The sequence below is a fragment of the Rhyacophila brunnea genome, unplaced genomic scaffold, assembly GCF_057557595.1.
Source record: "Rhyacophila brunnea isolate RB1 unplaced genomic scaffold, BYU_Rbru_1.0 scaffold_22, whole genome shotgun sequence".
Lineage (NCBI taxonomy): Eukaryota > Metazoa > Arthropoda > Insecta > Trichoptera > Rhyacophilidae > Rhyacophila > Rhyacophila brunnea.
In genome coordinates this window covers 12,401,711-12,473,799 of record NW_028232882.1, presented here as the reverse complement: position 1 = coordinate 12,473,799, position 72,089 = coordinate 12,401,711, and the positions used below count along the sequence as shown (strand labels likewise).

The 72,089-nt window shown below is 33.8% G+C and overlaps 4 protein-coding genes across 5 annotated transcripts in view; 2 read left to right on the top strand and 2 right to left on the bottom strand.

Moving 5' to 3' along the window:
* The window catches only part of Rpn5 (regulatory particle non-ATPase 5), an 8,227-nt gene extending 6,654 nt beyond the window's left edge, over positions 1–1,573 (top strand). Inside the window, exon 9 of the mRNA XM_085949329.1 lies at positions 1,313–1,573. Coding sequence (XP_085805455.1) covers positions 1,313–1,469 — 157 coding nt within the window. The 3' untranslated portion in view covers positions 1,470–1,573. The remainder of the gene's footprint in view (positions 1–1,312) is intronic.
* Positions 1,574–14,803: 13,230 nt separating this feature from the next.
* Positions 14,804–22,498, top strand: LOC147070062 (uncharacterized). Its single transcript, XM_085949667.1, has 7 exons — positions 14,804–14,905; positions 14,993–15,147; positions 17,445–17,606; positions 18,895–19,001; positions 20,790–20,901; positions 21,098–21,228; positions 22,122–22,498. The coding sequence occupies exons 2-7, from the start codon at positions 15,011–15,013 to the stop codon at positions 22,298–22,300; spliced, it is 828 nt and encodes a 275-aa protein (XP_085805793.1). The 5' UTR covers positions 14,804–14,905; positions 14,993–15,010; the 3' UTR covers positions 22,301–22,498.
* An 8,511-nt stretch (positions 22,499–31,009) lies between these two features.
* Positions 31,010–59,991, bottom strand: INPP5E (Inositol-3-phosphate synthase). 2 transcript variants are annotated; one of them, XM_085949650.1, is made up of 10 exons: positions 59,168–59,991; positions 52,911–53,036; positions 52,606–52,734; positions 51,460–51,617; positions 50,564–50,836; positions 49,135–49,388; positions 43,100–43,211; positions 41,088–41,235; positions 40,557–40,653; positions 31,010–32,367 (listed from the first exon to the last, which is right to left on the bottom strand). In XM_085949650.1, the coding sequence occupies exons 1-10, from the start codon at positions 59,881–59,883 to the stop codon at positions 32,254–32,256; spliced, it is 2,127 nt and encodes a 708-aa protein (XP_085805776.1). In that variant the 5' UTR covers positions 59,884–59,991; the 3' UTR covers positions 31,010–32,253. The 2 variants fall into 2 exon arrangements, with proteins under 2 accessions (XP_085805776.1, XP_085805777.1); XM_085949651.1 differs by lacking the exon at positions 31,010–32,367 and having other exon boundaries at positions 38,205–40,653.
* A 3,542-nt stretch (positions 59,992–63,533) lies between these two features.
* On the bottom strand, positions 63,534–66,115 carry LOC147070060 (uncharacterized). The gene is made up of 3 exons (XM_085949902.1): positions 65,779–66,115; positions 64,799–64,893; positions 63,534–63,916 (listed from the first exon to the last, which is right to left on the bottom strand). Exons 1-3 carry the CDS (start codon positions 66,113–66,115, stop codon positions 63,569–63,571), a joined length of 780 nt encoding a protein of 259 aa, XP_085806028.1. The 3' UTR covers positions 63,534–63,568.
* Between the last annotated feature and the right edge of the window lie 5,974 nt (positions 66,116–72,089).

The window sequence follows — 72,089 nt, the reverse complement described above, 5'->3', positions numbered from 1 at the left end:
ATTTTGGACTCGTTGCATCAATTGAGGAAAGAAGGAGGTAGAACACGCGGTAACAACCCAAAGATATATTATGATGATAATATTAATTTTATGTAATATGTTCTATGTTACAGAACGCGATGACATGCAATTTTCACACGTTTCAATAGTTTTCGTACAAATATGCCATTACCAAAAACATTCATTAGAAATAATTACACCTGCACAGCTATTCTTAACAGTTGACATTTTAGCACGTTATTTTTATTGGTTTAAATTAACACGGAAGAAATTTTATATACAAAGCGGTCGACAGTTTAAATTTGTAATATGAAAATGTTGGTAGACATGTCATGTGAAATACGTCTCTTATTTGCGGACCTCAGTCAAATTCGGGTATGTTTGTCCTGACGTATCTATGGTTTTTCCGCTCGACCCAGTAATTTTGTATTGAAACGTCAAACAAGAATTACATAACCTACAATCTTATTAGTCATGTCATTGTAGTACAGTAAAGCGTCAATTACATTGAGCTTCTTTACGAGCTGTTTTTTGGCGAATTTAAAAGCGGGCGATTCAGCTACTGCTATTTGATGATTATACACAAAACTTTCCATTCGCTGAGAAGCCACAAGCCAGCGACTATTTTGACAGAACGTAGTTCGTTTTTTTACCGGGAGGTTGCTACTGCGCTAGAGTAGGCCCATACGCCGGCGTGTAGCGTGTAAAGTTGTCCGGCTTTCAACTTTTCTCGTTAGAGTGTTTACAACCTGCTTGTTAGCTTATTTGATGATTACACTGGGCGACTTTACAGGCAGATTGTAAATTCGCCAACAAACAGCTCGTAAAGAAGCTCAATGTAATTGACGCTTAAAACCTCGTTATGTATGTATTAAAAGAATATGTTACTATTCGCCACTTGATATTTGATAGATCGCGGGGAACTATAAATTGAGGTGGCGGCCGTGACCCGTGACGTAGATTATTTTTCAAAATAGTCACATCTCAATTTTTAATATGTAATTGACGTACTCTATCTCGCTCAAAAAGTTAACAGCCAAAAGAGGGGGTGTTAAAAGATAGCATTTTTGACAGTTAACTTCTTGTGATAATCAACTGCCTGAATACATAAAGTGATAAATGTGATATATTTATCACTTTTTGGGTGTTAGTGATTTTACATTAAATCCACAAAATGTGTTAATTTAAACTTAAACATTTGTAAAAAATACTTAAAAGGTTAGGAAACACTTCTCTAGCACCTACATGGTTTTATTTATCTGTGCAGTAAAATTTGAGAATGTATGAACATAAGATATTATTATCTTTGCAGTCAAAACCCTGATGTGTCCGATCGCCTCAACTCATGGTCGAACAATCTGAATGAGTTGATGCAGCTGGTGAACAAAACGACCCATCTCATTAACAAGGAAGAATGCATTCACAAGCCTCTGAGAAACGCCGAAGAGGCCAAAGTAGCCGCCGAATAATGTGTTTTTTTCTCATAAAAATTAAAATATGTTTTCAATTTTCCGTTTACACTTATTATTAATGAATCTAATTGTAATGAAATAAAATTATTATTTGTATTGTAGGTCTCTTTTTTTTTACTCTAATACACTCCCCTTGCATAAAGAAAAAAACTGAGCTTTATGGGTTTATCTATCCAGCAGATTTTAGGGGTTTTGTGTGGTTGTTTAGTGGGGTCTGCGCAGTGGCGCGTTTAGTGACATAGAGGCCCGACGCACTTTTTGAGGTCACCTACAATAAAAAATGAAAAAAAAAAAAATTTTGTTTAAGAAATTATACAAACATACTTTAATTGAAACAATCTCCTTTATTACAAATCATAACATATAAGTACATACTTACAGTAGAATACCTACCAATTTAGTACCTATTTGGAAAGTATTTTTTTATGCTTTGGGCAATACATACCTATTTCCCACTCAGTTTGTGAGAAATATGCATTTTTTAAAAATTTCAATATAAATACCTAATTAATAACAGATTTTAGCTTTTCGGAGACCCCCATTTTAAAATTTTCTTAACGAATCGGTTGCGTCGTGTCGCGTTAGGGAAAACTGTGGCTGTACCATGGCCCCCAGGTCAGGATCTTTGGCAGGCTTACCTACCTATTGCTAAGGTTAAGGACAGTGTGATGCTCTATAGTAGTGATTCCCAAATTCTACAAGGGACTTATCATTGAAGTACCTATATCAATCATCATATCATATCAAATTGCAACGCACAAGCACATATTTAAAATATTTAATAGGCCTGAAATAAAGTAGCGCAGCAGGTGACTTTTTTTATTTATTTATAACTATCAGCGGTGGCTCCTCTAATACCATCCAAGTGCTACGCACTGCCTGCATTTTTGAAGACATCACTCAACTTATTATTGTTATTCGTATGTGTATCACTCACTTCGCGGAGTAGAACATGTAGCAGTATTATGAACAATACTCGGGTCATGGGCGCAAAGCGATTGCGATCCAAATGAATTTTCAGTTTGTACAGGATTACAATGAGGTCATTGTATACTTCTTAAACGGTAGTCCAATGTTCCCGTGGTAGCGATTTGTGTAGCATTTTTTACACACTTTATGATCGGCGCACGAAATTAGGACTCTAGAAACAAAAACGCCAGTTTCTGTTTTATAACAATGTTGGCGAGTTAATTTTTAACAATTCCACATTTAAGATTTAATGAATCGCCAAAATTTTACGAACATACAAACTGCTGCATTTATTTCTAAACCACTCAAATACATTCAATATTAAAAAAAACACATCAGCGGTTATTTATTTGCCTGACGCATTCATTGTTCGGAGCGTTAAGGCATAAACCGTGACATTTATTTTTCTTTATTGATATTAAATCATTCTGCTGAAATGAAATCAACTGTTTAAAAACTTTTTTATGAAATAGAATAAATAAACAAAGACATATTTAATTTACCTTCTGAAAAGTTCGACGTTTCGGTCTTTTTACACTAAGATATTATCTTAGCTTATTGACACGGCAGCCTTCAGTGATTAAGGTAATCATGGAGAGACGCTTTACGTGGCTAGGACAAGTGTTCCTGATGCCACCAAAGAGTGTGACACTGCGTACCCTTATGGCACAGCTTCAAGGGTTCCGTTGCCATGGCCGGCCCTCTCTCACCCTGCAGCGGTGCTACAAAAGCGACCTACGTGCTGCAGGTCTGACATGGTGGGAGGCGCAAGAGTTGGCGTTGAACCGAGGGAAGTGGCGTGAACTTGTGCTTGCCTTATGCTCCAATGCTGGGTATAGAAGGTAAACCATTGCGCACTACCAGAAAATGCTATTCTGAAGACCACCGGCCGCCACTGATAACTATTAGAGTAAATTTGTGATGTGTTAATCTCACGTAGCTGGTCGACTCGCCATGCCGGACCTTTCCTATGCCCGGGCCAGAGCCCTGTCAGCCCCGCCTTGTGGGGGCTTCAGAGCTGCACTATTTAGGGCGGCTCTCGTAGTCAAGTGTGTAAGGCCCGTGGGCTTCAGGTTCAATCCCTGGTGAAGTCACAATATATTTATGTGGTTTTCTCAGTGCGGTGTTTATATGATCGTTTACTCATGCACTGCTTCGCTGCACTATTGTCAATGGTTGGACCTCAGCCTGTTGTATTACGATTATTATATGCATATTACATTTATATTTTATCTAAATTATAATTATAGTGGCCCTTGTATGACAACAGTTGTTCAGTGGTTGTCCAGCCCATTGCCTATTCATATGCTTGGTGACCTCTATCACATCTCGTACTCTTATCTACCTTCTTATCAATAAGTTTCTTATGTGAACTTTTCACGTTATGCCCAACATGCACCTTTCCTTGCCACATTGCACCACATTTTTTGATTACTCTTATATTATGGGTCCATGTTTCACACATTGGTTGAACACTTAAGACACAATAGGAACTTTAGACACTTGAATATACTATTCAAGCGTTCCATGTCAGTTTGGTCAATTCTCAATTTAGAATATGTATGTATTTTTGTTAAATTTTGACAATACTGCTATATAAATGGTAATTGTACGATAAAGTTTCCTAAATGATTAGATGAGCATGGATTAAGAAATTCAGCGAGGGTCGTGAGTAATTGGTTCTGAACTAGTCGCGAACTTGACTGATTTAATATTACTTCCGGTGTGAAGTCAGAATTACTAAGTAGAAATATGAGAAAGGAATAACCAAATAAACTGATTTAGAAGTACATAGGCGCCAACCTCGATGGTACATCGAAGTATAACAAATTAGAAAAAAACATATTATAGTTATCATGGCCCCCACATCCTGAAGCGGGCCCCCAGGTGAGGATGTTTGGCGGGCCCCCCTACCTATCGCTAAGGGTAAAGGCAGGGTGACGCGCTACAGTAGCATTTTCCATGGTGTATACTGTATGCGGTAAAATTAAGGTGTACTTTTAGGGATTTTTTGTATTTTTAATATGTACATCCATTTGAATTATGGAGTTGTCGAGCATCGGCACACAGTTAAAAATTGCATCGTACAATCAAATATTTTAATTATTCATAATTATTGAACTAAAATAGCGCCTTTTTTTTACTATTAGAGCAAATTTGTGGTTTGTGTTTATCTCACTTATCGGTCGACTCGTCATGCCGGGCCCTTCCTGAGCCCGGGCCCCTAGGCTAGAGCCCTGTCAGCCCCCATGATAGTTATACAGCAAGATGAAATAAAAGTCGATTTTAAATTCAAGAATATATTATGGAAATTAGTTTAACAACCACTCAGGCATTTAACATGAAATATAAGCTCGCACCGCGAGAATCCGATATATCAAATAAATTATTAAATAGAATGTTGAACGATAGATAAATTAACGAAATTAACAAGAATACAAGCTCAATCGGCAAATAATGAATAAATAATATAAAGAACGATACGAATATGCCCTAGGCATGGTAGCTGCAGGCCAGGTCTTCTTCTAGGTTGTATCCATCTTCATCTGGGTTCAGACCAATATTCCTCCAGGCGTCAGACTTCTATGGTGGTCGGGACTAAGAAAAATGAATTCCTCCAAAAACAACTCATTTATCTCGTTCACGCCGGAAATTTAAATGCTGCCCCCTCTCTTCTTCCTTGCTCTGTCAACTTTAAATCATTGAGTCCAGCGAGTGTTGCCAGTCATAGACGACGGAATAAATTTAGTTATGTGAATATATTAACATAATACATATATCAACACAATTCCTATGTATAAGGTCGGAACTGCAAATTGGTAACTTTTCGGTAGTACGATTTTACACAACGTTAATTTAAACGCTTGAATTGTAATTTTTTCATTATGCCTATATAATATTGATTGAATTTTTTTTTTTATGATTTCATTTTATTACCGTTAAAATTATTTAATAAAGGGCAATTAAGTCAAAATAGCAAAAAATGCAGTTCCAACCTTTTACCTAGAAGGTGTCGGATATATTATAGGTATGTGGAATTTTTGGTTTAAAACCGAAGAAATAGGAGTCTCATATATCAAAATGAATAAGAATTGTTCCTGACATACTCCTGGACTTCCCGTCTTCAATGGGGAGCCGGAATAAAGTTTTGTAGGCCTAAGCGTGCAGCTTGGTCACATAGTCAATTAACAGAATATGAAAGACTTATGACGTATCACTTGGCTATCTGGATAAAAAGAATATGTTAGATTTAGAATATTAATAAGTACCTAGATATAAAATTTAAAAAAAAAAAACCAATAGCTTTAAGTATCGTAATTTAAATAATGTTTAAAAATTGTAATTTATTTAGTAATAGGAATAGTTTGTAATTATTCTATGTAAGATTTTGCATTTTGAGTTTAAAAGAGATGGATGTAAGAGATGTAAGCGTGAAAGAGAGTTAGCATGTAAGTTCTTTTGTAGCGACTGTACCTACTCACTAAATTGTCACGTGAGAGTTTTTTTTTTATTATTTAAAGGCAGTCGGAAGAAACACGAGTTGCGAGCGGACGCAAGTTGATTTCGTGTACTTCGCGCCAAAAATAAACTATTGTTTTAATTATTAGCATATAAGTGTGTAGAAAAGAAAATCACTGAAAATACGAGGGTGGGTCAATAAGTCCTTAGAAAAGCCGACAGGTGGCGCGACTAGTACTGTAAGCGGTTTGTTTTCATGCAGCGGCACTACCGATTCAGTATGCTGCGAAGTTTTAATCAGATTGGTCGGGTTGTTGTGTGTTTCTCGTACATTTAAAAAAAAAATTTGCTTGTGGAAAATGGAGAAAATTGAGTTTAGAGCTGTTATTAAACATTTTAATATAAAAGGGTTAACAGCAAAGGAAATAAAAAATGAGTTGGATTTAGTTCACGGCATATCTGCTCCTTCACTTGCAACTATTTATAACTGGTTAAATGAATTTAAACGTGGTCGTACATCAACAAAGGATGAACCACGCTCAGGACGTCCTGTAGAGGTGACTACACCAGAAATGATCAATAAAATCCACGATATGGTGTTAAGTGACCGAAGATTAAAGTTGAGTGAGATAATTGAGGTTACAGGGATCTCAAAAGGTAGCGTCATTTCTATTTTACATGACAAATTGGGCATGAAAAATATTTCTGCAAGATGGGTGCCGCGTTTGCTCACAGTCGACAATAAACGCAATAGGGTGGTGGCCTCTAAAGCCCTGTTGTCGCTCATGCAACGCAATCCGGATGAATTTTTTCGTCGCTTTCTGACTGTAGATGAAACATGGATACACCACTATACTCCCGAGACGAAAGAACAGTCAAAGCAGTGGATTGCGAAGGCAAACCATGTCCAAAGAAGGCGAAAACCGTAAAATCAGCTGGTAAGGTTATGGCTACTGTATTTTGGGATGCACGTGAAATTGTTTTCGTTGACTATTTGGAAAAAGGAAAAACAATAACAGGGGATTATTATGCATCTTTATTGGACCAGCTAAAAAACAAAATTGAAGAAAAACGGCCTCATTTAAACAGGAAAAAAATCCTCTTTCATCAGGACAATGCCCGTGTTCACACATGTTTACGATCAATGGCTAAAATTGAAGAATTGAAGTTCGAATTGGTCGACCACCCACCGTATTCGCCAGATTTAGCCCCCAGTGACTTTTTCCTTTTCCCAAACTTAAAAAAATGGCTAAGTGGACAACGTTTTTTTTCAAATGAAGAAGTCATCGATCGGACTTAATTTTTGCTATTACACAGGGAACTGAAATACCTACGGGTGTGTAGAAGCAAGCAACCGATCTCGAGTGTGGAAGAATACGGAATAAACTTAAAAACGTGTCAAGAATATATCATATGTCGAATACCGACAACTGCTCTAGGATTATGCAATGACGCTCATTTAATATTGGTGCATTGAAGGTTGCAACACACTATTGCACGTCTATAATGCGTGGCTCATTTTCGTAGGACACTCACATTCAAAACCCTGCGTCCATATAGCCTAACGAAGTTCTATTTATTAATCTGTTCCGTGCTATTACATCATGCTATTTGTATGCGTAAATATGCTATCTAAAAAGACCAGAATCTCCTTAAGCTGATAATAAAAAAACAGTGAAGATAAGTAATTCATATCACAAAAAAAAAATTTAATCTAACCCAAAGGCCCACAAACTATTTGCAATTAGAGGATTACAGTTTTTACCTACCTATTTTTTTTTCAATATAAAAGAATTGGATTTTGGATTTTTTACTATATCGACTTCAGTTTGAGTGTAGATCTCGTAATTTGGAGACATTTTAGTAAATAAATAATATATAAATTTTTTCATTATCCCCCCAGAATTGGAATTTCATCATTTTGCAGAATATAACGATCACTATCTCTGTAAATTCAATGATTTAGAGTGCCAACTCTAATGACGTGAAATTTAAAAAAAATTTAACTGTGGCCGCACAATTGACATTGGCAGTTCTATGGAAACGTGTGGTGGCCGCACCAAATTTCGCCTTTGTTGTGATTGAAAAAATTATAAAAACATATTATTTACTAAAAAAATGGATCAATTTATTTATAGACATGTCCATTTAATGAAAGACATTTGAATATTTTAGTGCATATCTATTTATTTAATAATAATGCAAATGGAAATTCCTCAATACTCCTCAATACATATCAGGAACCTTACATAAAACAACGTCTACCGTCCCGTAAAATGACCAGCCCTGCAAATCTTCGCAACCTCTGCAAATACTAAATAATATAACTAAAATAACATTTCGCAAACGATCTTGCGAGGGGTGAATTTCGAAGACCGGCGGTCTCAAATGAAATTACCCGAAACTGAGGGTATTTATTGCCCTTCAGCCCAAGCAAAATATTACCGTTAGATTTAAAAAAAGTTGAAATGTCTACCCCTCTCCCCGCACCTTACGAAGGGGTAGACGAAAATAATTCTGGCAATACGATTTCGCCCGCGAAACCTGGAGACACGTCTACCGCGCTCCTCTGTCCTTGCGGGGAATCGCATAGTAAAAAGTAAACTCTACCCGTCTCGATGTTATAAAAGTGTACCTCCGTAGTGTTCTCGTGTAAACATTGATCGAATGAAAGTTAGCCTACCTTAATAAAAGTGGATACATACCGTGAGATCAACCCCTAAAATAACGTCAGTGTCGTGCCTAATCTAAGATCCCTTTAAATGAAACCAATGTAAGAAGACCAATGCTTGTCTATACCTTCTTCTTCTTTTTGTCCATACCTAATTACAATAAAACATAGTTCTGCGTGGAATAATAAAAATAAACTTCTGTGTTATACTAATTGTGCCCGTTATAATGTCCCTCACTCCCCAAACATCAAAAATGCCCGAAAGAAGAACTCCACAACACACACGTGAGTTCTAAAAGGTATTACTATATACCTAATGATTCTCCTCGATTTGCCGCCCTTTGAGTAATTACTGCCCCCAAGCGACGCTCAATCTGCCTATCCCCACGGGACATCACTGAATAATATCACTCATGCATTTAGTGCTCTTAATAAAAATTTTCCAAGTTTCTCTTAAATGTATATTTTTTTCTTATCTAAAAATAATTTAATATTCTGTGTGTTTTTATTTTTAATCTGGGAAAGTTTTGAAGTCTTTGGCCGTTAGCCTGACAACTAAAATGGATAACAATAATTAATTGTATTGATAGATAAATCTTAACACATTTCGAACATAAAGGTATTTTATGAACTCTATTTTAAATTATGTATTTAATTTGTTGTCTTAGTTCAATGAAAACAAATAAATATGACTCACAAAATTTAGTGTGCACTATTTATGTCAGATCTTAACAGACTACATCCACAGGTAGGTACATATTGTATATTATATCCACCGTAACCCCAGTTGGTAGAGCGGCTTGCTATGAATCCGTGGATTGCTAATTCAATCCTGCAACTGGACAAAAAAAATTAAGGTATGTTGTTTTTTCATTCTATTAATGTAACTTCCCCTCAGTGGCTTAGGATGGAACAAGGTAAATTAGTTTTTTTTTAATATATGTACCATACACTAATATAGAATGTGTTAAGTGGATTGGATTGGAATAATAATAATTTATATGAACTTTGGTTTAGATAAGAAATAGCTTCATTAAAATCTTCCATATTATTAATAAGTCATATTATTTTCAAATAGCCAAATGCGTTTTTTGTGTTAGTATCTTCGAAAGCAATTCAAATAAAATGTGGGCAATCATTATTTCAGTAATTGTTATTTTCTTAGCAACATTTCTTACCTATGAAAATAGGCCACGTATTTTGGGTGTTTATGAACGAGGAAACTTCTGGTCGCCGTTAAAGCGTTTGGTTATGTATATTGTTTTATCACTAAGACAGGTATGAAAAGAAAAATCGATTACCTTATATACTTAAAACATAACCTCACATCAGTGGCAAAGGGTGGAGGTAGGCTGTTAAGATCCGACATAAATAGTGCACACTAAACTTTGTCAGACAATCGTATTTGTTTTCATGGAACTAAGACTGCAATGTGTAGATAGTGTTAGTTAGTTTTTAAAATTCAATGAAACCCTGCCTAATTCAAGAGATAGTAGATAATAGACAAAAAACATTTGTTTATCCATAAAATACCTAAAATTATGCCATTAAATCATACATAATTTTAGATTGTTGTATGTAGTAGATTTTTTTTATCTATTATGGTTTAGTACAGGCTGAGCTTAATGAATTAAAAAAAAAAACTAACTAACGCCACGTAATATGTATTTTTAATTCAACAAAAACAAGTAAGTGTGACTGAAAAGTTGTGCACTATTTTTATTGAATCGCCTATAGCATACCTAAACTATTATGCTTTGGTTATATATCCACTCTGTGGAGGCCCATATGATCCTATTAGGATCGGACATGGTTAATATAAAGAAAGAAAAAGAAGAATATCGAATGACGGGCAAGCGTAGTGTATATGATGTAGTGTTGTCATTGAAATTATTATGCTCAAATGCAACAGTCACTATCTTCAGTGAAGTTAATTGTTTTAATTCATTTACTATTTTAGAATTTAAAATTATTTCTAAATAATATGTATTTAATAGTATCATTAGTGAAACTTAAAGTACAGAAGGAGTTTGGTTTAAAATTAAGAGATAAAATAAAAATATTTCTCAAATATTTTTTTTTCCTTGCTATAGGCACCTCTTATATTATAAATATATGCCAACGGCAAAGGGTGGAGGTAGGCTGTGGAGATCTGACAAAATAATGCACACTTTATCAGTCACACTTATATGTTTACATTGAACTAAGAATACAAATTGCAGATGGTGCAAATTCGATTAAACCCTGTATAAAACAAAATATAATAGATTGAAGAATATTTTCTATTTAATAACCTGCTTTACGCAGGGTTTAATTGAATTTTAATAACTAACCAGCACCATCTGCAAATTGTATTCTTAGTTCAATAAAAACAAATCCGAATAACTGACTAAGTTTCGTCTGCATTATTTATGTCGAGTCTTAACAGCCTACCTACCTCCACCCGTTGCCACTGCCTCACATAATTAGTGTTCTTGTGTCGTGACAATTTTATTGATCGTCTCCGGGGCGCTAAACACTAAACACAAAGAAAGTATTTGTACAATTAAAAACTTTGATTAATAATTTAGATCATCGATGCACAATCTTTTTGTCAGTAAGGCCAATTTATCCATTTATTGTTCACAGGTTTGCACAGTGTATAAATAAGTCAGTGTTGCGGATAATGATATTGTATTATTTTGTCGACATATTATTATTTTGAATTAAATACGTACATACCAGACAGTCTGATCAATTTCCACTTTGAATTGTGTACATACTTACAAGATTGAATTCAGTGTCAGCACTAGTGAGATCTCTGATACTGCATGCTAGTATCGATTTGTTAACAATAAACATTTTTATATGAAATCTAATAAAGCCATAGTAATAAGTAAAAAAATAAATAATGAAAGTACCGTAAAACGGGGTGAATAGGAACGTTTTCAGATTTCAAATTCAATTTAAACCCTATGCTGTATGACTGAAAAACTAAATTCGCTTGCCAAAACTTGTGTCTGTGATTCAGCAGTATAGTTTTGGTGAATGGGAACACTCAATATTTACTCGCCATTGCTATTTTCCCAAAATTATGGTCTGCGGTCAATAGGAACGGGGAGGAAAACCGCAAATTTTATTAAAACACATGATTAAATAAAGAAATATTTATTTAGAAAACAGAAACTGTATTATTTCTTTAATCAGTGGATCAGCTGGAACAAAATTATGTACCTATTTAACGGCCCACATGCTCAGCGTACCTTAAAATGGAGCTTTTATGCTATTTTCAAAGCATGATCCTGGACATTCCTTGACCGTTGTAGATAATCTATGTACATAATTTTGAAGCCTTATTATCCTTTATATTTATTTTCAACATTTGATGACTGCATAAAGTATTTTTATTACATAAAATAGTATTCTTTTAAACCTCTCGCTCTAATGTTTTAGAATGTAGTCATAAGATACGCCATTTCTATTGGCATTTCCCAGTGGCTAAGCTACAACATACGGCCGTAGCCATAAATTGACAAACGATAAATGAAGTAGGGAGTAAGATCATGTTAATGCGCGGGTTTGAACATGTACCTAACCGAATTTTTTTTTTTTTTTTAAACGGTCACTGGGAAATACCAATAGAAATGGTGTATTTCAAAAAAATACTACCTTATTCTTAGGTCAATAATTATTATAAAGCAAACAGTATTCGTAGAATTTCACAGTATCACATTTGAATGGTAAAAGACATAACTTATAATCGGTATCTTTAAAATTATCTTTAAATGTGTAAATCTTGCCCATTTTTTGAATAATAAAATGCCTAATTCTTGTCGAATTTGGGATAACAGAGATTATCAATATAATTTTTTATTGTAAATATTTCACTATAATAATGTCGACATAAATTTTACTAATGCTTTTAAAAATTAATAAATATAAAAAATCTTAACACCACTTCACATGGACATACTGAAATATGACTATATCCTAAAACATTAGAGCGAGATGTTTAAAAGAATACTATGTTGTGTAATAAAAATACTCTAGCAGTCATTAAATGTTTAAAATAAATATAAAGGATAATAAGGCTTCAAAATTATGTAAATAGATTATCTACAACGTTTAAGGAATATCCAGGATCATGCTTTCAAAATAGCATAAAAGCTCCATTTTGACTTACGCTGAGCATGTCCCCCCTTAATTGTGTTGAGTTCATTCTTGGACATAGCCACATTCGACAAAGTTTTTCAGACATGCAAAACATGCGAATCGCAACAAAATTTTTCACGTCTGATGAATAATAAACGGTCAAGTTTCCTGTCCTATCGGAGTTTTCGAAAGGCAGAAAAATAAATTATCTGTCAAATAACATATATATTAGAATGCAAACGATAGCATTTTGGCAATTGCACCACTATGAATGTTTTTACCGGCAACTGTTACTATTCATCCCGTATTACGGTACGTAATAAGTGAGACAGTAACGGCGATAGTGAAGCCGTCAGCTTAGCAAATGGTATGACCACTAGCACAAAATACAATGCAAATTTATAGTGCATAGCAGGTCTAGAGTGCCCGTCACGTCATCTACGAGTGTTTTGTCAAAAACCGACTGTTTCCAATTAACGCTCCGTGGCTACATAGACATGTAAAAAAATATGCCGTTGATTTACTTTCCAAGATAATTAAAGGCAAATGTTTCAGAAAATAACTTCTTTGTATTAACCTTTTCTATGCCTCACGATATTACTATGGCAGTATCAGACTGGTTGCAGATTTTTAACGTCACACGTAGAATGTAGAGCGAAGCTTTTATTACAATCGCTGTAATACCGATAATTTGTGGCTGAGTATTTCATAATTATTCAAACAGATGTCACTGTGTGTTTAATTTTTGAGATTATGCAAATCAATCGACAGTGGCTAGTAATTTGACTTTAAAGTCGGACGAGATAACTCGTGAAATTTATATGTGCGGCCTGTCGATCACGGCCTCATAGAGCGAGATAAGTCCCTGAGTGCATAGAACCGGCTTAGCATTCCACTTTCACCAGAGTCAAGCATATTCCTTACTCTTCTGTGGGCTTTCTCCCTAAATGGTTGATTCCAGCTTATGGATGACAAATTTCATGTGGGAATCATAATTTTATTATTTCATTAATATCCTCAAATAGTTGGTACAGATAGGTTGCAATAATTATTTTAAATAGCATATTTTTAAAAGGTTTATGATCTTTCCAATGGTTTATGTTTTTATGACATTAAATTAATAGTAATTATTTATTACTTATCTTAGATTCAACATAAGAGTTCTCGTAAATCGGAGAATGGAAATACCGGCTTGTATGCAACTGATGAAGATAAAAAAATGGATCGACCACAACCTCTTCAAGCAAATAAAAAGGCAAGTATTTACCCAAATAATTTGAACTATTACTAGAAGACGAAAAATAATCAAAGAAGGGCAATCTACAATATCGGGAAGAATTATCAAATTTCATCAAATCGTCACTAGACTATGCTGCCTAAGAAAATTTGATTTCTTAGAAAAAAAAGCCCTCGACTTCTGATTCTGAATGGAATTTGTTAAATTTTCCATATAAACTATTTTTGTTTGGAAGAATTAAAAGAAGAAAAAGGTATATGCTTTCATTCTGAACAGAATTTCTTAAAAAGTTTGGCAAGAAGATGTAATTTTATAATGAATGAATCTCAAGAATCTTCGGAAATCAAAAAACAAATCTCGAATTCTCGAGAAAATTCTTGATTTCAAGAATTCTTATATCTCGGGATGAAATGAAAAAAGTAGAGAATCACAAGTTCTAACTAGGAGTCATATGAATTTGTTGTATTACAACATTTGAAGGCTATTCCTCGATGTTTCTACTAGTGTGGTTTAATTTCTAATTTGCATTACAGTAACTATTATGACCTTGAAAAAGATCCATGCTCCTTTGAGAAATTTTGAATTAAGCAACATTGCGTTGTTTGCATTATAGTTAAGGAACATATCACATATTTGATCATGTTTCTAGTTCCTAAGCAACTATACATGTATCAGCATAAATCGTCCAGTGTTCGAATTTAGAACTGCTCATCACAATATAAAAATTGTTGAATGATATGTCAAATGTTAGCATGTGGCGCCATCACTCAGCGGACAACTTATACTGGTAGATCTATACTAAGTAGTGGACATTTATAATTTTTTTATCATCATGTTAATGTTGTTTTATTTTATTAGGCCATAGATGCAGTATACTTTAACGGTTCTTCAAAAAATGGTGCTGCACTTGTATGCGGTCTTGCGAGACGGCCGGAGGGAATATGCAATTCATTTTTATACTTAAGGGTGAGTTCCCACAACCATAGACAATACAGAATTTGGAACATTTTTTGTTTATTGAGTAATTAATGGGAATTGAATATTCATTTAAAGGTGGAAGGAGAAGAACTCATGCTTTCTCCAGAACTTCCTTATACAACTCTTCAACAGACAAAGGACCAAGAAGGAAGATTTGAAGTCGGCGGGCTCCACTTAACTCCAGTAGAAGGAATGGAGACGTGGAGAATTGCATATGATGGCCAAATGAAGTACATACCTACTTAATTATTATTTTGAATGATTATTTAAAATATTTCTATGCCAATTTGTCACTTCTGTAGAATAAGTAAGGTCATTATGAATCGGCCTAGATTATTTATATTTGTGTAGTGAACGTTTTTGGAGAATGTACTTTCAAATTAGGTAATGAAACTTGTTATGAACATTTAATTCAATGCAACAATGAGTAACCCAAAGACTGCTATTTTCACAATAATGGGATCAACATAGTTTGCCAACAACTATTTTCGACCATGAATTATATCAAATCAAAGGTAAAAAACCGTTCCACCCAATCTCTTTGGTTTTGGTAATGATTTGTTTGACTGCAGCATGTATAATATGATAAAAAGTCTCAAATTATTTAATTTACAACTGAATTTGGCACATGAAATTTAAGATTGGGGCATTTACTTTGACTCTCGCTTAGAAAACGGTTACGAATTCCTGCCCTAGGCAGACTAAGCAATTTTTTAGGGGCTGTTATATTATTTATATTTAAAAAAGAAAGGATATGTTATTTCAGTGGAAAAACACCAATACACGGCAAAAACAGGCTCATCGACAAAATGATAATTGTGCAGGAGAGCAAAAAGAAGAATGAAATCGTTATTGGTTGGAAAATGGGTTTAATATTAAGTAAAAGAATTTATACATTCATTTCTCATTTATTTTGAAATATAATAAAAGTGAAAAAAAGTAATAAAAACATATGCCACGTTTTTGTGCAATTTATACACAATGAGCTGATTTTTGCGTTGACTACACTTTCTTCTCCCTTCATTTATGAAGCAATGAAATCGAATTTGGTAGTTTTAATGATAACATTCTTGAGCACTTCCTCTGTTCCACAAATTGGCATTTAAATCTCAGAAATGAAAAAAAGGCGAGAGCCTGTTTTTGTCGTGTATTTGTCGTGTTAGCGTGTTATTGTCGTGTAAATTATCTATAACGTTATTTTGAAAATTTTTCCTTATTTTCGCATACTTACCTACCTATTTGAAGCGTTTTTATATGAAGGTTTAAGCACGAGTGTCTTTGTGTCGAAGGTTACTTTATAATTATTTAAATTTTATGAAATGCATTGGCGAAGTCTAATATGCTATACTGATTTTTGTAATCTATTTTTCATTGTAAAAGATTTTTATATATGTACTTATAATAGCGTGTTACCCATATAATAGCATTTTTTCAAAGATTGTCTATGCTCAAAAAGTGTCACTTAGATGCTTTCAAATATTGAATAAAAAAATCTGACGTTTACCCAGGGAGTAGCGTCGTAACATAGAGCCGATAGTAGTTATAATATATTAAGTTGTAGTCTACCCCTAGGTTGAAAGCATAACCGAGAAAATTAAGATTTAAAAAAATTACGAGGTTAGTTTAGTATATGTAATATGAAAACACGCTTCATGAATATTTATGATAGGTATATTATGTCGAAAGGTAAGTTTTAAGTAGGAAAAGTGGCATTTTAATGAAAACCAGTGACGTTTAATTTCAATCAGTGCGAGCCGTTTTATCGAGGCTATTTGACCGGGCCATTTGTTTGTGGAGGCGAAATGTTTTTGGGGCTCATAAACTGGAGCCTGTTTTATTTATTATACATTTAATTAAATGAATACAAATACGGAATACTGACTATGGATACATATTATTATCTTATAAAAACAATCACTAATCAAAGGGTAAATAAATGCCATTCAATGGCTCATTTTCATCTCACTCGTATTTCTTATTTTATTGATTAAATTTGAGTCGGAATAATCTGAAATAATAACAATATCGTTTAGTTAACACGGCTAAATTATCTATAACGTTATTTTGAAAATTTTTCCTTATTTTCGCATACTTACCTACCTATTTGAAGCGTTTTTATATGAAGGTTTAAGCACGAGTGTCTTTGTGTCGAAGGTTACTTTATAATTATTTAAATTTTATGAAATGCATTGGCGAAGTCTAATATGCTATACTGATTTTTGTAATCTATTTTTCATTGTAAAAGATTTTTATATATGTACTTATAATAGCGTGTTACCCATATAATAGCATTTTTTCAAAGATTGTCTATGCTCAAAAAGTGTCACTTAGATGCTTTCAAATATTGAATAAAAAAATCTGACGTTTACCCAGGGAGTAGCGTCGTAACATAGAGCCCAAGGATGTTCATATTTTTTGAGGGGCCCAGATTTAAGGTAATGCTTAGGGTGCCAAATTGTCTTAGTCCATCCTTACCTCTAAGATTTAGTAGACCCTATAACTATAAGACTGTTATTTTGCTTCACAGACTGTCCAGTAACCCGTTAAAAACTGTGCAAGTGTCTTTGAATGCGACATGGAGTGCTGCATTTAACCACTTCAACTATGACTCTGACATGTCGTCGATAAGCATGTCAAGCGACATGGCCCGTGAGTTTTGGAATAAAGAATATTTTCAAGCTCTGAAAGAGTGAGTAAAATTATAACTATTCTGTATTGAAATATTAAATCTTGTTAATATTCAGTACCAAAAATGCAAGGACGTTGCAGCTCTATTCCAACATAACACTAGAAGATGGGTGTTAACAAGCAATTTAGATAGTCACATTGTAAACAGAATTCAACTGTAATATTTTGGGGTTATCTTAGATCAAGAAAAACAATTAAAAGATGTTGTAGAGTTAACTAGTTGGAATACACATGCTGACGCCAGTTATAAATCATATTATAAATGTATTACCTTGATTTAAATTACAAAGATGGTAGTCTTTCCTTGGTGGAATTTGAGGTTACATGTAAATTGTACGTATTACATTTCATCGTAGCACTGTTTGCCGTGAGCTTTCTTATCGGAAATCGGAAAGAGATGACCGTATACTATACACAGACAATAATGTTCCAATTTTATTAGATTCAATATGCACATTAAATTGATATTGATTGGTTTCAAATATCTGATAATAGCACTATCGTTATTGTTATCATATATTATATTTTATATGTTCGATTTGATATTTTACATAACCTAACCTGACTTAATTTAACAAATAATCCAGTATATCGGCTATTTTCAAAAGTTGCTTGTCGCTGGCTTTCTGTAAACCGACAACAACTGTGTTTTATTTAGACATAAATTTTTTCTCAGTACTATACAACCCAAAAAGGTTGGAGGGTCTTTAATATACGACCATAATATATTTCCGATACAACATTTCGCTGTGAAGTGTGATTCGGCGAACTGCATATGTACAAATTTCCGGACACGGGAATTTGAAACATCTCAGATAGTGTAGTAATTAACAATAGTTAGATGAATAATAGGATTTTTTTCTAAAGTTAGTAAAAATTATGTATTTTCAATAAAATGAATCTTACATTAACAAATTTCATAGATAGGTATACTGCTATAGCAAGGACAAATTATTCTGGCATTGTGGCCATGACGAAATCACTTTGGCGCCTGTACACGTGCATGGAATTACTGTTGGCAATAGTGGTAATTTTAAACAATCATGTCAATAACTGTTTACACATAAAAGTGCTGATTGTCTCTCCAATCGGTGTCTGTCTCTCCAGTGCGTAAAAAATCATTATTAGTGTCATTTTTGAAAGTAAAACACTAACACCTAAATGAATCGCTTGCACTGCCACAAATTCTAACACCATTCTACCTAAGTACAAGTATTGAATATTTAAGTTGAGTATTTTAAGCTAAGTGTCGAATAATATATATTTATAAATAAACATGTTATTTTTAGCGTGCATCAAACTCATTATGAGCAACACGGAGATGTTAAAGGCACAGTGAGAATTGATGGCAAAGCCTTTCCAATAGATGTCGAATGTGTACGCGATCATAGCTTTGGTAAGAAAACTAAAACTCTCTTTTCGCTAGTCCCGAAACAACTTCACGTTTCTTGAGCTACATATAGTGTGCCTGACAAAACTGGCAAACTTCTAGCAGATGATTTTTTTAAATGTACGTACATACTGGCAAAGTGCAATAATTTATGTATCAGCAATCGTATTTCTAAATATATCACAAAACCAAATGGGTGTGTAAATAGTTAAATATTATTATGATATACCCAAGGCCTGAACAAAAATGAACCGTGAGTGCGAGTCAGAAAGCATTCGGCAAGCTTATATCTCCGCAATATGCGTTAGAGTAATGTGTTAATCTAGCCCATTTTTTGAATAAAAAATGCCTAATTCTTGTCAAATTTGGGATCACAGAGATTATCAATATAATTTTTTGTCGTAAATACTTCACTATAATAATGTCGATATAAATTATACTGATGGTTTTATAAATGCGTTTAAAAATTAATAAATGTAAAAAATCTTAACACCACTGCACATTTATGTACTGAAATATGACTATATTCTAAAACATTAGAGCAAGAGGTTTAAAATAATACTATTTTATGTAATAAAAATACTTTATGCAGTCACCAAATGTTTAAAATAAATATAAAGGATAATAAGGCTTCAAAATTACATAAATAAATTATCTACAACGTTTAAGGTATGTCCAAGATCATGCTTTGAAAATAGAAAAAAAGCTCCATTTTGACCCACGCTGAGCACATCCGCCCTTAACTATGTTGTGTTTAAATTTGGTAGCCGTACTGAGAAGCAACATGATGGTATAACATTTTATAGTTATGTTAATAATAATAAAATTGAGGTTCTGTTGTGCGTTATATGCAAGAAACACGGCTTCATTTTGCCGAACAATATCCATTATCTTTATATTATAACTCTGAGGATATACTGCTTTTATTTCTTCAATATTTCAATGCAAAGATTTGATATTTCATTAGAAACAGCTTTTAAATAATCTGAGCATTTGGTAACAAAACGAACACCATATGAAAAAATATTTATTCACAGAAATATTGTATGTACAGAAATCTTTCAAACGATTCATATTTTGTTTTATTCATTAGAATTTTCCATTAAAGTTTCCACAAAAGGTATATTGGACACTGTATTGAAAATATAGTCCCGAAAAAGAGGAAATTAGAATTTTAAACTCTTTGGTTTTCACAGTTATCTATTTAATGGTTAACATTTTACATTCATAATAAGAAGCTGGTATTTAGAAAGACGGAGGGCTAACGAAAATCTGGTTGAACTCGTACAAGATAGAGGGAGAGTGTCTAGTTAGATTTAAAGTCTTTGGTTATCCAAAATTGTAGAGAAGTAAATTCGGACGGACCCGAATGGAGGCAGATATTAGAGCAGGAGCCCAAGACCCACATAGGGCTGCAGCACCGAGAAGAAGAAGAAGATTGTTGCGGCAGAGAAATCAAAATAATCTTTTTTAGGTCTAAATAAATAAATCATTTCGATCAATAAGCAGAGCATGTGGGTTTCCGCAGAGTGGAAATTATATTAATAGACATATTTAGCCATTTGTTCCACCTATTGAGTCTATGCACTAAATTAAACACATATTGAATGACAACATAAATTTTTTCAACTATCGAATTGAACCCGTGACCCATGACTTTTGACAGACGGTCGCTCTACCAACTGTAAAACCTAGGTACATAGGCTTAAAAGATGAACAAATTATGTAAATCATTAGATCATAAGGATTGTATAGGATATTTTTGTATTCAGAATAATAATTGGATTGTTTCAGGATGGAAACGAGAATGGAAGTTATTCCATCGATATGGTCTCCATTACATTGCTTTAGAAAATGGAGACAGAATAAGTGTCGGAACTATTTGTATGCCAGCATGTTTCTCAAGGTAGGTTTACAATATTAAATAAAATCTAGCAGTTGACACTGACTGCCATATTATTTGCCCTTCGATTTTAGTTGCTTCAACCGCGGAATGCCGGTCTTTTCCAGATATTACATTACCCGTACCCAGACACTCTACACTTAGATTCAAGCAACAAACACCTGGTCTGCAGATATAACTTTTCTTTGTAATCTTTCAGTTTGACAATAGGATTTGTTTGCTGCAAAAAGGATAAGACGATTCAACCAATTGATTTTTGTGACCTTCAGTTGTACCAACATGGGGAAAACCTCAGACCTCCGTTGGATTATGCTTTTCAGTTCAAAGCAGGTAATGTTTTGCTATATATTTTATTTATTTCTTCCGGCTTCCCATTACAAATAGAGACGGAGATATCTATCAATTGGCTTCACGATTTTATCTTTAATAATTTTGTGCAGGTTTGCTATAAAATAATTGAATCTGTAATTAAAAATGACTTAAGTACACCTAATTTAATCATTAGGTACCTTTTTCTGCATCATGCAAATGTATAAGGCTCCATCTACTTAGAAGAATGTATTTCTTTTTTATTTCTCCATCTTTTACAGCGATAACTTAGGCAAATCGGGGTGTCGATTTACAACTACCGATATATCCATTATTCAATATTTGAGGCTATTAGTTTCCAAGTCCTCCAGCGTATCTCTTCTATACACAAGACTGCTATCGGCCGCTATCGAGGGTAGATTTTCATATTTTTGTATCGAAGTATTAGCACTTATTGTAACAATTACAATAAGTTAGTTGTAATTGTTACAATAAGTTCAATGTTTTAACAGCACCTCTTTTGGCTGTGCTAAATTTTAGAATGAGATAGACAGTTTGGACTGTTTAGACAGCTAACTTATTGTAACTATTATTAAATACAAACATGATAAACTACCCTCCCTAACTGCCGATAGTACTGTCAGACAAGAAGATCTTGGCAAAAACTGGAAGTCACTGTGCGATTAACTAAATAGGAGCGGCTTGTTAGTTCACAGTTTTAACACGTGGACAACTTGTCGATAACCGGAAGTCGTTGCAATCGAAGTGCGGTTAAAAAAAGGAGGGGCTGGGATAACTCGCTGAAGGCATAGAACCAGTTAAATTAAAATTGGATATATCGGCATTTTGTTTGAAATTACATTAGAGATTTATATATATATATTTTTTAAAAATATGTGTTATGTTCTTCATAGGTGGAAAGACATATACAGTTGAAGTGGACGTGACTGACTCTCCGACATTTTACATTGGACACAAAAACGAGAGTCGGGTCGATGAGAGACTCGCTAACTTCAAGGTCAACGGAGTACGAGGGTGGGGAGCTGCAGAATGGCAATACACAAATGTGACCTCTGACCTGTCTGACAAATAGACGATATGATGGAATTAGGAATTCTTAATTTTAAAATGCTTTGTATTGGAATTATATAAGACTTCTTTTGATAGGAATTATGAATTTTGCCATATCGACCCAGCGATTGCAATTAGAAATAGCTTTTCAACTATCTAGAGTCTATTTTGTTGTCTGGTACCTGTGAATATTAACAAATAAAAACATATTACAAATCTCACGTTATTTAGTATGTAGCACTCTTTTGATTGATGATTTGGTTTATATATAGTTTTTAAATTAGGTAGATTGGTATACCTATATTATTTTCGACCCAATGCAAAATAATTGGGAGATGCAATCTAGTGAGTTTTTGAGATTCCGATATTATTTAAATTATAAATTAACTGTTGAACTTGAAATTACACTTCTTAGTTAACAAAAACACGTATTTTATTACAACGTTTTCCTTAGCTCGTATTCTTATTTGTCCGGTACAAATCTTGCAATCGATTTTTAACTAACTTCCCGACTAGTTACACATTCAAAACTTTTAGAATATATCAGAACATGATGCCAATGCATTTTTTTAAATACTTTTAGCCATCTTTAAGTAGAATTGAATTCATTTTCAGTTAATTCTGTTTTGTATGAAAAGTTATTTCGACACCATTATTGGTTGCTAGGGGTCTGGGGTCCTAGCAACTAAATTATTAATATATAGGTGCGTTACTATGGAAATCAATATGACATGTCAAGTACAAATTTTTTTGATCATTTAAGCCAATGACATTATTAATGAACGACGCACTCAATACAGTAGCTAGCAAGTAAATTCGCATGTATAGGTAGACGTCACGCAATTTCCATTATGCGATATCACGCATCGGGAATTTATAGCAATATGACCTTTATTGTAATGGCGTTAGAACAGATTATGCCATTCGGCAGACCCGACAACAAAGTGAGTGTCATTTTCTTTTCCAGATGATTCGTCCATATTAATGTCATTGGTTTAAGCTAGTCAAGTCAAGTTTATATGGTTCAACAGAAAATTTAAAAAAGTATATAAAAAGTTTTTTTTATCTTATAATTATTTTGTTATAAATCATGTAAAAAGTATTCCTGGAATTCCAACATTTTTAATACCACGGTTTCGTAATCTAGAAATCAAGCAGGATAACCATAGTGCAAACCTAAATACAGAACTCAAAACGTTTAATAGTGACTGTTTATATACCAGATGATGCCAAGAGGTGAAATCAAGATGGGAAATGAAAATGAAGTGCTATTTTTCAGTAATATAAAAAAAAATCGCTTTATACAACTCAGAATCTTTTACTGGCAGCATTATTTTTATTGCATTAGCATTTTTGCCGTTTTCTTATCAACATGATACATAATAAATTATCCATTTTGTAATTTCTCATGTTTATTTTTTTATTAATATATTTTGTAAAAGAAGGGATATATTATGAATGGTATTTTTATTTAAAACCTTCGGTGGATTTACAATAAGAAGAGCATTGGCAGCTTAATCCGGAAAAAACTAGCAGGTCAATTTTGAATATATTATTTTAATTTGCCTTTTCGTTGTATACTGAAAAGACGTATTGCAAATTGACTTTTTATACATTATAGAATAAGTGCTAGAAATTGTTATAGGTAGGTACCTACTTACCCTTCAAAAAATGTCCGTATTTCATAACGCCAACCCATCGTTAACCGAAATTGCACACAACGCGTTATTATTTTTTGTAAATTAGGTCCACTTTTCTTTCTTTACTTTTTGAAAAATCATCAATCACACGATTATAAAAATTGTCTATTTTTCCCACATATTTTTTTTCAATACTGAGCATTGCAAGAGCGGTCACTCTATCTTGGCCCATCGTATTGCGTAGAAAGGTTTTTATTCTTTTGAGAGTGGAAAAACATCTTTCACTTTCAACTGTTGTCATTGGTATGACGCAAATAAATTGGAGAACTTTGATCGACTCGGAAAATGTTTCGTTGAAATTATTGCTGAGTAAAAAATGTAGAATAGAAACTGCACTATTAGCGCCATGCAAATCATCTCGTTGATAAAACACCAATAATTCATTTTTTAACTTGATTATGTTTATTTCTTCTAACAGTTTTACCATATTTACTTGACGTGTGGGAAAATTATTTTTAAAATCAGTGTAATTTTCTTTTTTGAACAAATCGGATATAATGAGATGATCGTTGGATGCGAATCGTGCTTCCATTTCCATTATAATTGTATCACAGACTTCAATTGCTACTGCGTGCGTACTAACTGCTTCACAAAAATGTTATAAATCACTAAAAACCAAACGTTGCGTGTATATGCAATAACTGATATATGATTAAAATAACCAAAGGCATTCGTCAAAACCTGTCAACGAATCCGAACCGCATACACAGTTGCGTCTTGAGACCAATTATCTAGTCAGTGTTATCATTCTGTTTCATTTAATTAGGTGAAAAAATCTTTTGTCTCACACTCGGGCATTGCCGATATTACAGTAATTCACGCACCGTTACAAGCTTCGATCTCGTATTTTGTGTTATATCGATCTCTGTCTTATGTATGAGAAACGAGAGAGAAAATTTTATAAAAATATTCAATTTGGGTCAATTTTCAGACTGCCGGCGAACACAATATTTTTGTTCGGGGAATTATCGCCCAAACAAAAAAAAGCCCAATAGACTGGGTCGACACAATATCGCGCGCCCTATAATTTCAAATCCACCGATTATTATTAATATTATTATATATGACATTGCACATATTATTAATATTATTATGTCGATTGTAAGGTATTTATTTTGGCAGGTCAATGACCGAATGACCTAAGCAGGGAGCCGCCAGTGAAGAAGAGATAAGATTTTAAATATATTCTAGAAGAATATATTTAAAAAATTCAAATATAAGTTTGCTTTATTTTTGTTACTATAGCCACGGTCGAGGTCCTTTAACAGGTGGTTTTCGAGATATACCACCAACTAGCCACATTACCAATGCCTAAATCAATTACACAACAGATTAAAAATAGAGAGATGTATCATTTATAATGGTTATGTTTCAAGATATTTAATTATCTTTCTAGTTTTATTATCTTAACTAAAATGCAAGAGGTATTTTCATTTGTGAGGTAAATAATGTCTCTAGCATGGCAACACAGATTGGAGGGAAACAGAAATGACACACTTATTACAGAAGATATAATTTATTAAATTTGATTCACATAACATTGTTTACAAAAGGTCAGATGTGAAAAAGTTGATGACAACAAATAGTGGAATTCATTTACCACTAACAAGATCTTGGAAATTTACTTAAATAACTAAACAGGCATTAAGTCAAATAATTGAACAAATTAATTATTGTTATAAAAATTGACTAGAATTAATTATTAATGGACTAGATTTTATTATTGTAATTAAATAATTTCAAAATATCCTTTCTCAGAAATAAAATATTCAAAAGATTATTTTATCATTCATACTTGTCACCATTTAGTAAGTCATTATACTGACAAGAGAGAATTTTGTATGAATGTAGAAGCTAAGCCGCTCATTTGTAATTTGTCGCCTTAGGGGTGAATTAATCTATTCCACATTTGTAAATTTTAGAAATATTATGTCCATTGAAAATGTTATGTATACCATACATATGAATTTACACAATTATTTTCAACAAAAAAATCAAAACTTTACATAGATCGATCATTAATATCATTTATTTGAAATAACACTAAATCTACGTAGAGTTGGTCAGTTGACCACCAAGGCGACGATAATACTTTAGTTAGCTGGTTTTTAAAGCTATTCTAGTATTTTGTGTCATATATAGCGTGAGCATATATATGATTTTTCATATTACGAAGACCATTCGCCATGCCTATTTTTAAAAAAGTCTTTGGAATCAAGAGGCCACCAATTCAATTAAAAAAATATGTATATACCTCCACAGAACAAGATATGTGGGTTATAAATTATATAACCAATTGGAACACACCCAACAATCTTGAAGAGGCATTTAAAAAATTTCCTATGATGAATTTTTCTTTCTATGAATATTTTTTATAACACACATGCATTTTCTTTGAAAAATATATACAGTCGAACTTGGTTATTATGAGGAAGATGGGACCGACTGAATTTAAAATAAAGAACATAGCATAGAACATAAAAAATCTGAAAACCATCGTAAAAATTCCCGAAACAAGCATTGCATTCATAAACTACAAAAGAAGTTGTTTATTGTAATGAAGTGCTGAGCCGCCGGCGCTGGTAGGTACCTACTGACTTCAGAAAGCTTGGATTTTTTACATACAATTTCAACCATATGCGTGGATACTTTTTCAATGTTGTCGGCGAAAACACCAATTAGGTACTTAGACTCTTAACTAGTGTCAAAAATGTAATCCGATCCCGGCGGCATCGATCTAGTTAATTGCCTGGTCGGATTTTATTGATTAGGGTCGAAAATGTTGTTTTTAAACGATTAACACATTAACAGTTTTGCTCGGTATACCTGAGAAGTAGCTCGTCATAAAAGTGAATAACTAACTGTATGGAGAAAATCATAAACTAAAATATAAACGAATGTTTCCTCATTAAATCCGAGATCTCGGTATTTCCGTGATCGTAATAAGTTTGACTGTATAAAGAAATTTCATACATGCAGAATATCAAACATATTTAAATTTACAATATTATATTACTATTATAGATTAATTTATTGACTTTGGTCTATTTCTAACATCAAACAATAATTCATATTTCTCAGAAGACATAAAAATATATATAACTTCTTATACATAAATTTCATATAAAATTTTTTGGAATGTATACTCACAGAAATTCTTTCCCAACTAATATTATTAATGACTAGGTATCAAAAAATATAGAAAATTGACTGAACATTTTTGTACAATGATTTTAATTAGAACATAAACGTTGTTGATTCCGTAATAAGTAGTTCTATCCTCCGGGTACCTTCCACTGGGAAGAGAGAGAGACATGAAGCGTGATTTCAATTAGAGACTGCGTGCATTTATTTAATAACAATAAAAAAATCCGCATGGTTGGCGACCCGCCAACGTATTTATTTTCACAGAGTTTGACCATTAAATTTAAAACACATATAACTTTAGATAATTGAATCCATTAATTTAAAAAACAGTTTCTCATCGCCCCAAAAACAATGGCGGAATGAATTAACATACTTAACTATATTTTGATAAAAGGATTTTTTACTGGACAGCACAATCAGCAGTGTGCAAGGTTGCTGATTGAAAGGTCTATAAATCGATTCCGCCCGCTGCTTTTTATTCTTATTTCAATTGTGGAGCATATCACAACAGTTTTTGACCAGCGAGATTCTCTCTCCCACAGTTTCAAAAATAACTTCTCCGGCAATGTATATACCTAATAACTACCAACAGATTGATGCCCGTAGCGAGGATTGCAGAATCAACAACTATTTCTATAAATTAATGTGCGTAAAAATCAAAATCACAACTTAACATGAGTAATCATAATATAGATTAATGTGCAATGCTAATAATACAGAATAGGTAATTTAATGCGTATAAATGCCATCACCATTTCTTTAACAATAAATCAATCACTCAATCAACAAATATATGATAAGAAATTAGTATGTACACACCATTGATAATTTATCCACATGAGTACAGCGAAAATATAACATCTATATGTAATTAACTTAACATGTAACTAACATGGTTAGTTCATTCCATTAATTCACATAAATGTATTTCTTTTGCAGCCAAGGTAGTTTTATGTAGTGAAAAAAAATCTGAATAAAAACAAACCTTATATTAATATTATTATGGGGCAAAAAATATAAAATTTAATTACCCTCAATTTTCTATCACATTTTTTTTTAAATAACACGTCGTCGTGACATTAAATTTCATAAATGACTTATAAATCTCATCCATTTACGTTGACTTCAAACATTGGGTGATTAATGGTGACATCACCCAGATACTTAGATGTGACAATATGCAAAGAAGATTGTCACATTGTGTGCCTCGATAATAAATAAAAAATAAAACATTAATAAACTGTTGAAATCTAACTAATAATTCCAGTCAAGTCAAATTTCAGATCAATAGTGTCATTTTGAGGAAACATTGCGGTGAATAGTTGAATAAAGAATAGTTGTACCGATTAAAGAAACCCAAAGGTAGCGGATCCGTACAAATACTGAGCTTTGTGAACAATTTAGGCCCAGTATAGTCAATGTCTTGAGGGCGTTAAGACTTGAAGATTTAGATGGGCCGGTCACGCGATGGATATAGAGCTCTCTATAAAGTTTATAAAGGAGCCCCTGTAGGCACTCGGCTCCTGGGCCGCCCCCAGAGGAGATGCGCAGTTTCAAGAGGGATGAAAAGAGGCTGTGTGACTGACGAGAGAGCTCAGGATAGAGGACAGTTGTCCATGGACCAGAACGGTCTATTATAGCGTCAGCTTAATTAACTAAGTAAGTGTCATTTTGACCTCTAGTGTGGAGAATCTGGCCATATCCAAATTTTAATAACAGTCATCGTCTCAACACAGAATTTCACGAAAATTTGGTGAAAATGCCATTGGTAGTTTAAATTATGTAATATTATATTAGATATGTATATACATATTATGTATAGAGCCCGAGTGAAATTAATATAAGGTGTTTAAAAAATGTCTTTCTTGTCTGAGTTTTGTATTCAATTTTCCAACTTCTTTCCAGGGAATCTTTCTAATCTATACAACAAACAATACATACATAATAATATATACTATGTAGAAATAGATCATTCACACATTTCACAGTATAATATATAAAATAGTATTTTTATACATGGATATAGTACTATCCTATCATAATTCTATATAAAAAAGATATAATAAAAATTGTTATAATGACATAATGAAATTTTATCGATCATAAAATGACTAACAATTGTATTAATATTCAATGAAAAATAATGTTTCTAGTAGATAACAATAAAAAGACAAAAACTTGTTTAATCGGTAGGAATTTTCAATGAAAGATCAGAATACTAGTTTCTAGATTTTTAAATGAGAAGATAGGTCAGATTCAATTTGTACAGATTGATTGATATTATTTTGATAAATAACAATAATTCAAATATATTTTAATTATAATTTCTTATAACTATTGTAATTATTATCAAATGCGTATGATGCTGGCAATTTTAACAGCTAATTACGGTAATTACAGTCAAAAAACTTACTCAATAAAAAACATAATAAATGAATTAATATTTAGAGACATTCAATATAAAATAAATGTAAACAGCTTTATTATTACATATTTAAATATTTAAAAGAAAAATGGAACAAAACAGAAAAAAAACCACACATACAAGATTCGTATCATTCAACCTGAATCAAACAAATTAAACTAAACCATAGACAATATACGTACAAATTGAATGAGTAGAAAGTAGACCGGAAATGGTTTGAGATTTGACGTTTGCTTCAATGTGTCATTGAAAATAAAACCATTCTTGGACCATCAGAAATGGATTGACAAACGTCAAACCAATTCGGATGGTTCATAGACTAATGACGATCTGTCAAACTTCAGAAAAGCGTTTCCGTGGACATTCTACCAAACTGTCCCAAATCCAACCGTGCGATTTGATTTATTCAATTCAGGTTGAATGATACGAACCTACAATAAAATTGATAGTGTTGCCCTTGTAATAAAAAAATTGACATACTTGTTTATTTTTCATTAAGATTAAATTACACAAGATATTATGTAATACATAATATTATTATGTAAGCAGTTTAAGCAATGTATTTTTTCCTAAATTAATATGGTCGACTGTTGAAATACGAGATTCTTTTAGATTTTGTGTTGGACACATTTTTTGAGCTTTATTTAAGATAATAAGTCTAGTAGGGCACTATAGTATTAGAAAAGGTATAATAAATAATTACGATAAGGGCTCGAAAACTAACTACTTATATAAATGTTTTATAATACCCATTAATGTACTAGATGAGATACGGAAAATATATGATGGATTGTCAATTCTATTTACGCTTTTAGAGCTTTAGAAAATTCTTAATTTGTATATAAATTTAATAGCATACTTGATACATGTTATCGAAAAATGTAACGAAAAAAACGGGTCTGATTCAGACTTGCATGACTATCTGCTACACACGATCAGTTATACTTACTCAAGCGTACAGTGTACAAATTCAAACATTGTCATGTAGTATGAATTGTCAAAATACTTGTAGAATATTATCAAAGACACTCTCATATAAACATGTGTAAAAAAAATGCACAAGTATACCGCACAACGATGCAATTACTCGTACGATTCATATAGTTTTTTTTAATAAATTTTCAGGACGAACAATAGCATGTTATTAAACAAATTCACAAAGTGTCTAGAAAGTAACAGTTAGTCATCATTTTGAACATTGTTTTGTGAGGACATATTGACGGAGAATTAATTATCTAGCAAATAATATACACAACCGAAAAATATTCAGCTACGACACGTGGTCATCATCTAAATGTAGTATGTTACATTTAATTTTTTGGTGAGATTTTATAACCTACAAGAGGCCAGTATGTTAATTTTCAAGCAAGTTGGTGTAATTCAACCGTGTTTAGGAAAAAGGGCGTAACCCTCACAGAACAAATTTTACAGGAGGGGCAAAAAAAGTTTTTTTGAATTATTTTGGTTTAATATTAAAAAAAAATAAGCACAGACATTGGGTGCGGTGATTGATGATTTGGTGTATTTAATTTGTGATCTAATAATAATTAAAGAAGTTTTTACAGAAAAATCATTAAAATTGAGGGTAAATGCTTTTTCCCTTAAATTAAAACTTAATTAAAGCTCAATTAAAACCTGAATTTAGATAATAATTCGGCATTTGCGGCTTACTTCCTTTTTATAGAACGTGTATTTAGTTGTATACTTTGTTAATATCTAATAAAAGCACTTTTCGAAAAATCGAGGGTTACGGCCTTTTTCCTAAACACAGTCGATATGCTAGCTTTTTTGTGTGAAATTTTAAGCAGTTTGCGTTGTCAAAAAACGGTAGATTTAACGCCATACGCCAGATGTCTATTTAAAAATGTTAGGTCTGGCAAGATTATTAAAACTATTAAAAATTAATTTTCAGAAAAAAATATTACAAATTAATAACATGTTCTTTGTCTCTCTTAAAAAGTTACTAAAAATGAGATTATACTTTTGATATATCGAAAAGTATACCTTTTTATAATCAAAATTATAATTAAGGCATAGCGCATTCATCTCAATTGTTCCCTTGAACTACAAGACCACTTTTATTATCTTTCTCATCTTATCAAGCATTCATTGGTCATAAAAAATGATAGAATACCTATTAGAAACATGAAAGAATAAGGTCAACTCCAGATGGCGTTGATTTCACACACGTGTAACCTGTCAATAATTTAAATTCTACTACCTACTTCCCGTTTACCGATTAAACAACATTATAGTCTAAATTGCACTGATCTTTCTCGCTTTTAAAATTACCAGTATTTTTTTATCATGTTAGATCCTAATGGGCCTCCACAGAGTGAAGGTTATATTAACAGATTTTTTGTTTTTTTTTTTACGAGAAATGGATGTTAGCCACTTGCTCAACCTATTAGGTCTATACTCTGGGTCCAAACACGCATTGAAAAACAATATGTGAATTTTTTCAGACTCGGGGGATTCGAATCCAGTCATTAGTTTACAATAAGTAGTAAAATTAAAAACAACATCTCACACATGTCCTTATGAAGGCAGTGTGTACATTTCAAAACATTTAATACAATTTTGTATCATATAAAGTAAACTTCTCACCCAAAGAGAACAATATATACTCGACTCATTCTTGGAACATACTAATTAGCCACGCCTACTTCTTGCACACCGGAAGGTGTGCTTCTATATTCATGGTTAAGCGGTTTCGCCATAACGGGTAAGCTTTACCGCTACAACTGCTACAACAGCGCCCGAGGTGGGAGAAATAAATAAACTGGAATGGTAGAAACCACCTCGACCACTGGATTCCTACAAATATATAAATTAATTAAATTTTTTCGAGCCCTATCTATTATGTATTTAGTAATATCCAACAAGAAGGCAACGGTAGTGTTTTAAGTTTTTGGTACATACACAAAATCAACATAGATCACAGGCACATATAATATTAATGAATAAATTATTATTGCATAGACCTAAATACATTTCTGACTAGAGGGACAGTAAAGAGGCCCAGTTCTTGCCATTATACGTTCCTTAAGATTCCAAGTAATTAATAACTTTATACCACAATATCTCAGCAAATCTAGATGTCTGCAAAATTTGGATACGGTGGTTAGAATTTATTAAAATGCCAGGGGCTGTATTTTTGATTCTCTCTCACTTTGACAGATAAAATTTCGGTGGCACTTTTCATACATTTCAGTACACATAGAGGTCAGCGGTGTCAGACTTTCGCGTTATCTACATTTGTTCCCAGTGCTCTGCACCTACTATGGCTAGAGTACTGAATGACACATGGTTTGAAAGGTAGGGAATATATCTACACACCAACAAAAGAAAAAAATGACAATTGCTAAAATGGCACTTACAACAAAATCGAAACAATAACATTATCTAACGGTTAACTTCCGCACAAAAGCAAGAAAACTACCGAAAACGGAAGGAGGGAGAAGAGGGTTAGCAGAGGCCAAATGATTTCTTTTATCAAAAAACCAAAATAGAGGATAATTGGTAGCATCAAACACACACATAGTAAAAAAATCTGTAACATAAAATCCTACAGTCAACTCCTTTCTCTCTTTTATTCGTCCTCTAGGAGCACAATAATTATGGTCACCGCACTGCGGATGTATCCAAATAATATTTAAAAAAAATTATCTCATGTTATAGTTTGAAGAATACTATCCCATGTTAGCGTGAGACATTACATAATATGCCTTCTTTTCTTAGTAGAGAGGTTTCTTAAAGATTTCATTACATCACAGCAAAGTCCCTCGACTAGAAGTTTCACGTACATTACTGCAAGTATTTTAGTTCAATTTAAGATTTGTAAAAAGCTTAACATTTTATTTAACTAAAATACATAAAATTAATTGCACCCTCAGACTGAAATTGTTTTAAGTTACGGTTGCTCAGAAAGCATCGCTATAGAGGTAAGAGTTAACTTTTAAACCTACATACAAATATATAAATGACTAGCATTATATGCAGATTCACTATGACTAGATATAGCTCATTGTTTTTTTTTTATAAATTAATGTTTCTAAAGGTAAGGAATTTTACATGAGAAATTTGATGATATGAAATGTAACACTTAAATATTATGAAAACAAACAGAAAATCAGGTAAATACATAATTTGTACGAAGAGATTGTAAAGTCAAGATGTCAGATATGAATCACACAATATTTTTGTATGTATTACAGTAAAACCACGTTAATTCAAAATCACAAACTAACGAAATAACATCCCCACGATGGCCGAGCAGCTTATAATGTTGTGGGTCTCAGGTCCAAATCCTGAGTCTGGCAAATACACATATTGTTTTTCAATTTGTGTTTGGAGTCAGAGTATAGACCTAATAGGTTGAGCAAGTGGCCAACATCCATTTCTCGTAAAAACAAAAATCTGTTGATACAAAACCTTCACTGTGTGGAGGTCCATATTATGATCCTATTAGGATCAGACATGGTCAAAAGAAAAGTTCGAAATCAACAGGATAGAAATCTTAATAAATTGAATTTGAAATAAAAAATATATGACAAAAAATATTAAAACTGTAAACTTGTTTGAGATCACTATAAATAGATGTTATGAATTTTCGCAAAAATTTCAATTTAGGGCGAATTTCGAATTAACAGTGTTCGTATTAACGGGGTTTTACTGTATGTATCTATCGAAAGATGGTTAGGTAGTAAAGTTTTATACAAGATGTCAAAATGTCAATAGAAATAACAATAAGATTCGGAAACAAAATATGTCACTTATTCATTTCAATCGATAGCATTAACAACAGTTTATTTATAAATTGAAGATTTACCATTTTCACAAATACTAAATCATTTTATAACAGTGGCGAAGACTTCTTACTAAGCAAATATTTAGAGCTAACATTAAAAAAAGGATTATTTGATATTTAATGTTTACCTTGGCATCTGGCTGACTGCTCAGAAATCTCACGATTATTCAAACCTATTTGACACCTTTAAAGTAATATTAAAATAATGTATGGATGAATGAGCAATTTGCAACGAGCTTACGACATACCAGAAAAATAAAACTGTATGTTTGTAAAATGTTAATTGTATAGGAGTGACAGTCAGATACGGAGTCTGGGCAGTTTAACTTTCAGGTAGTTTAACTTTTAGTTTGAGACGTTTGATCATGAAATAGTATAATAAATGGAAATTTTAATATACCTACTTAAAATCATTAATAATTAAAGCTACATTATTTAATATAATAATGTTATTTTGTAAAATGTTGAAGTCTCGTAAGTATGACTGTTAAAGTGTGCATGTTTTTTTAATTACTCATAGCTAACCCAACAGGCAGTCTTCGCCACTGTGCTATAATATTATAAAACAATGGAATGTTTCAAAATTTTAAAATAGCCGAATATGTTTAAAAAAAAATAAGCCATGATTAATATACACATTATGTAATAACATTTCAGTAAAATAGGTTTTTTAACAACATTTAAATAATGTTTTTAATACTGGTAGAATTATTAAATTTTGATACGATAAATATTGCTTTTGGTTAAAATTCCTAATCACTATTAGGTATTGTTTTAGTTTATAATTGAAGTCCAATGTATGAATTCATAGGTCAAACCATTTCCAAAGAAATAAGTTACGGTTGCACATCTGCTAGCTAGTAATCCTTCAAATTAAATAAGAAAAATTTAGACATGCAAAGGAATTTTTAACGAAGAGACATTCAAGAGAGACAAGAGTCAGAACACTCGTTATATATGTACATATTTAAGAAAACACAAAGATTTACAAGTATGATAATGTTGTAAGAGGAAACCGGTCTTATATAAATTATTATCATTTTGAAATATCATAATATGACATCACAGTCTAAAGGCCAGTTCAGATTAGTCGAGTGGCGACAAATTTAGAAGGTAACTAAACGTGTATGAGCACACAAATTTAGTCGAGTCAATCCATTTTGTTCTAATTTTTCAGTCGAGTAGCGGCCCCCACCAGCTCTCACTAAATACCAAAGAAGCCACGAGATAAGTCCGAACACGTTATCTTTAATCAAGTTCATTAGTTGTCGTAGAATTTCTTCCTCCAATTCTTCTGATATAGCTATTACAAATGAAGGTATTAACTTATTTATTTTTGCTTTGTTACGTTGTTACTTTGACACGTCACTCACTAATGTACTGTGTTCGGACACTTTTACTTACACTTACTAAATCATTCGCCACTAGATTAAACTACTCGACTAATCCGAACCGGCCTAAAGAGATGGGGGTTGAAAAATACTGAAAATCGTAAGACATTATATATAGATGACCCCTTACCATCAAGAATAACACTAAATAAAAAATAAAAGTACAAAAATTTAAACGTACCTAATTATTTCAGTTTTGGTTAAACATCACTTAATTATTATCCAATTAATTTTTTTTGACAATATGTAGAGTGGTGTCAGATTCTTTTGGAAGTATAGGTGTTAGTATTGTAATAACCCGTTTCAATGTGCATGGATTTATTGCTGACAGTACGTATTATTACGGCCATAACAAGAAAATGCACATTTTGCAAATTGCAAGATTGCATGGATGGATCAAAAAAGTTCAGCAGCTTCTGAATTTTCACATGATAGTTGGAACTTGTGCAGTATCTGCGCCTGCGCAGTAGAACGATAGTGGCGAGCCCGCCGGAAAAAATAGAAACTGCACCGCGCAGAGCATTTTAACATTTATCAATTTTCACAACCTATCAAATAGCACCATAAAATGACAACAATGTGTCTCGTTAACGCTTGAAGAATGATATTGGCGAGACAGTTAGCACTGTAAACAGTTGTTATCGCGATAGTTTAATTAACACACTAACGGTGCCAGAAAATCCATGCACGTGTACAGGCCACCATTACTTTCAAATGACACCAACACCATTACGAAATGATTTTGCCATGGACGCGCTGCCAGAAGAATATGTCCTTCCTCTACCTACCTGATAATAATGTAATAATAATCTAAAAATGATTCCGAATTTCACAGACCAAAAATTAGCAGTTTGGGACTGCTAGAAATATAATTTTAGTGTTATGCAAATTATTGCATTATAAATTATACCACAGTTAAAGTAAACCAATTTAATGTGGCATTAATTTCAATTAAATTGTTAATAACGAAAATCTGCTTTAATTATGCAGTAGCTCACATTGCAATTAATATTTTTGTATCAATTACATATTACAAATTGTCAATATCTTGTTATTTATCACCCAATACAAAGTACATTAAAATAAAAATATATCATTTAATAATGTCACAATACATTATGTAAATACATAAATTTATGATGTATGTTGTAAAATTATAGCTTACTAAATTGTGCATGTCAAAATAATATAAATATTTTATAAATCTTTTTATAATGTACGTATTAGTAGCTCTTTGGTAGTTAATTAAAATAGATTCTTTTAAATTTAAATAAATAATTATCTGTTTTAGGATTCGACACAATAATTAAAAATATGATGTCAAAGGTTACTGAAATATCATCACCATTCAGGTAAAAGTCGCCAACACTCAAATAGCCAGTTTTGAGTTGAGTATGTATGTCACCCGAAGCGTAAAATTATGTTCTAAGATGCAAAAGTCACCACAGTACATTAGTTAGTAAAATGTTGCTTAAATCCGTATCGTTTGTTTTTCACTGAATGATTTTCAGTAATAAGTCATTATAGGTGTATAGAGATTATTGACACTATAAAAAATAAATTCTTCATTATAAATATAGAAGCAAATGTTACTAAACTATGCATGGTGACTTACTGATTTGTCATTTGAAAACTTCTAATACTCGTATGAAACAGGCAAAAATAACTAAACTGGAATAGTTACTTTAGCTTGTCATAATAAGATCGTATTTATCCAGATTATTAACAAACATAAGTCACCAAACCACATTGTAGCTATCTTGCCTCCTTCAAACTTTCCAGATGTATTAATTAGCATCAAAAAGTAAAAGTAACATAAAGAATTTATTAAGAAGACATGAGAAAATTATTTAATATTAGATAAAACCTTAAAATCTGATCTTTTCTTCATCTTCAAATTTTCAAATTGCAATATCACGAAATGATGTTTTTTGGGTTGGTGAATTTTGCCTGAACGGTGATGATATATTCTCTGATTGAATATTGCACAAATGTGTATTGTGTTTTTCTTAGTTTAACTTCATTCATTGAAAGTTTCAGTTATGGTTCTTTATAACCGGTATCATATGCGTGAAGGTGTTATTAACTCAATGAAAGTAATTCAAAGATTGCTTACGGGGAGACGTGCCATTTGAAGGTCGGTGGATGTATGTGGCAGTGAAAAACTAGAAACTGAAAAAAGTGAAGGCGGCTAGGGTATATATGGGTACATAGGGCATACTATGGCCATATTTTCCGCAACACATGATGCAGGGGTAGAAAGATATACTCTTGGCTATGCAGCCTCTGAAAGTGGATCAATGTCAAAGTCGTTCTGATACGACTGACCCAGGAGAGGGAAGTGCACTGCAAGTTGGTTGCCAGCGTTCAATAGAAGAAGGCACCAAAAAGTAGAAGAGGATTGAGTTATCAATGATTGCAAAAAAAACCACCATGGTTGGGGAGGAATTCTTGGGAACCAGGAACTATCCCAGCACAGCTATTCTTAACAGTTAGCACTTTAGCACGTTTCCGTTATTTTCATTGGTCCAAATTAACACCGAAGTCGTTCCATACACAAGGCGGTTATCGACTGTTATCTACAATATTGTCGGTCTACATGTCGGTTAAATTCGTTTGTGCTGGCAGATACGACCGAACCCAAGAATTTTGAATTGAAACGTCAAACATATCAACATAACCTACAATTTTATTAGTTATGTCAGTGCGATTGCAACACAAATGTAATTGCAGTAAAACAAATATTATGTTACTATTAGCTCCTACTAGTCACTCGATATTTGACAGCTGGGGAACTATAAAAGAAGGCGGCAGCGGTGACGTAATTATTTTTTAAAACAGTCAGATCTTGAATCTCAATTCTTAATATGTCAAATTGACATACTCTATCTCGCTCTAAAAGTTAATACAGCCAAGAGAGGGCTGTTCAAAGATAGCACTTTTTGACAGTTCAGACGGTTAACTTATTGTAATAATTAACTGCCTGAATACATAAAGTGGTAAATGCGATATATTTATCACATGTAGCTCTTTTTGGATGTTAAGTGATATGTTAGAATAACCTTGCTGGTTGTCGCTCTTCCAATGACGATGATAAGAATATATAGCACCATAACCAGGATAAACAAAGCAATATTTGAATTGTTTTTATTGAGTTAACACCCCCGTCTATGAATCGAATAATATTATTACGTAATCAGCGTAGTACAAAAAGAAATGAGGCACGAACATCATCACATATCCTAGGATGCCATTCCAGTAATACTGACAAGTGACAAGATAAGGCGAAAGACTTAATTTCTAATTTACCCATTGAAACCAAAAAAAGCATTTTGAACTTTACAAGAATTAATTTTTGGACATACATAGTTGAATAATAAATAATTGTTTTTGATATTGAATTTCGTCATTACGAAATAGCAATGACATTTTTATGTAATCTACCCTTGTTTAGCTAGATAGATTCTAAATAGAATAAATAGTAGCATTTAAGGTTATTTTCTACATCTCAGTACCAAATCAATATCGGTGTTGTCATACGTATGTATATTTTGATTTTAAAAATTATTTCAAGGGTGAAAGCTTAGAGAGATAGTGTACTTCATTATAGAGCACAGTTACATGTAAACAACATGGTACCATAAAATGATTTTAATGTCAATCAAAATATAACATATTGCAGGCATTCTGACAGTAAAAATATACAGGCGGCTCTCGACTTTCGTACATAATTCGTTCCTGGAAATGTGGACGAATGTTGAATGTATGAAAGTACAGTAATATAAAAAAACATCAAAAAGTGTTAAAATATTTATTTATCGATGAGTATAATAAAGTTAACGAGGTGTATTAGTAATCAGGTGTTTTCTTTATAAACTCGTCAAGAGATAGTTGAATACCACCCTTTTTTCTTTGTGGAGACTGCATGGACGAAAGTCGATGGCCGTCTGTATTCTATTCTTGTCAAAATTAAAATTCCATGGCTAGGTAGCCAAATAGTGTCGCTCACCTAATAAAATCAGTAAATAATATAATGTTTGTCCTGTTAGGGAAAACCAAAAATATTGAAGAAACCCTTCTTTTGAAAGTTGGAGCTTGCTGGGGTTTTGCTATCAAGTTCGCTGAATCGAGTTTCAGTTAATGGTTTTCCGACTCTTTAGAGTTTGTTTAATTAAAATTATTAGACGACAGCTTTTATTCCATTGTACCCACTGCGAGTGGAATGTATCACGCCGGGATTATTGAGTTGTTATTACCTTGGTTACTCGAGTAACCAAGGTAATAACAATTCAGTAATCCTGTCACTATACAGTGTTGGCACTGGGGTTCTTGCACATTTTAAAAGCAAAATTTAGAAATCTGCATGTTTTAAATACTTATAATAATTCCATAAACTAATTGCAATTGATAAAAAAAAATCTTTTAGCTTCATGTAAAATAAATGTTCAGTTTTCGGTCATTTCTGTGAAGTTGGTATTTGTGTGGATAGGTCATACCCTCTACTGTCAGAATATCTGCAATATAATATTGATATTATTCATTATAGAAGTAAATAGTCTTGCCAAAACTACAAGATGTATGAACTACTTTGGATAATGGTTTGGTACAGAGCGTATAGACATTAATGGAATAGAATTAAAAATTGATTGGATAGTAAGTGTCAGATATTTTAGAGGTTAGGTTTACGACGAATGGGGAATGATTTAAATATTAGATATGAATTTGATATTATTATAATGAGGTTTGATCACAATTTGTAAGAATTACTATTAATGTAGATAAAAAAATTATTGTATAGTACACACGGCGGAGGTTCCGGGCGGATGATCTAATACTGCAGCTCGTCTCTTTATACCTTCTAAATACACTTCTCGATTGAACAGGCCGGCCGCCAAAGGTACACTGAAATACACATAAAGGCATATTGAAATACGCACAGAGGTACACCAATATACATACATAGGTATATTGAAATACACAAAAAGTACAGAACATAGTAAAAAGATTGATTATAATGGGTCTCAAATTTGTTAAGTCACTTTTAAATGGGCCGGTATGCTAAGAAGAGACCTGAATATTTAGCAGTACAATGAACTGCTGGAATTACCTTCAGTTTATTAAATTATATTGTGTTATGCATTTATAGTCAAGCAAGCGGTTTGATTTTGACAGGGATGATATAATAAGAGAATGAAACCCCTTACTGCATATACGACTTTGGATTTGGGTTTGACACGTCATGGTATCGATGCCAAAACATTACCTGTCTTTTCTTCATACCAGATTTGCACAACATATTTGTCTTATTCTTATGAAACGTATTGGTTAATACATACATATCAGTTCCGGGTCTCAAGGAGGCGGTAAAAAGAGCCCAGACAGGCTTGTGGTCGCTCGAACAAATCGATGGTACGGAGTCGTAAGCCAAACATTTGACTATGGACGCATTTTCTGATACTGGTATACTGCTACTTCTGCGAAGTCCTGCAAAACACATTTCGTATCGAGCCTTAGTAATTAAATAATATTCGTTATATATTAGTTCTCTCCAATTACGCTTTGTAGTTGAAACTAGCTTCACCAATGATTCTTCAACAATGACTAATTGCAGGGCACAGAAATATCATGCCATTAAGAGTAATGGCCTGGGTACTGGGACTGTCCATATGTAATGTTTGAAAGGGAAGATCGACTCCAGACAACTCAAGTCAAATGCAATAGTTGCGAAAACATCAATCCCTGCGGCGACTAAGTCAACCGCCATATTTGATGGCATGATATAATATGGTTTTTAAACCTTAATTTTTGTGTAATAGATTTAAGATTATCAAATTTTTTGGCATTTATTTCATGTTAGGATAAAATATATTCATTTGAATACTTTCCTTTTAAAGTGGCGGTATAGACTTTTTAAGTCATGTTTATGTAATTTTATTATTACAATTGCAAATAAAAGTGTGAAAAAAAACTGTTCCAGATAGACGTTTGACGTTTATATGCTGTCAAGCATCACAGTCGGAAAGACAATGCTATATTATTGATGTGATTTCGAAGTGAACCAAAAAGCAAAATAGCTTTAGCAAAATGTTTTATCACGACGGGTGAGTGGTTTTTACTCAGCTTATAATGTCATGGGTTCCGGGTTCGAGTCCCGGATCTGGAAAAAATTCACACATTTTTCAACGTGAGTTTCAACCTAGGTAGAGTATGGACCTAAAAGGTTAAGCAAGTGGCTAACATCTATTTCTCATAATCACAAAAATCCGTGAGTACATCACATACGCCTATACAATCTTATTAGGATCGACCGTGGTAAAAAAAAGCGGTATACGATTATCGCTTTTATTTATTCGATATAATTTGAAGCATACTTTTGACATTTTGTTTGCAGATACAAAATAACCTTTGTAGATTGGATAAATAAACAAATATATATTCATACTGAGGGGTAGGGGTTTACGTAGGGTGTTGATTTATACTTTTCACTTATTAAAAACACTGATTCAGGGACATTACGTAAGTATATTTCGCTTGACAAGTAACAATTAATTGCATTTGTAATCGCACGCTTTGGCGCAAAAAGGTGGCGAATCGTATTTAAAGGCGATGTTAAAGGCTCAAGGGTAGATTACCGACTGACCGTACTACCCACTCTCGACCCTCCGTCCGCCCAGAAACAGATAACGGTAACTTTCTTTTTCTTTGTTTCGCTGTGCATCACGGTCTAGCCTTGACTCATTTACAATTACAATATCATTATATTCCCAACTCTTGTCGGTTGGAGGATTTTTGATGGGGGATTTAGGCATTATGATAATATAATAAATATTATTTGGTATCAATACATATAAATTAACATTCACGTAAACATATCGATCTTCCAAAAGAATCATAATGACACACATCCGGTGCAACAACGTCACAAGTGCTAAAAAATAAAAAATGAGATTAATGTCAAAAAACATGCCTAATAGGTCACCGCACGTGGTGTGTCAATGTCATAAGTGTAGTTATTATAGTTTCCGTCAAAGATATTATATTATGTCAAATCATGAAACCATGTGACTCTATCAAGTTCACAATCTCCTGAAAAAAAGCGTGTTATGCACTTATATGACATTATTGCACCGGATGTGCGATATTTTGTTTTATTCCTAAATAAGACGTTTGTTATGAAAACAAGCGTCTCGAAACCTTACAATTTTTTGTTCCACTCGTGTATCCTCGTAAGTGTTATAATATATTGTATCATTTTATTCTACAATAGCTTTCCACCAAGAATAGATACCAGTCAGCTGCATTGAAGGACCCACATACTGAATAAAGTTGAAGTAAAAAGAGTAGATACCTGGTAAAGACGTGGAGGTTCCTTGTGTTTTAGTCTTAAAGAGAATACGATCGGTGTAGGCTGGAGCACGTTGCTTACTAGACGTGTCGAATCTTTGAGTACCGGGATCATACTGTCAACACAAAATCAAATAAGCCAGATCAAGTTACGTTGCTTGAGATTTTTACAGTTAATTGTCATTGTATGTATTTGGTTTTTGGGAAGTCACAGTGCATTTCTCTTCCTTCTACTTTTCTAGACATATCGGTTTCTGCCAACACAGTTACATTCACATTGTGCACACATATACAATTTAATCCATAATGTCGGAACATTATACAAAACTGTCAAAATATTTAAGCTGGATAAACGTAAATTTATATCAAACGAAGAAACATTGATTTTGTATTGGCGCTGTAAGGACCCACATGCCGTGTAAAGGTCGAAATTTGGGGTAACTTTAAAGCGCCGGCTAGACGCTCATGCTTTACCACAAGCTTACCTGCGTAAACCGGTTTGTGTCGGGAAAACTGTAGTTCGCGCAAATTTTTTGTACAAACTATACCGCGCAGGCAAGTTGTTGCGGTCTAGCCGGCGCGTATGAGCTAATTTTTAATAATTTGTATACTTCGTAAGAAAAATGTATTGTGTCATTATTATGCTCTATCTTTTCTCATCTTAGAAATAAACATTTCATGATCATATAACATATATTAATAGTTTATAAGCTAAATGACGTTGTTTGAAATTGAGAATAAAGCCATATTTTGGTACATCAGCGCAACTATTCTATACACAAGGTTGCTATTTGCAGCTATAGAGGGTAGTTTATCATATTTATGTATTGAGGTGGTTAATTGTTACAATAAGTTAACCGTCTGAACTGTCAAGAAGTGCTATGTTTTAACAGCATCTCTCTTGGCTGTGTTAACTTTCAGAGCGAGATAGACAGTTTAGACAGCTAACTTATTGTAACATTATACCTCAATACATAAATATGATAAACTACCCTTGTTAGCAGCCGATAGCAGCCTTGTGTATATAATAGACCTACAGGTGTCTGTGATTTGATCACCTTTTAAAATTATTCTTATGTCGATATATCCATAATACTTTACTTTTATTCAAAATTAACAATATATTTGGTAAATATTTTATTGGAGTTTCCAATTGACTCATAATTTTTAGGAGAAATTGCAACATTTTGCATTCTATTCTACTACTTGCCATGATATACATGTATTTTAATATTGATGGTTTAATATATTATTATCTGAAGGTTCATTCTTTCCTGAGTGATATAAAATTTCATTGGCTCACCTGTCTTAGGTGAAACATCGGAATCTTTAATAAAAGTCAAAACTATGAACATGTAAAACCTATGTGAAATTAGCTAAAATCGTATCCTATATAATATAGCAACGACTCCGTGAGAATATGAAAAATTTGCAATCAATCTCTTCATACATACCTCCATCCCAGTGGCGAAGGCTCCATACTAAGCGATTATTTAAAGCCTACCTTCTAAGAAAACTATATCTTCAAGTATTTATTTCAAATTTAAATACAATATACATAAATAAAAATATGGAATATTTTAAAATATTAAGAGTCATCTATGGCAGGGGTTCCCAACCTTTTTGTACTCTAGAGCACATTCTAAAATATCGGTAGGGTGGCGGGCACCGCTTATTTTTAATCGACAAACTCCTTCCATAACTTTTCATTTTACCATAATTTATTTTCTTATATTCATAATTTATTAATATATAATAAACAAAAATGTTTCAAAATAATAAAACTATTATTCAAATTGCATACACACAGAGACATGTATTTACAAAACGTAAACAAAGTAAACAAAAAACACAAATACAAAGAAAACATTTTATAAAAAAACTAGCTGACCCGGCAAACGTTGTTCTGCCATATAAATTATTTCTAGTGAATATTTTGGTTGTTAAATAAAAAATAACGAATGTATCGTAAGTGTGTGGGGATGGGATCTATGACAGAAAGAGGAATAGAGCGCTGTAGACGATGACCGCCGATAAAAACAAAAAAACATCAACCATTCATTTTCTTAATTCAAAATGAGTAATGATGTTCATAATGAATGAATTACCTGTGACAGGATCTCGTTGTTTAATGTTTATGCAATATCCGTCTTGTCCCTTCCAGAAAATTAGCGGATATTGGAGAGCGTCGTATGAACGGTGTGTGTCAGCGATGAACTCCAGATTATTGTTTCTTCTTCGAATCACGATTTCTCGCGTCGATGTGCGGTCGCCAACCATGATTCCAGCAATGTCGTCAACAACAGGCACATTGAATCGACGCACATGCTCTCCAGCTGGTGTTTTATCAGTATTGATGACAATAGCGTGATTATCACTTTGCAATCCGTGCATGTGTGCTTTGAAGAATTTCAATAATTCATTGTGCTCATTCAACAGGGCGTCCAGTTCGCCGACGATGCGCCTGGCATTAGGCAAATTGAGGCTATTGTAGCCGCAACGTGCATCCACATGATTGATGTCCTCACCGTCCATGAAGTAGATTTGTAAAAATGTATGTGGTTCGTTTGGCATTGGCAGCGATGAGCCTACTTTGTGGTATACTTGGCCTTTGATTTTGAACGAAGAATGGAATTGTTGACCATTTGCCGCAGTATTGTGAACTATTTCTGTTGCTCCGAACGAAGTCATTTGGAAGCATGAATTGAATGTGCGAATGGACTTCAGGAACAGGTTTGAATCTGGAACCGTGCCGATGAGCAAGCCGTTCAATGGTTCTGGTGGTATCTCAATTTATGGTAGTTGCACTTTTCCTAATGCGCAACACATCCCGGCTGACTCATGTTTGAATTTGAGCGCATGACAATGGGGACATTCTTTGTCCATAGCACCAATCAGCACTTTCGGATGAGCGGAATATTCAATATCTGGCTCATACTCGAATGCGAGACGAAGGAACGAAGCGGATGTTAATGTTCGATGTACTTGTTGGCGTTGTCGGTCATTTGCTCTGCGTATGTTAACTACGAACCGGCGCGCTTGGCTCCGTTCCAATTGTCGTTGTTGATTTCGTTCAGCTCGTGCCTCTTGTGATTAAGATGCACGCAATTGTGACATGCTTACACGCAAATTTTTGTTATCTTGTTGGATTTGTTCGTCTGTTCTTTCTTGCTTTATTCGTTCGACGGCCCAAATGGCCCCCCTTGCGTCTTGCTGGCATTGTGACTTTGATACACGCACATAAAAATAGATAAATTAAAATAAATCGTACAAAATTTTGCACGCACTACGTTGTGATATGCCGAATGAAATGTCAAAATGACGCGACGCTTCTCTTGAATTCTTCTCGGACGTAGCGCCATTTGTCATTCAACAACATAAATAATTTAGTTCTGTTTGAAATACGAACGACGGTTAAATTTGTTCATACAAAAATAATAAAATCGCGATTAAAAAATGGGAGGGTAGGGTTAGGAGAATGAAAATTTGGGGTTATAGGTATTTTTTTATGCCAAATAATAAAAAAAATACAAAAAAAAATTGTCAAAAAAATAAAAGAAAATTTTTCTGGATAGAGATACCCTAATCACCTAGCGGTATGAAATATACTTGTTGATCTATTCTCATACCTAACAAATAAACATAAAAAAAATCATAAAAATCGGTCGAGCCATTTCGGAGGAGTTTGACCACAAACATCGTGACACGAGATTTTTATATATATAGAGATAGAATATCAATATGTCAATGTGATCTTTGGCATTGCATATCATTGGCCAGTGCCTCATAATTAGGAGAGTATGACGATAATCCTGTTAGCAAATAATCATAAATATGCTCATCGGTGAGTCGAGATTTATATCTTGATTTTATTCAGTTCATGTTTGAAAACAATGATTCGCATAAATATGTCGAACCGAAAAATGATTCAATTTTATATGCCGGTTTTTCAAAAATGGGAACTTTTCTCTGTCCACTGTATTCCAAAAGTCCTCTGATATTAAGGATTTAGAAATTGCATGTATTCTTCTTGTGACGGTGTTATTTGATAACTGTAAGTCTTGTGTTGCTGAGACAATCTCACGTTTGTTAGAAAATCCACCAAACAAACAATTGGCACCAGTCAAAAATAGTTTTTTTAACAACTCACCATCAATGAAAGGTTTCTTCATTTTTGCGAGCATGTGAATTTTCCACATGTCTAGTGAAAACAGTCTGTTGTGCAGTTAGATTTGATTTTAGTTGACATATTTTTTTCTTTCTTACTTCAGATTTAAGTGGATAATTCACATCAAAAGTGGCATGAATTGTCTGAAAGTGTCGTTCAACATTATGTTTTTTCGGCACTGCAATACTACTACCACTCAACAAACATACGCAATTATTTTTCACATTAAAGAAACAATATGATTCCTCCCAGTCAGTGTTAAAATTATAGGTTAGTTGTCTTTTACTCGTTCCACTCATTTTAGAACTATATAGAAGGAATATCAAAACTCCTAATTCGTGTTTCGTAAGACGAAAATATCTCCTAGCTAACTGTCGCGACCCGAACGGAGCAGCAATCGCAATCACAATGACAACAACGCGGTTCTAGGAGGGGAATGCTATTTGCACATCACTCCTTGTACAAGCCGAAAACTCGAACTGAGCCGATGATTGCCGAAGCAATCGTGACGGTACGAGCACGTGCTTCGGCGTTCATCGGCTCAGTTCGTGGCGTTCGTTCACTTCGGGTTTTCTACGTGTGTCTTGCGTGAAAATTTTGTCTTTGTCGAATAGTGGCGAGCACATACGAATCGTTCCGCGGGCGCCATGGTGCCCGCGGGCACGGGGTTGGGAACCCCTGATCTATGGTGTGAATTTGAATGTAGATTGGCCCGACTGTTTAAATTAGTCAAGTTTAGAATCAAACAAAAAATTACAAGCGAGTAGCGACATCTGTTTTTGTTCTTTGAATGACGATTATTGACATCATAATCGAAAATTGTTTTCTATACTTATGATGACTCATCTCTTCAAGCAAGTCTACAAATTTTGTCGCGTTTCGGAAGCGCTCGAGAGACCCGCTTCCATCTCTTTTTGCAAATTTTATTGTCTATGCCTGCCGCTTTAAGCAAATAATAAATAAATAAGATGATTTAAAAAAATAATGTCTATTGGGTTCAATCAGGTATAATTATTAATTCGTGATAATTATTTAGATTAGTTCAGTCATAGACAAACATAATTTATATCGTTTTAATTCAGTCAGATTGTTGTTCAAAACATGGTGGTAAAGTTTTATTTTGTGAGACAATTCAGTGATTTATTGTGTTCTGAATGTGGATAGATTATCTTGTTTTGTACCCTAAGTCATTCGTCAGTGCTTTAAATACAAATTATTAGTAAAAATGTCTAGTTTTCCAATTGAAATTGGTCATTGTTGTAGTAAAGATCAAATTTTAAAAATATCGTTTTCGAATTGTCGAAATACTCAAAATCAAACTAGATTATCGAATCCTTCAATTATAGCTATTGAAAAAGAATTATTAACTAAATTAAAACGTGGGCAAACATTTTATGAAGATGTTTTAAAATTTTTTTTGCAGAAAAACAGACGAATTGACTTAGAGTACAAATGATCATATAGTAAGCCTTTATATTAATTACCTACTGAAATATCGAATTGTTCCGAATTTGAATCATTGAAGTTTTTTGAATGGCAAAATGACAACAACGGCTTTTTTCAAAGCCACCAATGATATATTTTTGGGCGTATGTTACGTGTATGAATGTTTATGAAAATACATAATTTAAACGCATCGCTCAATTTTATACCGTCGGTGAGCTATTGAAATTTCAACGATTCAGTGTGTCGTTGTCATTAGTGTGCACATATTATTATTCATCAGTACTAATATCGTAAGTATTATCTTCTTATTTCCTGTAAGTATACCTTACAAATGTGCTATTTTTCTCTGATCTCTACAGCCTACCTCTTCCCAAAAGTCACCCTTCACCACTGCTCTATCCTATATTAAACTTGTTCAACATTACCTTATAGGTGGGCGCAAACTGTATAGGGGCTTCTCGAAACCCGCGGAGAATGGTACCAGCCGCAAGAACTGCGCCTAATTGATCTGCTCGTAGGAGTGATGGAGACGCCATCGGCAATGTGACAGGCGCGCTTGCGTTTCCTAGACTCCTTCTAGCTGAGTCTGCCAGCCCTCTGAGTACAGACGCTCTGTCTTCGGCTAAGCGAAAGTTTAAATCTCCGCACCAAAATACCACGTCAAAGTTGTTTGTCACATCTGTAAAAATACACATAAATGTTGATTCAAAATTGTTAATTAATAGGGAGATCTACCTATCGCTGAGAAATCGTATGTAACCTTAAAAAGCAATTATACATGACAATTCAAGTATCAGTTTGATCATCTCAATACTTGTGAATAGTTTATGACATACGTTGTGTTGCTGGTATTAAGAATTATGGTTACATGTAAATTGTTTATATAACATTTCACCGTAGCACAGTTCGCCGTGAGCTTTCTTATCAGAAAGAGATGACCGTGTACTATACGGTCAACTCTATAGCACCGAGACGAAAAAAATACGCGTTGTTCTGGATTTCTAATTTAATTACATACCTATTTTCTACTGTCTTTCCCTTGTATTTCGGTAGTTTTTATTATGTATTTTTAAAGTGTTTTAGGTACAAGTCGGTTTACAGGAAGTCAGGCGGGAACTGCGCCAATTTTCATAGCCGATTTTGGCAAAATTCATGAATTCAAGAATGAAAACCTAACTTAACTTAATCTAACCTAACCAATAATCCAGTATATCAGCTATTTTCAAAATTTGTTTGCCGCTGGCGAGTAAAGTGTAAACTGACAACAACCGTATTTTATTTAGACATGAATTTTATCTCAGTACTAAACGACCCAAAGAGGTTGGACGGTCTTTAATATACTACCATATATTTCTGATACATTTTACGGTGAAGTGTGATACAGCAAACTGCATACGTACAAATTTCCGGACATGAGGAATTATAAGTAGACAAAAACATTTTTCTTTAACACTGCAACAGACCATGAAGCTCAATGACAGTAGTGCAGTAGTAGAAATGTAACAATCACAGTAACACCCAGAAAAATCACATAAACGTTTTGCGAAGCCAGTGCCTTGCGCATCAGACTAGGACGATTAGTTTATGGCAGCTTGTTGGCTACTTAACCGTTTTTTAATCTTAGGTGGCCTAAATCTGCCGTTTAGCCACAATCGATGATGCCGAATAGTGGCATAATTGAGAAACACAAATGGCAGCTGTTAAACTAATTAAATATATCATACACAGAATTATAACATTGAGTTGTATTGTGTTTTCTTCAAGGTGCTCTCAAAATACTGTGATTTCTTAGGTTTTAAAAAAGCTGACTCTTTTTTCTTTTAGGAGTGCATTAAAACAAAATTAAATATCTACCTTTGTTCTTATGCTTTAAGGGTAGATTCTTTGGGAGGTCTAATGCGCGTATAATTCTCTTGATATCATGGACTCTTTCCTTCACTTTCTCTTGGTGTGCCGTCAGATGGGCGGTGACAAATAAAAATGTCGTTCCAAAAAGCGCAAATGAAATAGCCACAGCACCCTTTGTTCGAAATGCCGTTCCCGGCCTCACAGATATGCTCGCCTCCTCAGGTAATGAACAGAACCAGATCAGATCTCTTCTTAGAAATATAGAAAGGTGTAGAGTTCCTGGAATGAATTGACAGAATGTCTTCAAATAAATATACTAGAAAATTGGTCTCATATTTTCAGCATCATTCTGTAAGGGTGATAATTAGTATTAAAAATCAAATCCTAAACGTGCAAGACAATTTTTTGCGATTATTTCAAATTTACGGAATATGGAGATGACTGGCTTCAAAACTAATAGCCTCATATATTATAGCCCAGGCTATTCTAACATATCACTTTAAGTATTCAGGCAGTTAATTATCAATTGTCAAAAGTGCTATCTTTTGACACCCCTCTCTTGGCTGTTAAGTTTTACAGCGAGATAGAGTACATCATTTACGTATTGAAAATTGAGATGCGAGATATAACTATTTTGAAAAATAATCGCCGCCTCAATTTACAGTTCCCCATGAGCTGTCAAATATCGAGTGGCGAGTAGTAACATATTTTTTTTAATACGTACTGCATGACATGACTATAATAAAATTGTAGGATATGTTCAATTTATTCTTCACTTTTTTATCAATGTGATTTATGCCAGATGTGGGATTTAAACCTGCACCAGATATGGGTGCTTCACTAATTTCGCCACCGTGGTGGAATAACCATATGGAGACATTATTATATTTCAGACAACATACCAAGAGTTGTAGAATGAAACAGTAAATGGGAAGGTCCTAATGCTTCCTGTATACAGATTTCCCATTCGGTCCTCTCCGATATCGACTCCTGTGTCCCTATCGCTAGTATATCGGGTACATGTTTCATTGCATTTGGAAACAGGAAATCGTTTAATTCACTAGAAAAAAAAGAATGCTTTTATAAAGGTTTAACGTAAAATGATTTTTTTACAAAATAAGTTCCTGGGTATAGAATTAATAAACATGTATCAAAATGATTCATAATTATTATTACACATAAGCACTCATCATACCGCATTGGCGAAGGATGGTGGTAGGCTGTAGAGATTCGACATAGATAGATCACACTACACTTTGTCAGTCATACTTACTTGTTTTCATTGAACTAAGACAACAAATTGCAGATGGAATTAGTTAGTACCCACGATGGCAGCACGGTTTAAGTGTTGGCCTATAGCGTCGTGGGTCCGAGATTCGAATCCTGGGTCTGGCAAGTTCACATATTGTTTTTCAATTTGTGTATGAGTCAGAGTATGGACCTAATAGGTTGAGCAAATGGCTGACATCCATTTCTTGTAAAAAAACTAAAAATCTGTTAATACAAACCTCCACCCTGTGGAGGCCCATATGATCTTATTAGATCGGACATGGTCAAAGAAAGAACAAAGATTTCTGACAAAGTTTGGTGTGCACTATTTAAGTCGGATCTCCACTCTTCGCCACTGCCATCCCGTGGTTTAGTAGGTGATGGTGAGCGACTCATGAAATCGACATGTGGCGGGAAGAAATACAGCGTTTATATTGTGTATGCGAAACATGCTACAAAACGCCTCTACAATAGCTTTACCATTATATCATGGCTGAGGACGTCTCAACGGCGATCTGCGGAACTACGGATCCTCCCGCACATTCAGGAATATTTATAAGCCGACGACCACCGCTTAAATCATACAGTATTATAAAAATGCAGCCAAGATATGATGGTTCTAGAATAGTGATGCTTTTGAGAACCGTGTGAATTAGGTGTGTACACATCTCATACAATAGGGAACTCATATATGGAGTACACGGCACTTAGCAAGCCGGCAATGTATATAGGCTCTAAAAGTATCCTGTTATTAATATTAATAATGTTTTGATAGTTACCTCGGTGGCATGTGTCCATTCATATTCCATGTGCCGACAAAAATTTCTACATCTCGATTGGGAAATACTGCTTCGAGTTCAGACACTCCAAGAAGAGAGTTTGATGCTAATCTTCCATGAAGAAAATTTCTGCAAATAACCCATAGATTTTTTATTAACTAAAGTCATATCAAGTCATCGTAACCAAATTCATTAAATAAAAAAAGGGATGTTAATTTATTATAAACTATCTTGCATATAGATATTAAAAAAATTAATATGAATAAAAACAATATTTTGATCTGATATGTTGTCAAGTACTTTACCTTTCTTTGGCTTTCTGTGTCGGTATCAGTCGTAAAACTTGTGCAGCAAATAGTGAATTTCTTGCTAAGCTGTCCATACTGCCGGAACCCTGATCATTGGATGCTTTAGTTTCTCTTGATTTGATCCTAAAATAAGACAATATTTTAAGTTTGGATTCGAGACATGGACCATCGAATGTTTACAATATATTCTTTTGTTAATTTATTAAGATACACCATCACTATGGAGGTCTATATGCTGTCTTGGAGTGGCAATTGGCAATGGTGATTTATTTATCATAAGTATTGTGAGACCGTTTATAAACAAATAAATGATGAAGACTGATTATCGGAGTGCATAATTGTTACCTACTAAAAATATGCCAACAACATTTTAAAAGAACTGATAACTATCAAACATAGAAAAGCTGCAGAATTCAGACACATTTACGGCAATGTTAACCAATGTGATGATGATGGTAAATATGGACTACAGAACGAGGATCTCTTAACTACTGTCGAACAAGAACTTCTTGTCCACGTAATAAAACTGTGAACTAACAAGCCCCTCCTGTGCAGTTAATCGCACTTCCGTTTTCAAATCAGGAACGCCCCCAAATTTATCATTTAATTTTATGGTTCCGTGGTGTATGGATCTATCAATTCACATAATTTGATGCTTTTTATAATAAAAATATATCTAAACGATCAGGAGTGATGTTTGAATTATTATTAGGAAACTTTTAGTTTATTGCGAAGAAGAAAAGGAGTCGCATCTAAAAAGAGAGTCGATACATTATTTAAACACGCATTGCCACCATAACAGGTACGAGGGTGGGTCAATAATTCCTTAGAAAAAAGCATTAAAACAGTTTTTATTTTTGTATTTTTTTTTTATTTCTCAACATAATCTCCTTGGAGCTCAATACACTTGGTTAGACGTTTCTCAATATTTTTTAAACCGTCAGAAAAATAAGTTTTCGGAAGGTCCTCAAAATAAGCATTTGTCCGATCGATGACTTCTTCATTTGAAAAAAAACGTTGTCCACTTAGCCATTTTTTTAAGTTTGGGAAAAGGAAAAAGTCACTGGGGGCTAAATCTGGCGAATACGGTGGGTGGTCGACCAATTCGAACTTCAATTTTTCAATTTTAGCCATTGATCGTAAACATGTGTGAACACGGGCATTGTCCTGATGAAAGAGGATTTTTTTCCTGTTTAAATGAGGCCGTTTTTCTTCAATTTTGTTTTTTAGCTGGTCCAATAAAGATGCATAATAATCCCCTGTTATTTTTTTTCCTTTTTCCAAATAGTCAACGAAAATAATTTCACGTGCATCCCAAAATACAGTAGCCATAACCTTACCAGCTGATTTTACGGTTTTCGCCTTCTTTGGACATGGTTTGCCTTCGCAATCCACTGCTTTGACTGTTCTTTCGTCTCGGGAGTATAGTGGTGTATCCATGTTTCATCTACAGTCACAAAGCGACGAAAAAATTCATCCGGATTGCGTTGCATGAGCGACAACAGGGCTTTAGAGGCCACCACCCTATTGCGTTTATTGTCGACTGTGAGCAAACGCGGTACCCATTTTGCAGAAATATTTTTCATGCCCAATTTGTCATGTAAAATAGAAATGACGCTACCTTTTGAGATCCCTGTAACCTCAATTATCTCACTCAACTTTAATCTTCGGTCACTTAACACCATATCGTGGATTTTATTGATCATTTCTGGCGTAGTCACCTCTACAGGACGTCCTGAGCGTGGTTCATCCTTTGTTGATGTACGACCACGTTTAAATTCATTTAACCAGTTATAAATAGTTGCAAGTGAAGGAGCAGATATGCCGTGAACTAAATCCAACTCATTTTTTATTTCCTTTGCTGTTAACCCTTTTATATTAAAATGTTTAATAACAGCTCTAAACTCAATTTTCTCCATTTTCCATTTTTCCATTTTCCACAAGCATAAATGTACGAGAAACACACAACAACCCGACCAATCTGATTGAAACTTCGCAGCATGCTGAATCGGTAGTGCCGCTGCATGAAAACAAGCCGCTTACAGTACTAGTCGCGCCACCTGTCGGCTTTTCTAAGGACTTATTGACCCACCCTCGTACATCACTGTGAAGTCTTCTAAATGCGACTACAGCCACTTCCTGTTATCGATGAGATCTTATTGTCGGACAGTATATTATAAGGATCAGCGAGCTGAGGCGGTTATTTCATCAGTAAGTACTTAAGTATATATTATGAAAATTAAAAAACATACATATTTTTCACAATACATATACAAGTATAAACAAACATATATACATCCCGCTATCATTACTGTGACATCTAATAGGACACTTTCATTCAATCTTGCGTCCAACTGTAATACGGTGTCCGGTATACGGACGCAGAATTGAATTCATGTAATTTTATGTTTTCTCGTCTCCCAAACGCTCATAGAGGCTAAAAATAAAAATAGCCCAGACGCAGTTTTGTTACCTCATAGGAACAAAATATGCATTTGTTTTGGTTATGTTGTGTGCGGAAGGATTTGATTGAATTGTTTTATCTCAAGAATGGTTTGTTTTTACTAAAACCATGCTAAAACCGTTGAATTGTTGTACGCTCCAACGACTTCCACGATCACACCGTAATGAATGCGCGATATGCCTTTAGACATCAATCCCGGCGCGTGTTCCTCAAAACATGCGCAAAACACTTGACAAAACTTTGTAGTAGTGCCTGTATATTTTGTTTACAATGTGTCGCGTGTCGTACGTCCTACGGTTGGCAACGCTGTATTCCAGCTTTTTATGTCAGCACGGGTGATGCAATAATAATAATTATTATTTATTCATTACTCATTCCTATGATGCCTTCGGGACAGACGCGATGTATGGTAAATTAGGTAGGTAAGTATTATTATTTTATCGCATTCCCGTTATTGTTTTGGATACTTACTGTTTTGGAATTTTGGTAACCTACCTACTTAGTATTAGGTTTTTGTATAGTATTATATAACATTTTTATTTTTATTGTTGGTAGGGAAAGATGCTTTATTGAGTTTAGCAAATTTTTGCAAAAGTTTATTACCAGCTATTTTATTGATCCTCGTATGTTTTTATCAACCATCTTAACTTTATTTTGTTACTTATAGGTAATTCTTGTTTTATGTTTTTGTTAACCTATTTTCCATTATATATAGGGTTACTTTTTTCTTATACAATGTCATAATTGTGTTTCTACCAAAAACCTAACTTTATTTAGGCATTGTTCTTGTTTTTTTAAATTATTAAATTGTTTTGAAGTACATATTGGGTGCCTATTATTTTTAATAAACTAATGTTTCTACTAACTACCAACCTAACTTCATTTAGGTATAGTTATTTTTTCAAGTAACTATAATACTATAACCGTTTGACGTCCCATGTTGATTTGTGTATACTATTGTTATTCTACACATCACACAGAAAAACATATAATTTATCCATTGGTTATTAAAATATGAATTTATTAAAAATAATTTTGCTGCTTATGACTATTTTTCTTTCACCCAGCATCGGATAGATCCTGGACAATGATGATGACATTATATAAAATAAATAAATATCTAGTTTTTTTATGTTTATTCAGATGTACCTATACAAGTTTAGTGTTATGCTATCAATTTCATATTAAATACGTCCCTTTCTCTTTGCTTATACAATTTTATGGATCCGCAAAGTATAGTTTCACTTATCACAGTAAAGGGAATCAGAGAATTATGAAACTTAATTACCACCTACCAGTAGCGAAGGGTGGAGGTAGACTGTTAAGACCTGCCATAAATAATGCACATTAAACTTTGTTAGTCACACGTATTTGTTTTTATTGAACTAAGACTACAATTTACAGATGGTGTTGGTTAGTTTTAAAAATTAATTAAACCCTGCCTAAACCAAACCAAAATAGTTTTGGTATATTTTGGACTATACGACAAAACTGTGTACACTTTTTCATTCATACTTATTTGTTTTCGTTGGATTAAGAATACATATTACACATATTGTTGGTTAATTTTTAAAATGAATGAAGCCCTTCCTAAACCAAACTATAATAGATAAAAAATATTATTATATCTATAAAATGTCCAAAGTTATGTATGATTTAATTGCATAATTTTAGATATTTTATAGATATACTTACCAGTATGTATTGACTATTATCTATTATGGCTTGATTTACGCAGAGTTTAATTGAAAATTTAATTAAAATTTAAAAACGAACCAACCGAACTCTAGTCTTATTTCAATGAAAACAAATACGTATGACTGACAAAGTTTAGTGTACACAATTTATGTCGAATCTTAACAGCCTACCTCCACTCTTCGCCACTGCCACATACTATATAGAAAATATCAAGAACTATGAGACCTAAAAATAAGTATTCCAACAAAGACGAAAGAAAATTGAGGCGGAAGAATGAACTGAAGAAGGTTGGAAAGTACCTACCCAACAATACATATCTCATATTATCACTAACCATAATAAACGAGTACCATTCCAATTTTTCTATTCTAAATAATAGTCTCAGAAAAACTCAAATTAACGCGCCATGATCATAGCGCTCTTTTAAAGCTTTAATATTCAATAACAACCTGTCTACATACCTATTAAATCTATTAAACAAAAACGTAAAGAAATAGTGGCCAAATCGCAAGACGTCCGATAGTTGGGATAATCTAACGAAGTATACAAGTCGGACGCACGAGACGCTACCCACTATCACGAAATATATGCAGGACGCCTTAATGTATTAATGTAAAAGGAGTTCCGATAAGCGGGTTATTAAAAGGTGGTTTTTTGTTTTTGTATATTTTTAAATAAACGTTTTTCAAAAATTTTAATACCTCACGGTCGTCAGATGCATGACAAAAAGAATATACTTTATCTAAATTTACGAAAAATCAAGTCTTTCTGATGGATGCTATACTGTGGGGTCTGTAAAAGGACGCAACAATGATAGCTGGATTTATATATATATATACACCCACGGTGACCGCGCGGCTTAAGCATTCGACTATTACGCTGTAGGTCTCAGGTTCGAATCCTGGGTCTGGCAAGTACACATATTGTTTTTCAATTTGTGTGTGTCAGGTTATGGAGCTAATAGGTTGAGCAAGTGGCTGACATCCATTTCTCGTTAAAAACAAAATCTGTTAATACAAACCTCTATTCTGTGGAGGCCCATATGATCCCATTAGGATCGGACATGGTCGGAAAATAAGTATAAAAACTCCTGAAAACTTGATGATTACCAAAGTTGTTGAAAACCTCCTATTGAGATAGAACCTAAATGTATGAAATTGAAGCAAAAATAGAGATGACTGGTCCACATATGAAATTAGCTACAAGTGACTTTGCATTGCAAGCTCATTTGGAGAGGACTTCACGCTTCTATGATATCTATTTGCCAATTTGCAACGCGTTTAAAAAGACAATCTGTCACGATGAGTAGATAAGTGGCTAAAAATACATTTTGACATTATTATTTAGTTGAAAAATCCTGTAAAATTTGTGTAAAACTGTTTATAACAGCACTCGAGTAAGTTATCACAATGAACATATCAAATGGCAGCCATTAGCTGTGTCAGAAAATCGGAATGCCAACTGAACGATGTTAATATTTCATAAGGCAGAACATACTAACTGGAGAATACTAGTTTTGAGTAATTTGACTTTGAAGTTGTTGAAATGTTTGAAATGGTCTATCATGTGAGTTTATTAAGTAATCGTAAAAAGGATGACTTTAAAATAAAGACTGTTTATTTATTAAGAAGGTTTCCAGACAGTAAAATTTGAAATAAGGAAGATTTTGGTATAACTAACTCAATATGTCATTTTTTCGAATTAGTGTCTTCTGCCAGAACAGTGACGATTTGTGATGTTTACCAATTTGTATTTCTTAATATTTTAAAATGTCATAACAGAAATAACGTATAAGGCTCCTTCTATGTAGAGCCCAAATTCTTTGACTATTACCTAGGTACTGTATTTGTAACAGTGTGATTTTACTTGCGCAATGATTGCATGTGATCATCGCACTGAACGCCTTGAACATATACCTACATGCTATGCAATTATCGTATAAGTGAAAAAACCACTTAATACTCAATGGTGGTTTATCGTATAGGCATAGTTTTGGCAGGGGGCTCCAGACCTGTCAGTGCCTCAAACCTCTACATACCAAAAACCACCACTGACAAGAATTAACTTTAGTTGCACAATACTAAATACTTACTCCTCGCTGTTTCTTGAAGATATATTTCTGTCACTTTCATTTGGTGATTGAGGAGCATCGATGAATTCATAATCTGACATCGCAGGGTCATCAGATGAGTTTTGCATTTCACACAAACTTGATGAAATTCTTCCTTTTTTAATTCCGTTTACCGCGCCATCGCCAGCTCCGAAAACCCTGCTACATGGCGAAGACTCTTTGGTGTTGTATGGGCTGGAGTCGCAGTTGGGATCGCTCTGTGCTTTCAGTATATTCGACGGTCTCCTCAAAATATCGATGGGTTTGTTCATTGGCGAAGAACGGCGATGTTCTACCGATTTGTTGAGGTATTTTTCACTGCACGAAGAACCAGGGCTTAAAACAATGCTGTGATTTTCGATCATACTCTTTGGTCGCGACGTTTTGTTGTTTACGCACTGTGAAGAAGCGAGAAAAGCGGAGTTACTGCTTGACATTTTTAATGAACCTGTCATATTTGAAACACAATTCGCTTCAGAATCTGACATGCAAGTTCTCTCTCCGTTTTCGAGGAGTCGTTTTGGGGTGAACAGGTTTTTGGGGGTTTTCGGAATATCATTATCACTGGCGGCCTTTTCGGGTGAGTCAGGCACCACTGAACAGCCTACTTTGGTTGACTTTTTGATTAGTAATCTTTTCCGCAATGACAGCTTTTCTTTTGTGGCGCTTGTGGACGGCGTATTTTCGTTTGAATCCATTTTTAATTTCGTTCAACGATCCCGCGGTAACATCGTCCCCTATTCAATAAACTATTCACATCTTTTATAAATTTATTGTGACAACAGAAGTCACTGAGATACTCGGACAGAGGGTTGCAGACTTTCCATTTGAATTTTCCTTACTACCCATTATATAAAAAAAAAAATCCCGGTTATTTGTGACAGTGCTATGTTAATGAAAACTTTTCCCTAAATTTTTTATTTTCCCCAATTTTTGCTGATTATTAATGTAAAGGTCAAGGCATGCCATTAGTTATTATCCGAGGGTGTATTTAAAAATAATGAAGTGAGATTACACTCAATTTAAATTTAATATTACTCAAATAATAAATAAACGTGTTTATGTACATTTACGGGAAAGATTTTTATGCAGGTACAGACATTAACGGCCTTTACACACACATTCTTTACCGCATGCTCAGGAGCGTACGCGCTGAAACCCGATATTGAGCGCGTAATATCACACGTGTCAAATGTCTGCTGCTACAATTTACATGTCAACTATATCTTGCGCGATAGCGCAACGTTTTGCGCATGTTTTGAGGAACACGCGCCGGGATTGATGTCTAAAGGCATATCGCGCATTCATTACGGTGTGATCGTGGAAGTCGTTGGAGCGTACAACAATTCAACGGTTTTAGCATGGTTTTAGTAAAAACAAACCGTTCTTGAGATAAAACAATTCAATCAAATCCTTCCGCACACAACATAACCAAAATATAACGCGTGAACAAGTTAAGCTTTATTTTTATACAACAAGGAATTATTAGTACATTATAAATAGATATACAAAGAAGAAATAATATATTATACTAGCTGAGCTTGTGCAGGCGCTAGTATAAGTTTAAGTCAAAACAAAAAACGAAAAGTCTGGGTTAAAGACTATAGACGGTGTTTTGATCACCTAAGTACTCTTAATTCGTGAATTACGTCAAAACTATCCTGATGATTTAAAAAAATATTTAAAAATGGACAGTGGTTCATCATTTTGATTACAGATTCATCCTCAATATCCCCGATCTCCTAATCCATATTTTACATGTTTGCCGTTGGAAGCTCTTGGTCCTTCGTAAAGAGCAGCAGATCGTAATACCACAATGCTGGCTTATATACCTACTCCATCTCTTCCGCCACCGCTACGTCGATTTTCCTCTACTTTTTTCTTTTTTTTAAACTTTTTCCGAAAAGAACCCCTAAGGCTTACTACAAAGTCTCTATTAGTCTCGGGAAATCATCTCTCTTTGAATAAATTAATTATTTTTGCATACGCCACATCGCGTAAATTTCTATTTTCATATGCCGCCGATTTGATTCTCCACAAACATGAGAATATTTTATACATGTCCATAAGAACCTGTTCACATGGCGCGTTTTTACGCGCGAGTGACAAATCGCGCATTCTCCAGGTACATGTGACTCAATGCAGCTGTCCACAAGCGCTCGCGCGTGACAACTCTCGCGCGGAGTGCGCCGGGCATACGCCAGACTCTCAAGTGAAAATTCCGATACAACTCCGCCACCTTTCTCCACTACCTTCATCGATACAACTCCGCCATCTATAACTACCGCTTCCTCGGTTTCCATGTTGAATACTGACCGCAAAGCATTTTTGCTACTCGCGCGTAATACGCGCAGTGACGTCCCTAGACAAAATGCCGACCCTCGGCAGTGCCAAAATGTCGCCCCATTTTTTTTATACAGTATTTTGTATCATCCGTGCACGTGTCGTTTCTGATCACTATGTACGTCGAAAGGCAACTGAAGTAAACTAGACATCGCAGACTCAACAAAAAATGCAGCCCTGTTAAACCTTTTATGTTAATTAATACATTTTGTTTCCAACCGGTGAGCTGATTTTTTAATGGAAAGATATTTTCGTTATTACTAAGTTAAGGTACCTATTTATATATGTACCAAATGATTCTCCTCGATTTGCCGCCCTTCGAGTAACTGCCGCCCCCAAGCGACGCTCAATCTGCCTACCCCATTGGGACATCACTGAATACGCGTCATCTGAGCGCAACGCAGGCGCAACCCCACTCTTTCCGCTGGTCACTACGCGACTTTAGACACACGTTCATTCCCGTGCGACATCGCGCACACGAGGCTTTCACGCAGACAAGATTGTGTGTGTGCAGGCCGCTATTCAGTGAGCATTACACCGTTTTGGCGATTTGGTGTACTCTTTTGACTGGACGTTCCAAATGGATGTGGTTGTTTTTGTTCGGGATATTTTGACGGGGTACTTAATGAAAATAGAAAAATGCGAATTTTTCGCGTAATTTAAAATGTAAAAACAATAAAAAATGCATCAAAAATCATCTCCTATATATTATTATCCTAAGAGATTTTGGAAAATGCACCAACAGCTCATTTAAGCGACATTTTATTGTTATTTTTACATCTTCACTTCGAAATGTGCGCTACCGATTCATCTACCGATTGAATTAAACACATTTCAGAAATTTTCCATTATTTTACATGTACGTGACGTTTCTATCCGATATTTTCTTACACACCGTATACGATCGCCATATTTACTGTTCAAGCCTAATGCCAGCGCTCCATTGGCGAGCCAAAAGTCCGACGACAATAAGTCTTCAGATTTTTCTACGTTCTGCTACTGGCCAACAGACGTTCAACGAAACGAGTATATAATTAATTTGACGAGTAAAACAGTCGACTTTGACAGCATAGATAATATACGTATATCTGACAGTTAAATCGTGATGGCGTTAAATGATACCGACGTTTTATGTTTTTTGGGTTATTGGGTGGCAGATAATGTAATAACGAAGCAAAGGGTACACAAATACTGGGTGAAACATTGGATAAGGAAACGAACGACATTATCCCACACAAATTTAATACGAGAATTGCGTTTGCAACCGAGCGATTTCCGCAATTATTTGCGAATGTCGGAGGATGTATACACAGAACTGTATAATTTGGTCTCCCCATTTATTAAAAAAAAAAATACTATGATGAGGGAAGCTATTTCTCCTCATGATAGATTATGTGCAACCCTGCGATTTTTGGCTGCCGGCGGAACATTCACTGACTTGCATTATAGAACTGCGATTGGAAGACAAACTCTGGGCAAGATAATTCCCGAAACTTGCCAAGTCATCATTGACGTTTTGAAAGGAGAATATTTCAAGGTGTGTATTATATTATACGTCATCTAATAAAGTTGGGCAAATTTACAAATATATCATTAACAAGTAGACATTGGTTGGTCTTATAAAGTGAACGTTTAGTGGATTGTTTTACCTATATAAATCATAGACGGCAACATCATAAGAATGGCAGACAAGATGCATTTGAGATAGGTATATATATAGTCACAAATAAGGCCATCGTTGACATGCTAAATATTCAATAGACCATTAGAATGCTGTACCTAGCCAGGACTCTCCATATAGGCTGTAAGCAAGCTGCTTAATTATTCCTGTTGAATGTATTGTAATACTAGTCATATTCTTCGAAAAGCAAGCATGGAATTTGATTTCTAAATGAGGCCACATAATAATATAGGTTTGCTAACATAGCTCAAATACTTACCATTTGTTGTATCGCTTAAGCTAAGGTTTATAGGCATAAAAACAAACAAAAAAACAAATATTTTTACAAGATATTTATTCATACAAAAAACATTAATTTATTATACCGGCTTTTGTACATTTTTGCTTAATATACGATAAACTGGTTGAGTATGAACAGTAGTTGCTGGCATTATTTTGTCACTTTGTCCCATAAAGGCAACTTCATGCATCAGCTTCTCGGCCAGCAATCTTTGTCCCTGTGACATCGATCGTAGTTTCATGGCCATCATTTTGCCAAAAACATCAAATTCATCTTCAGTCTTGCTTAGTTTGTCGGTGATTAATTCTAACACTTTGTTGGCGCTATCATTCGATTTTTTTCGTTTGAACGATGGGGGTTTTGGTGCTCTATTGAGATTCGACCTTGGAGTAGTCGACAACGTGGATGTTGAAGGCGAATATTCTATCTGTAAATAAAATGTTGATTATTTTTTGTTGCAGTTCCCTGATACGCACGAAGAAATGGAGACGATTGCAGAAGAATTTAATAGTAAATGGCAATTTCCAAATTGCCTGGGCGCAGTTGATGGGAAACACATTGCAATCGTGCCACCTGCAGGCGCCGGCTCCCACTTTTATAATTACAAACATTTCCACAGCATTGTTTTGATGGCGATTGCAAATGCTAATTATGAATTTATTTATGTTGATGTTGGAACAAATGGACGTATTTCTGATGGAGGCGTACTGAGAAAATCTGATTTTTTCAAACGTTTAGACGAAGGCAGATTAAAAATACCTGCACCAAAAAAACCTACTGCTAATTCTGATGCACTGCCATTTGTTTATATTGGCGATGAAGCCTTTGCATTACGTAACGATTTCATAAAGCCGTATTCACAAAGGCAATTAAATCACAGTAAAAGTATATAATTATCGGACATGCAGAGCCAGGCGAATTATAGAAAATGTTTTTGGCATTTTAGCTGCTAGATTCCGCATTTTTCAAGCTCCAATAAACATGAAAATTGAAAATATCAATACAGTTGTATTAACTTGCTGTGTGCTGCACAACTTTCTTCGTCGCAAATCAACACATACTTATACTCCTTTTCATGACCTTGATAGGGAAAATCCTGAGACAGGTTTAATAGAGCTCGGACTGAGGTCACAGGACACCTTAGCGCCTTTGGAAGCAACGACTAATCGGAACTCGACTGCCAATGCTAAGAAAGCGCGAGGAGGTTTCGAAAAATATTTTAATACTACCGGGGCTGTCACATGGCAAGAAAGTATGATAAGCAATAGATAAATTAAACCAATGTAACAATTTAGTTAAAATGTTTTACCTCAATACAATCTTCGTTGTTTAACGAGTTGGAGTAACTCTCATCAGGAGACATGTTTTCCAAATCGTCCACCATGCTGGATATTGAGCTCGATTCTGTAAAACAAAATGTAAATTGTTAAAATACAACATAATACTCAAACTTGTTTTTTATTATCTCTCCCCTAAGTACCCATTCCTTCATACGGTTAATATTGATATTGGTATAATTGGTGTAATCCAGTATATCGGGTATTTTCAAAATGTGTTTTCCGCTGTATTCCTCATAACCAAACTGTACCATTAATTTTGATTGATGATTGACGATTTATTGATTGTCTCTGAAGGAACCTAACTCGAGCGATTTTTGATTTTATGATCATTTCTTTTCTTCTTCTTTCGACCATGTCCGATCATAATATGGACCTCCACGGAGTGGAGGTTTGTATTGACAGATTTTGTTTTTACGAGAAATGGATGTCAGCCACTTGCTCAACATATTAGGTCCATACTCTGACTCATACACAAATTGAAATTCAATTTGTACTTGTCAGACCCAGGATTTGAACCTGGGACCCGACCACGACTCAATAAGCCGCGCTTCCACCGCCATGATCGTACCTATATATTATTATTTCTTACCTACCTCAGCAAAGAATAAATAATTTTATTGTGACTTGAAATGATTCATAGCTGTATGTTTTAATTGCTTAATAGTAGCTAATCTAATGCGATATCACTTTCAGAGATACGACAATGTCATAGTCTGCACGTGTATAATAAATAGCTTTAAAGCATTCCCTCGTACCTATATATTATTATTATTTATTACCTACCTCGGCAAAGAATAAGAAATTTTATTGTGACTAGAAATGATTCATAGCTGTATGTTTTAATTGCTTAATAGTAGCTAATCTAATGCGATGTCACTTTCAGAGCTAGGTACGACAATTTCATAATCTGCACGTGTATAATAAATAGCTTTAAAGCATTCCTACGTACCTTCCATTTGGTCGTTCAAGAACTCCAAATTTTTATAGTACCACAGTTTGGGTAGATAAACTGCGTCTGTGCCGGCTCCGCTTCGATATGATGTCCTTACTTTATTTCTCTCCTTTCTGTAACCCGACCTCAATGTCTGTATTTTCTTTTTAACATCGTCGACCCTTGCCTGCGGCTCCACCTTGATTAAAATCTCCAAAAGTTCCGCATACGCCAAGGACTTGGCATCACGATTCTTGTATAGTGGGCTGGTCGTCTTCCACAACGATGGGTTGTCTTTAAAACAACTAATAAAATCTTCCAAGAAACTTTTCGAATGCACTCGTAGATCTACCATTGTTGTTATCGATGTGAGATGTCCGAACACTTTGAATGACAGTAAAATAATGATGGCGCTGTCGTCCGTCGGCATAGATATAAATAATGTGACGGTAAAGCGTGGTGAACGTACGAATTTCAGCGGCTCGGCGAGTAAAATATCAAACATGTTTGAAATCCAACGAGCCTGGTCTGCGGATTAAAAAGTCCGCAGACCTGGGGTGCTCCACGCGAAAAAAAAGTCCGAAGACTGTAAATCGTCTGACTTGCGTGCCAATGGAGCGCCGGCATAACAGATTGACGTCTTCGTCGCTTATGACCTTCTAATCCTTTAATTTGACAAACGAATTCGATTATTTTTATTCAAAAATCGTAATGTAGGCATTGGCGCACTTTTTTCCGGTGAAAAAATCATAAACTTGGTACAATTCACTACGTAAATAAAATTTTGACAGGCGCGTGCGCCACTGTCGGCTATTTCATAGATAACGTGATACTCCAAATTTGATTTTTTTAAATACTTCTTTGTGGCTGTTCACCCACTATTTTTGTTATTGAATAATTACCTAGGCTAATAATTTCCATAGATCAGAATATAGTCATATTAAACTAACAAATTTGCCATTGCAAACAATGAAAGAAATTAATACGAATTGTTATAGTCATCAAAATGTGGGATATTGTATAATATCTACCTATTTTTATCGTCCCTATCATCATCAATCTTGACCTATATATTGCTGGATGAAGGCCTCCTCAGCCTTATTCTACTCCTTACTTACACATGAATTGTTATATTTATCAAAATCAGTGATATTATATTTATCTACATATTTATATAATCATCATCATCAACCAGGATCAATCCACTGCTGGATGAAGGGTTCCACAACCTGATTCTACTACTAGCTGTTAAACAAATTTGTGATATTATACCTACTTCTATCATCCTCATCATCGACCTGAACAATTCCACTGCTGGATAAAGGCCTCCCTAGCTTGATTCTATACCTTTCTGTCATTTGAATTGCTGTATTTATCAAAATCTGTGATATTATATTTATCTACATATTTATATAGTCATCATCATCAATCCACTGCTGGATGAAGGGTTCCACAACCTGATTCTACTACTAGCGGTTAAACAAATTTGTGATATTATACCTATTTCTATCATTCTCATCATCATCGACCTGAACCAATCCACTGCTGGATAAAGGCCTCCCTAGCCTGATTCTCCTCCTTTCTGTCATTTGAATTGCTGTATTTATCAAAATCGGTGATATTATATTTATCTACATATTCATATCGTCATCATCATCATCGTCATCAACCAGGATCAATCCATTGCTGGATGAAGGGTTCCGCAATCTGATTCTTGACAGTATTGAATTTCTATATTTATTAAAAATGCTAATGTTATTTATCTACATATTCATATCGTCATCATAATCATCATCATGAAGATTATCCCAACCTAATTCTACTCTACTTGGTCATACAAATTGCTATATTTTTTTTATGTGATTTTATATACCTGCCTATTTATAATACCCAAAATAAATTTTGTTTCGATATGAATGTCTCGCACCGGAAGACTATGTTATTTAAGGTTAAATTTTAATTCAAAATTTGATTTTTTAAATATTATTCAACGGCTGCAAGCATTTATTATTTATATACTGCTAACCTTTTATTATCTAAATGGGTCCCGCGGCAGATTAAAATTCATGTTATATTGGATCACCATTTATAATAATCACATACATTTCTTTATATTCGAATTTATGAGATGTATAATTATGTATCATTATTAAATGCACGTGTTTTAACGAAACATTTATATAACTACACATATTTTATTGCATTAAAATGTCAGTGGTCGCAATCGGCGATTGCAAGCTGTTCTACTTGGCCTATCAGCCTGAGGTGGTGTCGGACGATATTGTGAAGGCCAGACTTCAGAATAGACTACGCATATGACCCCAAATTTATATTGACAGTGACGAATTGAAAATCGTAAAACTGACAAATCAGCAAAATGTCAAACTGTCTTGAGGTGAATGAAAATCAATTCCGAAGGGAAAACTCTATGCATACTTCACAATTATATTAAAATCCAACACCGCCAAGCCGTCCGCAAGACCTAGCGAGACAGACTGGCGAGAGCCAGCTGGCTCAGCTAGTGTAATTAAATTACTCAAAGGTGTGCAATTAAAAAATGTGGAAAAAAATGTTTTGTGTTAAAACTTGACGGCCACTCAAAATCAAATTTATAGCTTAAGGGGACGTTCTACAGAATTGGCCTTGAGAATTGAAAATATGATTTTTTAACAGGTGGTCCATAATATCTGGTATACTAGTTAATATAAAAAGGTCGTGTCAAAGTTGTGTGTGTCAATAAATTTGCTCTATGACTCGATCCGACTCATATTTCATCAGGGCTGTCGAAGACATAAATCATAAATATTTATAATTTTTAATTTTTATTTATAATATATATTATAAGTTTTGTGCATCTAATGCCGAGTCCACACTGGCAACAAGTTAAATTGCTGGCAACCTCGTTAGATTTTACGATAATTATGATGTTATCGTAAAATTTCTTAAGCAATTATGGTAAGTATCGTAAAATTTAATGGGGTTGCCAGCAACTTGTTGCCAGTGTGGAAATGGCTTAATATCCACTGTGGTTCACGTAGTGGCATGGACAACTAATTCAGGAAGTCAACACCCATGATAGAATTTTTTTCAGTTTTGGTTGCATTATATTCCAAAACTCTTCTGTTAAAATCGTTTCCGATTTTATAAATGGAAATTTCTCGGTGTACATAGTAAACAAACCTACGAATAAAAAAAGACAAGAAGGAACATACTGATTCATCGCAGTAAAATCTGCCAATCAAATTCGCCATTTTGAAAAGCGACGATTTTGCGTAAACAAATATCACGTGGTCTGTACGGCGGCAAACTTCGAATGTGTTTGTAATTTTGTGTATTTTATGTTTGTGTATCACGCATTGTCGGCCATATTTGCCGACCTTTCTGAATGCCGTGATTTGTACACATCTTACTTCCTGTCTTTTTTTATTCGTAGAAACAAACAGTTTTTTTTATTAGTTATATGAAGTTGGCCTTGAATCTGTAATAAAATAATACACAATTAAAAGATTTTGAAATAGAAAAAAACACATTTCCAAGCTTTCAGCCGTGCTCACTCATGAATGTCATTCGTCATTTAGATAAGTATATACACAGTTTGATGTTATCTTGCAAAGTGCGAATGTAATGTTTACAAATAATTGATATGGATTATTTATAACATCGTATTATTTTTTCGAAATCATAAACATACTATAATAGTATTTGAGTATCAACCTATGTTCAATTTGAATTGGGTTATAATAATAATATACCCGTATATATATCAATAGTATGTTTGCTACAAAATCCACCCAAGTTATCAGTACGTACTTGCACAGGTTTGATTAAAAACTATGATGAAATTAACATTTTAAAAATATGAATTCATAATAATATTTTGACAGCCCTGTTTTATGATCGGCATACATCTTGCAGGTGTTTATAAAATAATAATAATGTTCAACGGCAGACAATATCAATAATAATAATAATATTTCTTGAAATAAAATCTCCGATGATAAGTGATTTTTGCGAGAAGATCGATGTAAATTAACGTACATACGACGCCGAGGAAGTTACATACATACTTTGAAATATTATATGGCGTTGCTATGGTAATAAAAAAAAATTTCTAGGCGTTGCCATGGTAACAAATGTATAATAAAATAACGTAACATACATACTTCTAAATATTTAATGGAGTTGCTGTAGTAATAAACAAAAATTTTCTAGGCATAGCCATGGTAATAAATTTATAATAAACAAACGTCAGATACATACTTCTAAATATTTTATGGCGTTGCTATGGTAATAAACAAAAATTTCTAGGCGTTGCCATGGTAACAAATTTACAAATTGTAAATTTGAATAAACAAAAGTTTCATACATTCTTTGAAATATTTTATGGCGTTGCTATGGTAATAAACAAAAATTTCTAGGCGTTGCCATTGTAACAATTTTATTTATAAACAAAAGTTACATACATACTTCCAAATATTTAGTTGCGTTGCTATGATAATAAACAAAATTTTCTAGGCGTTGTCATGGTAACAAATTTATAAAAAACAAACGTTTCATACATACTTCGAAATATTTATTGGCGTTGCTATGGTAATAAACAAAAAATTCTAGACGTTGCCATGGTACCAAATTTACAATAAACATAAGTTACATACATACTTTGAAATATTTTATGGCGTTGCTATGGTAATAAACAAAATTTTCTAGGCGTTGCCATGGTAACAAATTTACAATAAACAAAAGTAACATACATACTTTGAAATATTTAATGGCGTTGTTATCTAGGCGTTGCCATGGTAACAAATTTATAATAAACAAACGTCAGATACATACTTCTAAATATTTTATGGCGTTGCTATGGTAAGAAACGAAAATTTCTAGGCGTTGCCATGGTAACATATGTATAATAAAATAACGTAACATACATACTTCTAAATATTTAATGGAGTTGCTATAGTAATAAACAAAAATTTCTAGGCGTTGCCATGGTAACAAATTTACAATAAACAAAAGTTTCATACATACTTTGAAATATTTTATGGCGTTGCTATGGTAATAAACAAAAATTTCTAGGCGTTGCCATTGTAACAATTTTATTTATAAACAAACGTTACATAAATACTTCCAAATATTTAATTGCGTTGCTATGGTAATAAACAAAATTTTCTAGGCGTTGCCATGGTAACAAACTTATAATAAGCAAACGTTACATACATACTTCCAAATATTTTATGGCGTTGCTATGGTAATAAACGAAAATTTCTAGGCGTTGCCATGGTAACAAATGTATAATAAAATAACGTAATGTCACAACCTGCAGGTAGGCGGGCGTCTACCCATAGTAAATTAATTAGCAATAAGCCGACATATATACCCAGTGGCGACCGGTGAGTTATTTTACTGGGAGTTCACTTTTTTCACCTTTTGACTGCCGTAAAAAGGCATTTCATCAAAACTTCACCGAAAAATAAAAAAAAAAACTATTGGTTTTTTTAATTTAGTACATTTAAAAGAAATCATAAATAACTCACTATTTATTATTTGTTGTACCTCTAAAAACAGTTTTTCTTGAAAAAAATGGATTTTAAACTTTAACACAAACTGGTTGACACGAACTATTTTGTTTTGACCGAATTATTAGTACTACCGAAATATCTCGTATCTGGCAGTGACCGGGATTTATTGTTCATTTGTATGAGAAATCCATTCTTCTGTTTTTCATCGACACAAATTTTTCAATTACGCGTTTGTTGAAGTCAGGAATCTCTTGTATCATTTTTTTTTCGATACTGAGCATACATAATGCGTTCAATCTTGATTGCGCGATGGCGTTTCTACTAACTGATCCGTTTGAGTGTGAAAAAACATCTTTCGCTTTCCACTGATGTCATCGGAATAGTAAAAATTAAATTTAATAGTAAAACCATTTCCGTAAATGTGTCAATGAGATTTTTTTCGATTAAAATGTTTTATAATGCTGGGGCGCCATCAGCATTATAAAAATTTTCCAAGCTGTAAATAACTGGACACATAGCTCGAAGAAGAGACAATCGTTGGACAAATCTAGTCATCCAGTGGTATCCAAGAAGTACAAAACGTCCACAAGGTAGACCTAGAGGCCGCTGGATCGATGAAATGATAAAGTTCTGCGGAAGTACGTGGCAACGCAATGCACAGGACCGAGAGAAGTGGAAGCAACTTGAAGAGGCCTTCATCCAGCAGTGGATAGATTCAGGCTGATGATGATGATGATGATGAAATAACAGACAATTCATTTTTGAGTTTATTTTTATCTAAAAATTCAGACGTATTACAGAGCTAGTTTGGAG

Bases quoted from the DNA above. Each gene is read 5' to 3' on its own strand.
- LOC147070062 (XM_085949667.1), top strand. From the start codon at position 15,011: ATGCTTTCTCCAGAACTTCCTTATACAACTCTTCAACAGACAAAGGAC. The intron at 20,902-21,097 runs GTAGGTTTACAA...GTAATCTTTCAG, and splicing joins ATGCCAGCATGTTTCTCAAG to TTTGACAATAGGATTTGTTT. The intron at 21,229-22,121 runs GTAATGTTTTGC...TGTTCTTCATAG, and splicing joins TGCTTTTCAGTTCAAAGCAG to GTGGAAAGACATATACAGTT.
- INPP5E (XM_085949650.1), bottom strand. From the start codon at position 59,883: ATGGATTCAAACGAAAATACGCCGTCCACAAGCGCCACAAAAGAAAAG. The intron at 52,735-52,910 runs GTAAAGTACTTG...GGTTATTTGCAG, and splicing joins ACACAGAAAGCCAAAGAAAG to AAATTTTCTTCATGGAAGAT. The intron at 40,654-41,087 runs GTATGTATTAAC...TGTGTATTTCAG, and splicing joins TTGAGACCCGGAACTGATAT to TGTACCTTTGGCGGCCGGCC.
- LOC147070060 (XM_085949902.1), bottom strand. From the start codon at position 66,115: ATGGTAGATCTACGAGTGCATTCGAAAAGTTTCTTGGAAGATTTTATT. The intron at 64,894-65,778 runs GTACGTAGGAAT...TTTGTTTTACAG, and splicing joins CTTGAACGACCAAATGGAAG to AATCGAGCTCAATATCCAGC. The intron at 63,917-64,798 runs GTAAAACATTTT...TTTTATTTACAG, and splicing joins ACAACGAAGATTGTATTGAG to ATAGAATATTCGCCTTCAAC.